General features: G+C 43.2%; 1 protein-coding gene across 1 annotated transcript; it reads right to left on the bottom strand.

Annotated features, from left to right (window-relative positions):
- Positions 1–1,713: 1,713 nt before the first annotated feature.
- Positions 1,714–40,204, bottom strand: grk7a (G protein-coupled receptor kinase 7a). The gene is made up of 4 exons (XM_043702798.2): positions 39,552–40,204; positions 26,212–26,649; positions 10,580–10,851; positions 1,714–2,746 (listed from the first exon to the last, which is right to left on the bottom strand). The coding sequence occupies exons 1-4, from the start codon at positions 40,152–40,154 to the stop codon at positions 2,401–2,403; spliced, it is 1,659 nt and encodes a 552-aa protein (XP_043558733.1). The 5' UTR covers positions 40,155–40,204; the 3' UTR covers positions 1,714–2,400.
- Positions 40,205–54,282: the final 14,078 nt, after the last annotated feature.

The following is a 54,282-nucleotide window of genomic DNA, read 5'->3' as shown; positions in this document are numbered from 1 at the left end:
GTTGAGGAGGATTTCTTCAGCCAGAGGGTGGTGACTCTGTGGAACTCATTGGCATAGAAGGCTGTGGAGGCCAAGTCATTGAGTGTGTTTAAGGCAGAGATAGTTCGGATCTTGATTAATAAGGGGATTGAGGCTTACAGAGAGAAGATGGGAGAAACAAATCAGCCATAGTCCAATGGTGCAGAAGGCTTGATGACTGAGTGGCCTATTATCTTATAGTGTGAGGTATCTCAATACTTCCAATAGTGCCACTGATGAACTCTGGCCTTTTGAGCTGATCAATAGAGCTGTATCAAAACTATGTGGATTCTGGATAGACACAGGTGGAGATATCCCTTCTGATGCAATTTCACCTACCTGTAGTCTTTCTATACACACCCAGCATCTTGTACTTAGTATACACTGCTAATGATGATAGTGGTGAAGAGAGTGGATGTTTGTGAATGTGGTGCCAATCAGGTGGGCTGCTTTGCCCTGGATGGTGTCAAGCTTCCTGAGTGTTGTTAAGGCTGCACCCATCCAGGCAAGTGGGGAGTATTCCATCACACTCCTGACTTGTGTCATATAGATGGTGGACAGGCTTTGGGGAGTCAAGAGGTGAGTTATTTTCTGCAAGATTCCTAGCCTCTGACCCGTATCACTGTGTTTATGTGGTGAGTTCACTTCAGTTTCTGGTCACTGGTAACCAGCAGGACATTGGTAGTGGAACATTCAGTGATGGTGATGCCATTGGATGTGAAGGGGTGATGGTTAGATGATCTCCTATTGGAGACGGCCATTGCCTGACAGTTGTGTGGTGCAAATGTTACTTGCTAATTTTCAATCCGAATGTTGTCCAGGTCTTGCTGCATTTGAATATATCTGCTTCAGTACCTGAGGAGTTGCAAATGGTGCTGAACATTGTGCAATCATCAGTGAACATCCCCACTTCTGACCCCATGAGGGAGGGAAGGTCTTTGATAAAGCAGCTGGAGATGGTTGGGCCACAATGCATGGCACAAACATTATGAAAAAAAACCTACAAGTTTCAATAACAATAACATCAGATTCCTTGAGTAACAATTGAATTTTGTCTATTTTGGCTTAAATTTTTATTGCTTTCAAGACAGCAAGCACAAATGGACACCCACTCTATTGAACGTCAATGATTCTGAGTGAATTTCTGATGTTAGAATGGAAATAGCTTTATCCATGAAAATTAAGATCCTGCTCCACCTTCTACCAAGTCCCACTCAACCCACAACACACACGATGGGCATTGCGGCAGAGATTCACAAAGTGGATCCCAACCTCAAAGCTCGTTGATATATCATGTGAATGAAGGAAACTTCACTTTGTATCTTTTCAAAGTATGGACACATTATTACATAACATTGCTTATTTTAAAAATGATTTTGTACTACTGTCGTTGCTACAATATTACACATTGTCCACTAGATATTGTGAAAGAAACACAGCTACAGGGAATCATGTCCCTTCATTTGTAATAGTTCATGTCTTATATATGCACACAATATTGATATCTGTGTCTACTTCATTACCAAACATTGAGCACCATTCATTAACAAGGGAAGTAAAGCACTGGAGAAACATTAGTGCCCTTTGCTTTTTGTCTTAGCATTTCCTTAACACGTGCAAACAATATTAAAATACACATCTCTATTAGATTATGCCTATTACTTTTTTTTAAAGAAATGCAACCCAGGAATGCAATTCATCTCTCCTGTATTCTCAGTTTACTACATTGTCACTAGTGGCTAATGCATTGTACAACACTCGATGCAGTACAAGATGTTCATTTGGAAAACTCAAAGTTGAATCCTAGTTGTGATCATCCCTATTACTTTCTTAATTGATATCATGTAATCCATCAGAGAGAGGTATGATTATTCAATAGATTTCTGTTATTTCCTGTACAAAGCACCATTACTCAATGCACAAGTGGGAACTGAACCAAGCATCGATCTCCATAAGATCAAAGGTAAGCCCTTTTAATATATCACTCAGAAGGTGAAATTTGCCCAAATATTTTTTTCATATTTGGTTATGCATCACAGAAATTGACAGCAACATTTCTGCTCATTTTCACCTTCAATGGATGTTTTCTTTTGTCTTTACACCCTGTAGTTTGACAACAGCAATAATGGATGTCCATTTTTAGAAAAATCATTTCAAAAATGAATCTCTCTCCCTGTGCAACAGTATTGCCAGTTGTATATGTTTCCACCTTCTCTAAAGGTCCAGCAAGGTTTTTAATGATTGCATGGCTTCAGTGGTGCTGTTGTTTGGAACTGATGTCTTTATTTGTATTTAATCAGGGACTGAGGTAAATTCTCATCTCAACTTCTTGGTCAGAAGAGCATCAAGTAGACAAAGTAAGGAAAGGTTTGGTTAAACATTTCACAGAATCATACAAACACCTGATTTTGCCTCTCCAGACCCATTGGCTATGTCACCAGCCTGCTGCCTGGAAGGGTCATTGAGATCATCAAATACACCACTTTCAATAATTTCTTCCTGCCACGGGATAGTGACAGCACCTGTAGAAAACTTCCTGTAGAACTGCTTATCCTGGTCAGTGATTTCAACACCTTTGATCTCAGAGAAGTCAGCAATATCTCCGATGTCCTTACAATACACCGTGGAGGGGTCTGGCACATAAGGAGGCTCAGTAAGTCCAGCTTCTAACCGTTGAAAGTTGATCGATTTGAAGAAAGGGTGATTTCTAGGGTCATCGTTTTCACCCCTAAAATAAGAACACAGTGGAACATTTTTACATATCACCTACATTTTCAGTTTTTATTGTAATTGCTGTTTTATAGATCTTATGCAAGTCAAACCTCATTTGATGTTCTGGTAACGGCTCACTGGACTCAGAGCATCAACTCTATTTTTCTCTCTACAGATGCTGCCAGATCCACTGAGTTCCTCCTGCACTCATTGTGTTTATTTCTTAAGGTCAAAAGAAATAGGAACAGGAGCGGGCCATTCAGCCCCTGAGTCTGTTTTGCCATTCAATAGGATCAGGATTCCTTATGTCCATTTCCTGCCCTTTCCCTGTAACCCTTGATTTTCCGACTGATCAAGAATCTCTCTAACTCAGCCTTAAATATACACAAGGACTCTGCCCCCACAGCTCTCTCTGTAACAAGGAGTTCCAAAGACTCCCAACCCTCTGAGAGAAGAAATTCCTCCTCATCTCAGTCTTCAATTGGTGCCCCTTTATTCTGAGACTATCCCCTCTGGTCCCAGACTCTCCCATGAGGGGAAACACCCTTTCAGCATTGACCCTGTCAACCCCTTCAGAATCCAAAATGTTTCATTGAGATCTCTCATTTTTTTAAGTTCCAGTGAGTAGAGACCCAACCTGTTTAGTACTACCTCATAAGACAATCCCTGCACACCAGGGATCATTCCGAGTGAACCTTCTGCAATCTGCCTCTAATGAAATAATATATTTTTCAATCATCATTTGTTAATTTTCAGGAAAAAGAAATGATGACTGGTCCTTATGCCTGATCCCCTTTCATGGTCTCATTGATCAAGAGCTGTTGCATTTCTTTAACCTCTGTTAGGGAAGATTTTGAAGAGCTAACTGAGCAACAAGGCAATCGCTTAATTGTAAAAGAAAATCTGGGAAAAACATGAGAAATGCTTTTTTTTGAGCATCATTGATTACTGGTGGTGTCTGTCATGATATACATTACTCAAAGGTCCCTGATCCAAGATTCCTTTCTAAGAGCTGTTGTGGTGCCATTGCAGTAACCTAACTTTTCAGACCAGATGGTCTCGGTTCAAATCCCACCTCCTGCTGTGCCATGTAACAGCACATCTGAACAGATTAGCTAGAGAGCATCGCTGCAATGTTCCAGTCAAATTTGCTACTTCATTGCAGAAATGTTCTAAGAAAAATAAAGCAATTTTCCCAATTATCCACATTGAGAAAGAAATTGAACTGGTACCTTTCCTTGTAATTTGCCAGAGGCTGAGTCTTATTTGAAGCTGATTGGAGTCATTAGACTTGGTTGAAAATGGGAATATAATGGTCTACGTTATGAGAATGTGAATAAGAACCATCTAGTAACCTGTACTTCATGAAGGCCAATTTCAATTAATGCAGCCCATGTACAGAGACATTGTAACAACATCCAAGATGTTAAAAGTAGTCTTTCATGACAGTGCAAAGTAACTGATAGCAAACTGGCATCTCATTTTCTATTGACAAGAAATGCACGCGCACTGTGGAATGGATTTATTCTACGTGATCATCAAAGATGGAGGTTAAATCCATGATTTGACAAAGCTATAATTTAAATTGTTGAATTAAAGTAAGAATTAAAGTAGCTCAGTTGGTTGGAAAGTAAGACAAGTTAAAAAAACAAAAGAATTGCAGATGCTGGAAATCAGAAACAAAAACAGAAACTGCTGGAAAAGCTCAGCAGGTCTGTGGAGAGAAATCAGAGTTAATGTTTGAAGGGTCATTTGACCTGAAACATTAACAGTAATACCACTGACGTGGATTCAATCTCCACACCAGCTGAGGTTACAATGAAGGAGTCTCCTTCTCCCCTCTCCTCTCTCCTGAGGTGTGGTGACCCTCAGGTTAAACCAACGCCTCACCCTCTCTAATGAGAGAGTGGGACTATGGCAGCTTTATTATTTTATTGAATGGTGGAATAGGCTTGAGGGGCTGAATGGCCTACTCCTGCTTCTTGTTCATGGTGGCTCAGTGGTTAGCACTGCTGCCTCACAGCGCCAGAGACCCAGGTTCAATTCCACCCTCGGGCGACTGTATGCGTGGAGTTTTGCACATTCTCCCCGTGTCTGCCTGGGTTTCCTCTGACTGCTCCAGTTTCCTCCCATAGCAAAAAGATGTGCAGGTTAGGGTGGATTGGCCATGCTAAACTGCCCTGTAGTGTCCAGGGATGTGCAGATTAGATGGGTTGGCTGAGGGAAATGCATGGTTACAGGGATGGGAATGGGTCTGGGTAGGATGCTCAATGTATGGACGGTGTGGACTCAGTGGCTTGCTTCCACATTGTAGGGATTCTATAAGTTAGGTCCCAGATTAGACATTTTCTCATTGAATAGCTGACCAGGCTTGAGTTGTTAAATGCCCTACCTTTGTTCTGATGAGATACAGCAAGACAGAATTCCAAAAAGTGCATAAGGGCCATGGTAATTTTTGGCAAAACTATCATATTGTAAATGTGATGGTGAACTTAGCCCCACAAGATTAATTTTAACACAACACAGTCATAGACTCATAGAGATGTACAGCATGGAAACAGACCCTTTGGTCCAACCCGTCCATGCCAACCAGATATCCCAACCCAATCTAGTCCCACCTGCCAGCATCTGGCCCATATCCCTCCAAACACTTCCTATTCATACACCCATCAAAATGCCTTTTAAATGTTGCAATTGTACCAGCCTCCACCACTTCCTCTGGCAGCTCATTCCACACACATACCACCCTCTGCATGAAAAAGTTGCCCCTTAGGACTCTTTTATATCTTTCCCTTCTCACTCTAAACCTATGCCCTCTCATTCTGGACTCCCTGACCCCAGGGAAAAGACCCTGCCTATTTACCCTATCCTTGCTCCTCATAATTTTGTAAACCTCTATAAGGTCACCCCTCAGCATCCGATGCTCCAGGGAAAAACAGCCCCAGCCTGTTCAGCGTCTCCCTATAACTCAAATCCTCCAACCCTGGCTACATCCTTGTAAATCTTTTCTAAACCATTTTAAGTTTCACAACATCTTTCCAAAAGGAAGGAGACCAAAATTGCATGTAATATTCCAACGGTGGCCTAACCAATGTCCTGTACAGCTGCAACATGACCTCCCAACTCTTGTACTCAATACTCTGACCAATAAGGGAAAGCATACCAAACGCCTTCTTCACTATCCTATCTACCTGCGACTCCACTTTCAAGGAGCTATGAACCTGCACTCCAAAGTCTCTTTGTTCAGCAACACTCCCTAGGACCTTACCATTAAGTGTATAAGTCCTGCTAAGATTTGCTTTCCCAAAATGCAGCACCTCCCATTTATCTGAATTAAACTCAATCTGACACTTCTCAGCCCATTGACCCATCTGGTCAAAATCCTGTTGTACTCTGAGGTAACCCTCTTCGCTGTCCACTACACCTCCAATTTTGGTGTCATCTGCAAACTTGCTAACTGTACCTCTTATGCTCATATCCAAATCATTTATATAAATGACGATAAGTAGTGGACCAAGTTTACACACAGGGAGTGATTTGGAGAGGATAGTGGTACGCAGTACACTGTACTTTCCTGAGTCAAGATTCATCCAGGCTTTTGCTGGGGTTCGTATTCCTAAAGGGTTAGAGATAGGTTTGGTGATTGGGCAAAGATCTGGCAAATGGAGCACATGTGGAAAAGCGTGAAATTGTCCAATTTGGCAGAAAGAATCTTAAAAAAAGCATATTGTCCAAACAAAAGCAGAAATTGCTGGACAAATCCGAAACTCTGGCAGCATCTGTGGAGAGACAGCAGAGGTAATGTTTTGAGTCCAGTGACCCTGCCTTAGAGCCTTGCATCCACTGATTGACTAACACGACTCTTGGGGCATGAAATTGCATTTTATCAGCATTTTCCCAGAATTTTCCAAATAATCGCCTCAAGAAATTGTGAGCATTAAGATATTTTGCGTTAAGTGCCTCCTTGTCATGTCAGTAAACCAAATATGATCAACACTAACATGTGTCACATGGCTTTTCACTGTCTACAATTCTGGTCTCCTTCTTATTGGAAGGATGTTGTGAAACATGAAAGGGTTCAGAAAAGATTTACAAGGATGTCACCAGGGTTGGAGGATTTGAGCTATCGGGAGAGGCTGAACAGGCTGGGGCTGTTTTCCCTGGAGCGTTGGAGGCTGAGGTTTATAAAATCATGAGAGGCATGGATAGGATAAATAGACAAAGTCTTTTCCCTGGGGTCGGGAGTTCAAACTAGAGAGCATAGGTTTAGAAGAAAGATATAAAAGAGACCTAAGGGGAAATGTTTTCACGCAGAGGTTGGTGTGTGTCTGGAATGAGCTGCCAGAGGAAGTGGTGGAGGCTGGTACAATTACAACATTTAAAAGGCATCTGAATGAGTATATGAATAGGAAGGGTTTAGAGGGATATGGGCCAACTGCTGGAAAATGGGACTAGGTTAATTTAGGATATCTGGTTGGCATGGACAAGTTGGACCGAAGATTCTGTTTCTATGCTATATGTCTCTATGACTAGAGGACATGGCTTTAAGGTGAGAGGGGAAGGATTTAGAAGGGACCTAAAAGGTAACTTTTTCATGCAGAGGGTGGTATGTGTATGGAACGAGCTACTGGAGGAAGTGGTGGAGGCTGGTACAATTTGAAAGGCATCTGGATGGTTACATGAATAGGAAGGGTTTAAAGGGTAATGGGCAAAACGCTGGCAAATGGGACTAGATTAATTTAGAATGTCTAGTTGGCATGGACAAGTTGGACTGAGGGGTCTGTTTTGATGCTGTACAGCTCTATGACTCTATTTCTGAATTATATTTCAGGGCAAACAGAATGGATGATGCTTCAGAGCTGTCACATTCACACACTGAACTAAACATAGGCAAGAATGTGATGTTGGAGGGTGACACCTTTTAGATCGGGGGGAGGAGCCTATCACAGTAGCTTACTGCCAGAGTTTCACTCCCTGCGATGTAGCATAAACACTCTGGCTCTGCAATCTATTTGGAGAAGGATATATTCCTTAGATCTCCTAACTAAGATATAACATCGACCTCCTTGTGAAGCCTCCATGCTGCACTTTGTTAGGACCTAACGTGACACTGCATTGTGACAGTTACTGTTAGACATTGTTGTTGTTGGAGTCTTTGTGGCTTCAGGTGAAGACAGCGTGGAAGGAGGTAGCAAGTACTATTTCACCAACAAGTCCAGCAACAAGTGCGTCCTGAGCAGCTGCTGTAGAGCCTTCAGAAGGAAAAGCAAGAGGTTGAGATCCCGCTAAGGACATGGAGGACACTAGGCCCTCACTAGCTGTCATTTTCCACAGCTCTCAGATGCACACGGTGAGTGCTCGCAATGGATGTCCCAGGCTGGTAGCACTGAACAGCAGCAACTGCTGGAGCTGGATGTGCACTCAGAACGACTGGTTGGCCATCACGGTAACAGCTCCCGCAAACGAAGGTGCCGATAGTTTGTTTCAAGAAGCAAATGAGACCCTGTGTGACATCTCCAATTCCTCAGCTGGCACTGGGGTTCTCCACCATCGCTGGCATCCCCCAGGTGCGGAGCACTCTCAACTGCACCCACACTGCTTTGACAGTGTCCTATCACCAACCTGTAGAGTTCATCACCACAAGAAGGCTCCTGCTCCATCAATATCCAACCTTTGGCTGTGCCACCGATGCCAGGTTCTGGTGATGTGCTCTAGAGATCCGAGGTGTTCGCCTGATTTAAATATTCAAGAGAGTTCACAGGTTCCTGCAGTCTACTGAGGTCCTCAGGTGGTACAGGGCTGGCCGCTGAGAGACAAGGGCTAACCCCTCCAAACCCCAACAAGTTACACCTTCGTGAAACCCCCACACTGATGCAGAATGAAGATATAATTCTGCCCACGCTTCCACCAGCATCACAGTGGAACAGATGAAAGGCCTCTGAAAACTGAGGTTTTGAGATGGTAGATCACAACAGTGGTATCGCCCAGGAATGGTGTGTCATGTCACAGTGTTGCAAACAAAGGGGGGAAGATGTGCAGGTTAGCTGGATGGACCATGGGATATTGTCCATGGTGTCCAGGCCCAGGGATGTGCAGGTTAGCTGGATGGACCATGGGATATTGTCCATGGTGTCCAGGCCCAGGGATGTGCAGGTTAGCTGGATGGACCATGGGATATTGTCTGTGGTGTCCAGGCCCAAGGATGTGTAGGTTAGCTGGATTGACTATGGGAAATGTGGGGTTACAGGGACAGGGGAGAGAGGTGGGTCTGGGTGCAATGATCTTTGGAGGCTTGATGTGAACTCAATGGGCTGAATGCTGGAAAAGCACAGCAGCCTGACCAGCACCACACTCTCAACTCTGATCCCCAGCATCTACAGTCTTAAGTTTCTCCTCAATGGGCTGAATGGCCTGCTCTCACACTGCAGAGATGCAATGATTCTATGAATGCCCTGGGTGCAAAAGGACTGGGGGGTCAACAGCAATCTTTTGAGAATGAAGGGTGAGGATGATGATTGACTGGGGGGTCATCCAGGAGAGTGTGAAACAGCAATATCTTGTTGAGCACAAGAAGACGGGGAAGAGAAAGAGAGAGAGGTCATACCTGGAATCTGCTTCCAGAATGAATGTGCTGATCCTAGACCTCCTTTAACTGGTCAACTTTCAGATATAACAATATTGTGTTCGACAAATTTAGAATTTAACCTCTTCTCCCATTTTATTTAATTTTTCTTTGTTGGTTTGATTCCTTTTTCTTATTTTATTGACTCTTCTTCTTTTGAATGGCAGCTGTTCACAATCCCACCATTCATAGTTCCTCTAATCATTTGTTTCTTTACTCATCTCGTTACTAATGCCTCCTGCCTCGTACCATGAAACTTTTAAAAAATAATTTAATTGTCTCTGCCTTCCATGCTGATGACAGGCCTTCCCCCTTTTGGTTTACCCTCACTCCTTCCCTCCTGTCACTTGCTCTCAACCTGTCACTATTTCACCCTCATAAACCTGAAATGGTAACTCCGATATTCTCTGTACAAATGCTGCCAGACTTGCTGACCATTTCTAGAGATTTTTGTTTTTATTTCAAAATGTAAGTGACTCTGGCAACACAAAGGTGTATTTTAACTGAATGGATTAACATTATGTAATTTTATAGCCAGCTGCAACAGAGATGTGGTGCTGTCATGGTAACTTACCTAGATTAGTTATCCAATAATTTCAGGTTAGTATTCTGGGGCCATTGGTTCAGATCTTGCCATGTTAGGTTGTGAAGTTTGAATCTAATAAAAACTAGCCCAATGTCAATAATTTGTTTTAAAAAAGACCTATCAGGTACATGAATGCCCTTTAGGGAAAGAAATCTTACCTCAAATTTGAATTTAACAATGTCAGTTCATTTTCTCTGACCTCCCTAACAATATTATAATAGTAACAACTAACATTAGTCTTAAAAAGTATCAACAATTTCAAAGTATGAATGGGTTCGAATCCTCCCATGGCAGATGGTAGAATTTGAATTCAATAAAAATCTGGAATTAAGAGACTAATGACGGCCTGAAATTGTTGTTGATAGTCAAAAAATCAGATATATAGTTCACTAAAGTGTTTAAGAAAGGAAATCTGCCATCCTAACCTGGTCTGGCCTACATGTGACTCCAGCCCTACAGCAACACGATTGACTCTTAACTGCCCTCTGGGCAATTAGGGAGGGGTAATAAATGGCCAATGATGTCAACATTCCATGAATAAACAAATAAAAAGTACTGTTGCTTACCTAGCAGCAGTTAATAAATATGTGCCTTGCTGTTAGTAGTAACAGAGTAATTATTGATGTATTCAAGATCCTTACCTGCACCCTAAACGTTCTTCTGAGTTCTTTGCCAAAAACAGTTTGCAAATGTCCTTCGACTCCTCTGTGAATTTGGGGTTTTCATAGTTCACTTCATCTTCCAGTGTTCTTCTTTTTACTTCGTCTTTACTGACCTTCTCTTTATAATCCTTGAAAGGTGTTCGGCCAGCAATCATTTCGTAAATGCTACATCCCAAAGCGAACCAATCCACAGGGTATTTGTAGTTCTCCTCTTTCAATATCTCTGGAGCCATATAACCATTAGTTCCAGCCTACAACATGAAAAGCAAAGTCCGTTTAGAACCTCATGGAGAAATGCCGAAGATTAATTAGACCATTAAACCGATAAGAAATTGTCGCACATTCCCAATAACATAGAGTCATAGAGATGTACAGCATGGAAACAGACCCTTCGGTCCAACTCGTCCATACTGACCAGATATCCTAAATTAATTTAGTTCCATTTGCCAACACTTGGCATATATCCCTCAAAACCTTTCCTATTCATATACCCATCCAGATGCCTTTTAAATGCTGTAATTGTACCAGCTTCCACCACTTCCTCTGGCAGCTCATTCCATACATGTACCACTATCTGTGTGAAAAGTTGCCTCTTCGGTCCCTTTTAAATCTTCCGTCTCTCATCTTAAACCTATGCCCTCTAGTTTTGGACTCTCTACTCTGGGAAACAGACCTTGGTTATTCACCCTAACCATGTCCCTCATGATTTTATAAACCTCTATGCGGTCACCCCTCAGCCTCTGATGCTGCAGGAAAACAGCCCCAGCCTGTTCAGCCTCTCCCTATAGCTCAAACCCTCCAACCCTGGCAACATCCTTGTAAATTTTTTCTGAATCCTTTCCTGTTTAACAACATCTTTCCTATAGCAGGGAGACCAAAATTGAATGCAGGATTCTAAAAGTGGCCAAACCAATGTTCTGTACGGCTGCAACATGACCTCCCAATTCCTATACTCAATGCACGGCTTGTCTGACGACAACTTGGTAAGCCTGTGTCATACAAGATGTAATCTTTATTATGTAGGTGCAGTGAGAGTGCATCAATATTGTGCATGGAAAGACCTGCACTAATGCCCAATCATTTTCAGGCTGTGATTACCCTACAGTAATAGCATTGGGACTGCATCATGCTTTTTAGAACTGAAACTGATTCTGTTTAAAATTCTCATTTTAGGCTTAAAAGCAAAATTTAGTAATCAGAATACAATTTACAACAGAAGGAGTAAACATTAATCATCGGTGCTGGAAGCAGCAAAGATTAGCCTAGTTTCTATCTACAGTACAGGGGCTACAGCAGTTCAATAGGACAGCTCAACACCACCTTCACAAGGGGCAATTGGGGACGGACAATAAATGCTGGCCCAATCAGTGACACCCACATCCCACAAGAGAATTAAAAACAAATCCAAAATACTGCGGTTACAAACTGCTAGAATAAAATGGGCAGACATAAAACTGTATTGACACTTCCTTTGCAATGCTCAGTATTTATTCTGATTCCAATAAGTGTTTCCTTTATTTCTCTTTCACTCGTGATATTTAACTTTAGATTATTCTATGCACTTTGCTCTTTTCTCTCCTATCTTGTTTGTTTTTTTTCCAACTCTGTTTTTCTTTCTGCAACTTTACTGTAGATTTCTGCCATTATCCCTCTCTTCTGAGTTGCACCAGAAGGTAGTTTCAGGCTGTAATCTGTCTGGCCCAGTCTGAACGACCATTCTGGTATGAATTCTGAGATTCAGTGGTCATGAGTTATTTATGGTGAGGAGGTGCCGGTGTCGTAACTGGGGTGGACAAAGTCAAAAGTCACATGACACCAGGTTATAGTCCAACAGGTTTATTCAAAATCATAAGCTTTTTGGAGCATTTCTCCTTCGTCACCTGATGAAGGAGCAGTGCTTCGAAAGCTTGTGATTTAAAATAAACCTTTTGGACCCTAACCTGATGTTGTGTAACCATGTGGGCTATCCTAGCTGAAACCCCATTCTCTCCTGACATGATTACAATTGCACTGTCATATGGAAACAGCGTGTAAACCCTTGCTGAATATTTTTCACCATTACTAGACGATTCCTTCACAGTAATAGTTGCACCAGGAAAGACTACAGGCCAGAAATAAAAGAACATACTCTCACTGAGGCACTGTAGGAGATGACCACATTTTTCTATGTTTCTCTTTTCTCACTGGCTACTTGCTTCATTAGTGTGTATCGCTTGCTGTTTTATTTTCATGTCTCTGTGTCCTTCCTCCTGGTTTTATTGTCATTACAATGATTTGATCATTCTTCATCATCTTGCCTTGCCAGCATGGACAAGCAGTTATGATGGCCATTATTAGAACCATGAATAATACAGCACAGGAACAGGCCCTTCGGCCCCTCCAAGCCAGCACCAACACATTTTGCCCTTCCACATTAAACTGTCTTCACTTACAGGATAAGTACTCCTCTATTCCCTTCCTATTCCTGTATTCCTCCAGGTAATTCTGTGTCTGCATCCACCACCTCCTCTGGTAGCAGGTTCCAGGCACTCGCCACCATTTGTGTGAAAAACATGCCTTGCACAAGTCTTTTAAACATTTCCTCCCCACACTTTGAACCTGTGTCCTCTGGTAATTGACCTCTCCACCCTGGGATTTAGCCTCATATGTTCCACTCTACCCATGCCATTCAAAATCTTATAAACCTCAATTAGGTCATGCCTCAAATTCCTGTGTTCCAGTGAAAACAAACCCAGTCTATCCAGCCTTTCTTCATAGCTAAAATCCCCCATACCAGGCAACATGCTGGTAAACCTTTTCTGTACCTTCTCCAAAGCATCCATATCCTTCTGGCAGTGCAGAGACCAGAAGAGTATGCAATATTCCAAGTTTGGTCAAACTATAATAATACATCTTTATTCCTCTCCCCTACTTTCCCTCAACATTGGATGAGCCATGCAATTGTCATTCCTAACTGCAGAGATCAGCAGATAGCATTTCTGTGGTCTCCCTATATTACTAATTACTAAATAATCAAATGAGGATAGCTTTCTGGAAGACCAACCCAGGCTGCATTTATCATTATTACTACTTGCACTGCAATTTCTGTAGTTCCATCATTGCACAGACCACTTAAACTTCACTTTTGGATTTATGAAGCTATTACCACCTTTCGTTTTTGCACACTTTCACTTAACTACGGCGTTATATTTCCCAGCTTTTAAATTAAGAGACCATTTTATAAATTTCTTAGATTTTACATGAGCTACAAATTAGCATTGCACATTGTTAATGTTAAACGGCTATTAATGAGGGATGTTTTAATTATTTTAAGTTTACAGTTTTGTAGTTGAAACCGAGATATTTACATACGCACAAATGTAGAAGCTGAAATTGAATTAAGAGAATTTTCTGAGGTAAATTGAATCAAATCAATGCTGTTTTCCAAAAATAGTTAAACTAATTTCAGTAATTTTCCATCTTGAAATTAAAGTATCATGAATGACAGTGAATTGACCACTTTATTTGCTGAGTACTAATGACTGTACTTATAACATTCTTCACAATATCACAATAATAGATCGGAACTCCAATGTTTTTACAGACATTTTTTTACTTTTAATTTCAAAATGTGTATTTATTTTAAAAAGAGGATTACAGTGGATTAAAAAAACCTCCAAATAGAATTGCACAGACATTAAGGCAAAGTCCTGTGTGAAGCCCTTGGAATATTACCCCTAGAATGGGTCAGAGATTTCCAAATAGACAGAAACTTAGACAGAGAAAAGATAACAGGGAGGGTTGATTATTCCCTCTCTCAGCAGGAAGGTATTCCTTGCAGGTATTCCTGCTTTACCTTCCAGGAAGACACAAAAAAGAAGTGGTTAAAAACTAATTGTTGCACTAATCTGTGTTTGTTATTGGCCAGGCATTCTGAGTGCTGTGGGGTCCACCAATTTTGGGAACAGCCATTTTAAACACTGAAGCAAAATACCGCATATGCTGGAAATCCGAAATAAACAGAGAATGCTGGAGAAACCCAGCAGGTCTATGGGGGGAGGATCCATAGAAACCCTGCAGCGTAGAAGCAGGCCATTTGGCCCATCAAGTCCATACTGATCTTCCGAAGCACGCCCTACCCTGACCCACCCCTTCCCTGTTACCCTGCATTTCCCACGGCTAACCTACCTAGTCTGTACATCCATGTACAATTTAGCCTGGCCAATCCACTTAACCTGTACATTGTTGGACTGTGGGAGGAAACCGGAGCACCCGGAGGAAACCCACGCAGATACTGGGAGAATGTGCAAGCTCCACACAGTCACCTAAGGCTGGAATCAAACCCAGGTTATTGGTGCTGTGAGGCAGCAGTGCTAACCACTGAGCCAGAGTTAGCATTTTGTGTCCAAAATGAATCTCCTTTAGAACCATATTTTAAATACCTCTGCACTGTAGGTAAAACAAAACACAGATCTTTCACTTGAAATGCTTGAAGGGAATCAGAACAGAATTTCTGCCAATCTGCAAAGCTAAAATATCAATATTGGGACTGCTTAACTCTCAATATCAACACTACTGCCATCTGAAAACAGCTGCAACATCACCTTCTCTGATTTTCACAAACAATTCAGAGACCAATCCATTTCTGTCTTTGTTTTTTTTCTTTTTAGGCACATTTCTTATTTATACTCTTTATGTATATGTTTCATTGCTATTTGTTCTTGTACTGAGCAATTAATAAACTAGCAATTGTTGTTAATTTTAGAAAGTCTGGTTAAATTGGTTCCTGTTAAGACATAAATTCATTTAGGTCTGGTGGAAAGTTACCTATAAGGGAAGGAATTATTTCTAAGGGAATGGGTGAATAACTGAAGGGAGTCAGTTCCCATCTCCTTACATGGAGGTTAATAATTTGGGATATTCTGTCGGAATTGTAACAATTTGGGAACCTCATCCCACACCTAGTTATAACAACAGTTATTCCTAAAAAAATCCTGCACTTAGCTGCTACAATGTAATGTTTATTTGAAATTTCTTTACCTGACCAATGTCAACCATTTAACAATGTCTTATTTCTAACTTTTTTTTTAACTTTGTAAAATAATGTGACTACTTTTTATTCCTCTTTTGTATCCAAGATTTGTATCTGGCTACTTGTACCTAAGATGGTGCCATAGGAGGCAGACATTGTAAAAGATTTTCACGCTTACTTCTACAATCGAGTACACATGACAATAACGGATATTCTCTGCTACTTTTCTATTCTATTCATCCGGAATCTCAGTAACAATGACCATGAAACTACTATGTGGAGGTGTCAATGTTGGATTGGGGCGGACAAAGTCACAAATTGCACGATATTGGGTTAGAGTCTGACAGGTTTATTTGAAATCACTGCTCCCAGGTGTAAACCTGGCGAAATGGCTATGCTCGAAAAACATGCAATTTCAATAAACCTGCTGGACTATAACCCAGTGTCATGTGCTTTTTGACCACAAAACTATTGGATTGTTATAAAAACCTTTCAGCCAGTTTCATTAATGTCCTTGGGGGAACATAATCTGCCGACTTTGCCTAATCTGACCTGCGTGTGACTCCAGACCCACAGCAATGTGGTTGACTCCGAAATGCCCCAAGCAAGCAATTCGCTGCAGTAAGCTCGTACCAAACCAAGACAGTAAAGTTGAAGGATAAAACCAGACAGTCCATTCAGAGACCAGACATGACCAAGGTACAACCTGTCCAGTGACCCTGTAAAGTCCTGTAAAGCCAAAATTGCGACAGCTTATACTCCAGCTCATCAAGCAACAGTCTTGACGTTATCATAATCAGTGAGTCATTATTGTACAGGCAGTGTCCCAACAGCCTCCATCACCATTCTCGGGTTCCAATCACAGAGGTGGTAGCACGTTTATACATGGTTAGCAGGGAATTTCCAGGAAGTCCTCAGTATCTCACCAAACTCCATAATGTCTTGTGGCATCATTTAAACATGGGTAAGGAAACCTTCTGATTACAAACTACTAGCCACCCTCAGCTGATGAATCACGACTCCCTGAAGACAAACTGAGGATAACAAGGGCACAGAGTGGACTCAGGCTGGTGAACTTCGAGCATCACAAAGACTGGCACCATTATTGACCAAGCTGGCCAAGCTCCGAAGGTCATATCTGCCATTCAGGTGGCATGAGAACCAATGAAAAGGGGGGAACTTGCTTGATTTTGCACTTCATTTACCAACTGCAGACACACCTGTCAAAGTTAAAAATCACACAACACCGGGTTAGAGTCCAACAGGTTTATTTGGAAGCACTAGCTTTCAGAGCGCTGCTCCTTCGTCAGGTGGATGAAAGAGCAGCACTTCAAATGGAAGTGCTTCCAAATAAACCTTTTGGACTATAACCTGGTGTTGTGTGATTTTTAACTTTGCCCAACCCAGTCCAACACCAGCGCCTCCACATCACGGCTGTCGAAGACAGTATTGGTCAGACTTACCACATAGCACTCTCCTAGTGGAGACAAAGTTCCTCCCTAATGGCATTGTGGGTCAACCCATAGCAGATGGACTGCAGCGGTTCAAGAAGGCAGCTCACCCCCACCTTCTCAAGGGGCAACTAAGGTCGGGCAATAAATGCTGGGCCCAGCCAATGACACCCACATCCCACAAAATGAATAAATAAACAAGATAAATAAATCTTCATACTAGGTATAAGATCCACCATGTCACCATGCTGAATAAGATAGATCTAGCAGCATCCATGATGTGTTGTGGGCCAACACAACATATAGTTCCAGTAAAGCTATACTCAATCCCAAACTCGGTGAGCTGGCACATCCCTCAATCTACAATTACCATCAAACCAGGGGATTCAAAAAGAGAAACCCAGTGCACCAACCTACCGAACCAATATGCATTTGGTACTGTCGCTAGCCTGGAGGTCAGTTAGTTCAGTTGGCTGGATGGCTGGTTTGCGATACAGAGTATTGCCAACAGTGTGGGTGCACTTCCTGTCTGGCTGAGGTCACCATGAAAAGCCCATCTTCTTGATCTTGCTCCTCACCTGAGGCATGGTGACCCTCAGGTTAAACTCACCACCAGTTGTCACTCTCTCATGAGAGACTGGGACCAAGGTGACCAATACTTATTATCTTTAGCCAGTAATGTGGAGTGGACCATCCATCTCAGCCTCCTCTGAGGGTCCATAGCAAACCATCTTTCATTGAATTTGATTTACTGCATGTGATCCCAGGGCACAGTTGAAAGCACAGACCCTCAAAGGTTATGACCCCTGACAACACCCCAGAAAGAGTACTATGCATTTGTTATCTTGAACTACACATGCCTTGGACAGGTTGTTACAGTATCACTGGCATCTGTGATGATGCTGCTCCTTTAATAGTGGCTCAGTGATTAGCACTGCTGCCTCACAGAGCCAGGGACCTGAGTTCGATTCCCGCCTTGAGCGACTGTCTGTGTGGAGTTTGCACATTCTCCCTGTGTCTGTGTGGGTTTTCTCCGGATGGTCCTGTTTCCTCCCACAATCCAATGATGATTAGGTTAGGCAGATTGTCCGTCCCCATAGTGTTCAGGGATGTGTAGGCTAGGGGCATTAGTCAGGAGTAAGTGTAGAGTAATAGGGTAGGGGAATGGATCTGGGTGGGTTAGTCTACAGAGGGTCAGTGTGGACTTGTTGGGCCAAATGGTCTGTTTTCACACTGTAGGTAATCTAATCTAATTGAATCTTAACAAGGTTATGCTGTCCTTGGATGCTTTTTTTTGTTCATGGAGGTTGTAAAAGCAGCGATTCTGAAAGGTCTAGCTTGGATGGGTTTTAGGGCCAGTTTGATTATAGCTAACAGATACTGCCTCAGGCAAAAGCTTTCAAGTTTCAAACAAACACTTGTACAATGAAAGGGGAGTGGCCAGTTCTCCCAGCTCAGTTTTTCTCTGGTTTGGTTTGGTTTTAGTGAGCAGTCAGTTGTGAAGCTGGTGGATGCAAAGAACCAGGTCCATGCTGACCCTCCCTCTCGCTGACTTCTCTCCTGTAAGAACCTGAGTTTGATTTTACTTCTTTTGAGAAGGGGTGTTTATGGGGATTGTTGCAAATATTTGGAACAACATCATTAAGCTGGGGTAATCTGTTGAGTTTTTGGATAGGTTAAGTTATTCTTATTCTGTTCTGTTTTGTTGTGTTTCATTCGGTAAACTTGTAAATAAATTCTGTTTTGTTTAACGCAACGTGGTTGGACCAACTGCATCACTCCGAGAGTATCCACTCTACACCTGCTTAAAACAACTATCAAAGTTAGGGCTCGGGCTACTTTCTTGAAATGTTTTGAGGGGGTCTGGCCTGGTCCATCACACATCCAACTGAAAATGTAGGAAAGAGCAAGGCAAATCCAATCCAACTAATTACTGACCCATCAGAAAAATGAGGGAAACTACCACTCAGCATGTTACCACATGGCAGTTAATCAGCAATACCTGCTCACTGATATTCAGGTTAATCTCTGCCAGGGCCACTCAGCTCTATACCACATTACAGCCTTGGTCCTAGAATGGACAAAAAGGTGACAGTGAACACTGTTGGCATCAAAGCAGTGTTTGACAGAGTGTGGCATCAAGCAACTCGAGCAAAATTGAAACCAGGGGAAACTGGAGGGATATCTCTCCAGCGCCCCTCCCTCAAATTCCGCCCCCCCCCCCCACCTTTTACCTCAGCCCGCTTGGCACACCAGCCCATTCCTGAAGAAGGGCTTATGCCCGAAACGTCGATTCTCCTGCTCCTCGGATGCTGCCTGGCCTGCTGCGCTTTTCCAGCACCACACTTTTCAACTCTGGTCTCCAGCATCTACAGTCCTCACTTTCTCCTGGGATATCTCTCCTCTGTCTGGTTAGTTTGCACAAAAGAAGATGTTTGGGGTGGTTGTTGGAGGTCCATCTCCTCAGCCCCAGGACAAAGCTACAGGAGTTCCTCAGGTAAATGTCCTGGGCCCAATCAGCAGCTTCACCAATGACATCCCCTCCAACATCAAGGTCAGAAGCTGGGATATTTGCTGATGATTTTCACTGTTTCCAGTTTTATCTGATCACATGCTGCAGCATTCGAACAACATTCGGGGCTTGAGTTGATAAGTGGCAAGTAATATTTGTGCCACTTGTAAAGGAGCCAATGACCTTCCCCAAAGAATAAAAACATAACAACTCAGAGCAGGAGTAGGCCATCAGGCCCATCGAGCCTGTTCTGCCACTCAATAAGATCATGGCTGATCTTACACGGCCTCAGCTCCACTTACCCACCCCCTCAATGTATCCCCTAATTCCTTTACTGTTCAAAAATTGGTCTTTGCCTTAGAAACATTCAACGAGGCAGCCTGAACTGCTTCACTGGGCAGGGAATTCCACAGATTCACAACCCTTTGGGTGAAGAAGTTCCTCCTTAGCTCAGTCCGAAATCTGCTCCCCCCTTATTTTGAGGCGATGCCCTCTTGTTCCAGTTTCACCCGCCAATGGAAACAATCTCCCTGCTTCTACCTTATCTATTCCCTTCATAATGTTGACACTCAATGGCATTGTCAATGGCGAATACCCAACCCATCACCGTGCCTTGGAGAATTACCATGACAAGAAACTTAATGAGTTCAACCACATTAGCAAAGTGATGGAATTCTCTCCACTTGCCTGGATCAGTGTTGATCTAACAATACCCAAAAAGCTCAACACCATCCAGTTGAACATCTCACTGGATGTCTTTCCACCATCTTTTACTGTTACTCTATCCAAAGATGCACAGGAACAGCAGTGTGTACTGTATCCAAGGGACACTACAGTGGCTCAGCATTACAGGTGTACCAGACCACATGAATTGCAGTGGTTCAAGAAGCCAGTTCATCAACATCTTGTTAAGGGCAATTAGGGAAGGGTAATAAGTCTTGGCCAGGGATGCCCACATCCCATTAATGAATAAAAAATAAGTTTGGTGTGGAATCATTTGCAAGGACCTGGGGCTTGTGTAAACGGGGAGAGTAACAGCATTTCCTGCGACCAGCTCCATCTCTGTGGTACCAGGGAATTCTCCCTGCAGCGTCTAACCAACGAATGTGCACAAAAAATAAAATGAGGAAAATATTAGGACTAAAAGAGACAGAAATGTCAGGTTAAAATGGTTTTCTTTTCAAAAGATTTCGAACTCTAATTAAATTAAGAAGGATTTCACTCCACATTTATAAATCACAACTTTAGTGCCAGAGAGATAGATTCATAATAGTTAAGACTTGAAAAACCGTTAAAAATTAATTTGAATAAATTAGATATTTGTGCGTTTGGTAAGTGTCCTGTGGATAAGTATCACCACCTGTATCTCTGTGTTTAATAAAGAGTCTATTGGCATAGACCAGGATGGGCGCGAATAGTGAAGGAGCAGGACAAATCACAGAATGCTTACAGTACAGAAAGAGGCCCCTTGGCCCATCCTGCCTGAGGTAAGCAAACAAGACACCAAGCCCAATCCCACTTTCAATCATTTGGTCTGCTGCCCAGCAGGTTACAGCAATTAAAATGCATATCCAGACCCTTCTTATATTAGTCCAGGATTTTTGTGTCTACTACTCTTCAGGCTGTCAGATCAAAGCTCCTACCACCTTCTGAATAAATACTCTACTCCTCATTCCCTCCTCTAATCTTTCTATTAATCACTTCTGTTTGTGTCCTTTAGTCACCGACCTTTCTGCTGAGGTCTATCACATGCTCTGAATCTCCACAATACCAAACGTCTCAATCAAACCTCCCGGTGGTCTCCTCTGTTCCCAGGAGAACAATCCCAGCCAATCAGATTTCTCCTTAGAGCTGCATCCTCCACTCCTTGCATCATTTCCTCTGCATCATCTTGAGTACAATATTGATGTGACCAGAAATGATTGTTACACTCTCCTGACTTCCTTTAACAGCTTGAGGTACATGTCATGCAGTGCTGATGTTTTATCCTTTGTCAAGGATGTTTATTCCATTAATACACCTTCCTCTCTATGTTTGTCACATTCAATACTTCACACTCCTCCTTAACTGCAATATCAGCATCATCCCTCTGCTTTATGAAGACAGAAACAGTGTATTCATAAAGTACCATACTGCCACCTTCCACCTCCACATGTAGAATTATAGAGTCATACAGTACAGAAACAGACCCTTCGGTCTAACCAGTCCATGCTGAACATAATCCCAAACTAAACTGGTCCCACCTGCCTGCTCCTGGCCCATATCCCTCCAAATCTTTCCTATTCATGTACTAATTAAAAGTCTTTTAAACATTGTAATTATGCCCACATTCACCACTTCCTCAGGAAGTTCATTTCACACATGAACCACCCTCTGTGTAAACGATTTGCCCCTTGTATTTTAAATCTCTCTCCTCTAACCTTAAAAATGTGCCCCCGAGTCTTGAAATCCCTCATCCGAGGGAAAAGACACCTCCCATTAACCCTATCTATACCCTTCATGATTTTATAAACTTTTATCACGTCACCTCTCAACCTCCTACATTCCAATGAAAAAAGTTTATCCCAGTTTATCACAGCTTTCTTTATAACTCAAACCTTCCATACTTGATTATATCGGTTACCTTGCTGATCTCTCATAGGTCCTACTCTTTCCATGGTTATCCTCTTACTTTTAACATATTGATAAAACATCTTTGGGTTCACATTGATTTTGCTTAGAACCTAGAACAGTACAACACAGGAACGACGTAGTGCCAAACATGATGCCAAATGAAACTAATCCATTCTGCCTGCCCTTGGTCCATATCCCTCTATTTCTCACATATCCATGTGCTTATCTAAAAGGCCCTTAAATGCCCCTATTGTACCTGCCTCCACCACCACCCCTGGCAGCGTATTCTAGACTCCTACCACTCTCTGGGTAAAATGACTTGCCCCTCACATCTCCTTTGAACTTGCCCCCCTCACCTTAAATGTATGACCTCTAGTGTTAGATATTTCAATACTGGGGAAAAAGAATCTGACTGTCAACCCTATCTGTGCATCCCATAATTTTATTGACTTCTATCAAGTCTCCCCTCAGCTTCCGTCGCTCCAGAGAAAACATCCTGAGTTTGTCTAACCTCTCTTTATAGTTCATACCCTCTAATCCAGGTAGCATCCTGGTAAACCTCTTCTGCGCCCTCTCCAAATCTCCACATCCTTCCTGTAATGTGGCGACCAGAATTGAATGCAATAATCTAAGTGTGGCCTAATCAAAGTCTGATAAAGCTACAACATGACATCCTGACTCCTGTACTCAATTCCCCAACCAATAAGGGCAAGCATGTTGCCTTTAAAGCAAGTTTAAAATTCAGAAAGTTAGGAGGTATGGAATACAGGGATATATGGCTATCTGGATACAGAATTGCCTGGCCGAAAGAAGATAGCGAGTGGTAGTGGATGGAAAGTATCCTGCCTGGAGGTTGGTGGCCAGTGGTGTCCCACAGGGATCTGTTCTTGGTCCTCTGCTCTTTGTAGTTTTTATAAATGACTTGGATGAGAGAGCAGAAGGGTGGGTTAGTAAGTTTGCTGATGACACAGAGGTCAGTGGAGTTGTAGATAATGTCGAGGGCTGTTGCAGGCTCCAACAAGACATTGACAGGGCTGAGAAGTGGCAGATGGGATTCAACCTGGTTAAATGCAGTGATTCATTTTGGAAGGTTGAATTTGAATGCTGAGTACAGGGTTAAAGACAGGATTCTTGGCAGTGTGGAGGAACAGTGGAATCTTGGGGTCCATGTATATAGATCCCTCAAAGTTGATAGGGTTGTTAGGAAGGCGTATGGTATTTTGGCTTTCATTAATAGAGGGATTTAAGAGCCGTGTGGTTTTGCTGCAGCTCTATAAATCCCTGGTTAGACCACATTTGGAATATTGTGTCCAGTTCTGGTCACCTCATTATCAGGAAGGATGTAGATGCTTTAGAGAGGGTGCAGAGATTTACCAGGTTGATGACTGGATTGGAGGGCTTGTCTTATGAAGAGAGGTTGAGGGAGCTCGGGCTTTTCACACTGGAGAGAAGAAGGAAGAGAGGTGACTTGATAGAGGTGTACAAGGTAATGAGAGGCATAGATAGAGTAGGTAGCCAGAGACGTTTCCCCAGGGCAGAATTGGCTCTCAAGAGGGGCCATAATTTTCCGGTGAGTGGAGGAAGGTATGGGGAGATGTCAGAGGTAGGTTCTTTACGCAGAGAGTGATGGAATGCACTGCCAGTGGTGGTAGTAGAGTCAGAAACATTAGGGACATTTAAGGGACTGTTGGACAAGCACATGGACACAGTAAATTGAGGGGTGTATAGGCTAGGTTGATCTTAGATTAAGATAAATCTGGATATAGGTTTGCTCGCTGAGCTGGAAGGTTAATTTCTTCACCCTACTAGGTAACGTCTTCAGTGGGCCTCAGGTTAAGCACTGCTGATAATTCCTGATTTCTGTTTATATGTTTTAGGTTTCTTTGTGTTGGTGATGTCATTTCCTGTGGTGAAGTCACTTCCTGTTCTTTTTCTCAGCGGGTGGTAGATGGGGTCTAACTCAATATGTTTGTTGATAGAGTTCCGGTTGGAATGCCATGCTTCTAGGAATTCTTGTGTGTGTCTTTTTTTGGCTTGTCCTAGGATGGATGTGTTGTCCCAGTCGAAGTGGTGTCCTTCTTTATCTGTATGTGCCACAAAACGACATGACCCTCTCTCGCTAGTATCCTTACATAGGAAATGACATCACCGGCCCAAAGAAACCCAAACTTATAAATAGAAAGCAGGAATTATTAGCATTGCTTTGCCTGAGGCCCACTGAAGATGTTACCTAATAGGGTGATGAAATGTCTGGAAATGAACCTTCCAGCTCAGTGAGCAAACCTACATCCAGAACCTCAACCTGAACTACAAATCTTCTCAAAACCCATTAAGATAAATGCTGGGCACAATTGCGTGGGTTAAAGGGCCTGTACTGTGTTGTACTGTTTTATATTCTATGTCATACGTCTTCTTTACCACTCTTTCTACTTGTGTGGCCACTTTCAGGGAGTTATGGACTTGAACCCCAAGATCCCTCTGTACGTCAATGCTGTTCACAGTCCTGCCACTAACTGTATACTTTTCCTTAACATTTAATCTCCCAAAGTGTAGCACCTCACACTTACCCAGATTAAACACCATCTGCCATTTCTCACCCCATATCTACAATATCCATAATTCCACCAATCTTTATAGCATCAGCAAATTGACTTACCCACTTACCTACATTTTTATCCAAGTCATTTAAATAAATCACAAACAGCAGCAGTCCCAGTATGAATCCCTGTGGAACGCCACCAGTCACGGATCTCCAGCCTGAAAAACCTAAAACCATTATCCTCTGCCTTCTATGGGCAAGCCAATTGTCAATGTGCTTTTAAGCCCATTCCCCACTTTGCTTTCTTACTTTCTTTCTTGACATTCCTCCACTTTCTATTTTCCTCTTGGCTTCCTGTAGTAGAATTCTAGGTGCTAAACATAAGCTTTCTTTTTTTTTGCCTTATCTTAGGCTGTAAACCTCTTGGCATGCAGGCATGCTTCAGCGTTCTCTTTGTGGGGATGCCTTTACTCTGAACCTCCTGAATTCCCTCTCACTGCTCCTACACTGACTTACCTTTAAGTCACTGTTTCCCATCCAGCTTTGCTAAACCACACCTCAGCTCAATAAAATCAGACAGCAACTCTTTAATTTCTGCATTGTACCGCAAATGCACAGTTAGTGAAAGCTGCAATCCAAATTATCCCGACTGTGCAAATTTACAGAGTGTGAATTTTATGACAGAATAACACAGAGGAGATAACTAATTCCAACGTTATAATTAAAGAATTTCTCTTATCTGCTGATGCAATAGTAATACAATTGCTTCCTTGGCATATTTGTCATTGGATATTACCCAATTTCCACAACACATTGTTATATACTAGACCAAACCCCCTCAAAATATACTAAGAAGATAGTCTAGATTTTAACTTTTTCTAATTTTAAAGGTAAGTGTAAGGCATGTATTCCAGATGCAATTTGATTGGTCAACCTATCGACACATTATTTTTATACTACAGTTAAAATACAGACAAAATAAAAAGAAAATAAATAATTGGCTTAACTCTAAGTCTGTTGAAATGCTTAACAAAAGAATGCATATATATATATTAAAACCAATTACTAATTAACTGTTCCGATATAGTAACATCCCATAAACACACCCTATGCAAAGGCAAATTCAGTAAAACAGATTGTCTCACATGCAGTTCTAGCAGCAGGAAGATGGCCGCAGCTTTTAGTTGTAATAGAGAGAGGAATAAGAGCTTCCACATCCAGCTTCAAGATCTCAGCAACTGCTAAAAGCTAAAACTGAGAATCCTGGTTCTGTGGGAGCTTGACCCCACCCATTCAGGCTGCTTCTATTGTTCCAACCTCAGAAAAACAACCCAGGGCCTCACAAGCTGTTTACTGGCTTTGAGCAGACTGCTCTTCACCTCTGTCTCAAATTCTTTTCTAAAAAAAGGACAAAATGCACTTCTTAAAGTCATAGAATCGCCACACAATAATTTCTGGGTATTTACTGTGTCTGATTGTACTTACAATACGTGTAATGGATTTACCCTCTTTCACTTTGACTGCAAGCCCCAAATCTGAGAGCCTACAGTTGCCATTGTCATCCAAAAGCACATTTTCTGGTTTCATGTCGCGGTACACAATCTTTATGGAGTGAAGATGCAGGATTCCACAAGTAATCTGGGCTGCGTAAAATATCGTACGCTTCATTTCGATTCCCCGTTCTCCGATGTTGTAAATGTGAAACTTCAGATCTCCTCCATTCATCAAGGTCATGACCAAGCACAGATAGTTCTTGGTTTCATACGCATAGGCCAAACTGACAATAAATGGGCTGTTTGCCTTTTCCAAGATTTCTTTCTCGAGGAGGGCCATCTCCTCTCCATGCTTCTTTTTCAGCCGTTTCTTATCCAGCTGTTTACAGGCGTACATCTTCCCAGTTGTTTTCACTTGTATAGCACACACCTAACAAAGCAAAATTTGACGCTTTTAATTCATACAATAATCTGCCTTAATCCACGGATTTTAGACAATCCCTAAGCATATCTAAAAATGTTCACAAATATTTAAACCAACAAAATGCAAAATTGCTGGTTGTACATTTTTAAATTTTAAGAGTTAGAGAGTTTTTAACAGCACAGGGTGAGGTCCTTTCACTCATTGTGTCAGTGCTGAGTGGCACGGTGGCTTAGTGGTTAGCACTGCTGCCTCACAGCACCATGGACCTGGGTTTGATTCCATCCCCCAGGTGACTGTATAGTGTTTGCACATTCTCCCCCATGTCTGTGTGAGTTTCCTTCAGGTGCTCTGGTTTCTTCCTGTAGTCCAAAAATGAGCAGATTAGGGTGAATTGGCCATGCGAAATTACCCATAGTGTTCAGGAATGCATGGGTTTGCCATGGGAAATGCAGGGTTATAGGGGAAGTGGATCTGGGTGGGATGCTCTTTGAATAGTGAGTATGGGCTGAATGGCCTGCTTCCACACTGTAGAGATTCTATGATTTTGCTAGTTCTTCTTATTCTCCCTAAAAACTGAAGAAACTGTGATGCTGGAAATCGGAAACCGAAACAGAAATTACTGGAAAAGCTCAGCAGGTCTGGCAGCATCTGTGGAGAGAAATCAGAGATAACGTTTCACATCTAGTGACCCTTCCTCATCCCCCAGGTGACTGTATAGTGTTTGCACATTCTCCCCCATGTCTGTGTGAGTTTCCTTCAGGTGCTCTGGTTTCTTCCTGTAGTCCAAAAATGAGCAGATTAGGGTGAATTGGCCATGCGAAATTACCCATAGTGTTCAGGAATGCATGGGTTTGCCATGGGAAATGCAGGGTTATAGGGGAAGTGGATCTGGGTGGGATGCTCTTTGAATAGTGAGTATGGGCTGAATGGCCTGCTTCCACACTGTAGAGATTCTATGATTTTGCTAGTTCTTCTTATTCTCCCTAAAAACTGAAGAAACTGTGATGCTGGAAATCGGAAACCGAAACAGAAATTACTGGAAAAGCTCAGCAGGTCTGGCAGCATCTGTGGAGAGAAATCAGAGATAACGTTTCACATCTAGTGACCCTTCCTCAGAACTGATCCTGAAGCGCTAATTCTGATTTCTCTCCACAGATGCTGCCAGACCTGCTGAGCTTTTCCTGCAATTTCTGTTTTTGTTCCATCTATTCTGATGCTGTTTTTCAGCTCTTGGCTTATAGACTTATAGATATTTTCTATTCAACCTGTTCAGAAACTAACAAGGTGAAACTTGAACCCAGATGTTCTGGCACAGCAGTTTGGAAGTTACCATGCAACAGTCCACTCTGTAGCCTGGTCGATATTTCCTAGTCAGTGATGGAGCGAGTGGCACTTGAACTTGCATCTCTGAGCTGAAATATAGGGACACTGCCTCTGCTTTGCATGCTATGACCTTTCAAGTGCACAGTTAGATACTTCTCAAATATCTTGCAGGTTCCTGCCTCTTTCACTCTTCCAGGCACTGAGTTCAGATACCAATCACCCTCTGGATGAAAATTCTTTTCCTAAAATCCCCTCCAAACCTCCACTAAACCTTAAAACTGTGCCCCCCAGGTTATTATAAGACCATAAACCAGAGGAGCAGAAATTAGACCATTCAGCCGATTGAGTCTACTCCATCATTCAATCATGGCTGATAGATTTTTCAACCCCATTCTCCCACTTTTTCTCTGTAACCTTTTATCCCCTTAGCAATCAAGAACTTGTCTATCTCTGTCTTAAATACACTCAATGACGTGGCCTCCCCAGCCTTCTGTGGCAGTGAATTCCATAGATTCCCCACCCTGTGGCTGAAGAAGTTTCTCTTTATCTCGATTCTAAAAGGCCTTCCCTTTACTGTAAGGCTGTTCCCTCGGGTCCTAGTCTCTCCTACCAATGGTAACACCTTCCCAACATCCACTCTGTCCAGGCCGCTCAGTACTTTGTAAGTTTGAATTAGATCTCCCCTCATCCTCCTAAATATTTTAATATTTGATTAAAGATTTAAGAGCCATCTTAGGTGTCTTCAATTCGTTTGCATAAGGTGCAATCCTTGATCTTTTCTTTAGAAGTTCTGTGTCAAAGGTCATCCTCTCTCACTAGCACCTGATCAAGGAGCAGATGGTCCAGGTGAATTTAAGGTCGGGGTGGAATGTGTTGGTGACGTTGATGAACTGTTCAATCTCCTCGTGGGAGCATGAGGTGGCACCGATGCAGTCATCAATGTAACGGAGGAAAAGGTGGGGAGTGGTGCCGGTGTAACTACGGAAGATGGATTGCTCCACATAGCTGACAAAGAGACAGGCACAGATGGGGCCCATGCGGGTGCCCATGGCTACCCCTTTCATCTGTAGGAGGTGGGAGGATTCAAAGGAAAACTTATCGAGGGTGAAGCTCTTGTCAAGAGGAAGAACAAGGCTCATGTCAGGATGAGGCGTGAAGGCTCAGATTGGAGGCTTGAGAGTTATAAGTTAGCCAGAAAAGATCGAAAGAGAGGGCTAAGAAGAGCCAGGAGGGGACATGAGAAGTTGTTGGTGGATAAGATCAAGGATATCAGGAATAAAAGAATGACTAAAGTAAGATTAGAGCCAATCAAAGATAGTAGTGGATAGTAGTTGTGTGTGGAATCTGACGACATAAGGGAAGCACTTAATGAATACTTTTCATTAGTATTCACATTGGAAAAGGGCAATGTTAGTGAGAATACAGAGATACAGGCTTCAAGATTAGATGGGATTGAGGTTGACAAGAAGGAGGTTTTAGCAATTTTGGAAGATCTGAAAATAGATCAGTCCCCTGGGCCGGATGGGATTTATCCTCGGATTCTCTGGGAAGCCACGGAGGAGATTGCAGAGCCTTTGGCTTTGATATTTATGTCATTACTGTCGACAGGAGTAGTGCCAGAAGACTGCAGGATCACAAATGTTGTTCCCTTGTTTAAGAAGGGGAGTCAGGACTACCCTAGTAATTATAGGCCAGTGAGCCTTACTTCGGTTGTGGATAAGGTGTTGGAAAAGGTTATAAGAGATAGGATTTATAATCATCTGGAAAGGAATAATTTGATTAGGGAGAGTCAACACCGTTTGTGAAGGGTAGGTCGTACCTCACTAACCTTATTGAGTTCTTCGAGAAGGTGACAAAGCAGGTGAATGAAGGTAAAGTGGTTGATGTGGTGTATGTGGACTTCAGTAAGGCATTTGATAAGGTTCCACACAATAGGAACCTTGGAGCTGCACAGTGGCTCAACGCCAGAGAACCGGGTTCAATCCTACCTCGGGCGACTGTCTGTGTGGAGTTTGGAAACTCTCCCTGTGTCTGTATGGGTTTCCTCCGGGTGCTCCGGTTTCCTACCACAGTCCAAAGATGTGCAGATCAGGTGAATTGGCAATGCCAAATTGCCCATTGTGTTCAGGGATATGTAAGTTAGGTGCATTAGATTCCCTACAGTGCGGAAACAGGCCCTTCAGCCCAACCAATCCACATCGACCCTCTGAAGAGTAACCTGCCCAGACCCATTTCCCTCTGACTAATGCACCTAACACTATGGGCAATTTAGCATGGCAAATTCACCCTAACCTGCACATCTTTGGACTGTGGAGGGAAACCGGAGCACCCGGAGGAAACCCACGCAGACACGGGAAGAATGTGCAAACTCCACACAGACTGTCGCCCGAGGCTGGAATCAAACCTGGGACCCTGGTGCTGTGAGGCAGCAGTGCTAACCACTGAGCCACCGTGCTGCCCATAAGGCAAGGATAAATGTAGGGGAATGGGTTTGGGTGGGTTACTCTTCAGAGGGTCGGTGTGGACTTGCTGGGCTGAAGGGCTTGTTTCCATACTGTAGGGAATCTAATCTAATCTAGGCTATTGTACAAAATAAGGAGTTTCGGGATTGAAGGTGAGTTAGCGGTTTGGATCAGAAATTGGCTAGCTGAAAGAAGACAGAGAGTGGTGGTTGATGGGAAATGTTCATTCTGGAGCTCAGTTACCAGTGATGTGCCGCAAGAATTTGTTTTGGGGTCACTGCTGTTTGTCATTTTTACACATGGGTGTAGGAGGATGGGTTAGTAAATTTGCGGATGACACTAAGGTAGGCAGAGTTGTGGATAGTGTCAAAGGATGTTGTGGGTTACAGAGGGACATAGACAAGATGCAGAGCTGGGCTGAGAAGTGGCAAATGGAGTTTAATGTGGAAAAGTGTGAGGTAGATCACTTCAGAATAAGTAACAGGAATGCAGATTACTGGGCTAATGGTAAAATTCTTGGCAGTGTAGATAAACAGAGAGATCTCGGTGTCCAGGTGCATAAATCCCTGAAAGTTGCCACTCAGGTTGATAGGGTTGTCAAGAAGGCAGATGGTCAGTTGGCGTTTATTGGTCGGGGGATTGAGGTTCTGAGCCACAAGGTCATGCTTCAACTGTACAAGACACTGATAAGGCTGCACCTGGAGTATTGTGTGCAGTTCTGGTCACTGCATTATAGGAAGGATGTGGAAGCTTTGGAAAAGGTTCAGAGGAGATTTACTAGGTCATTGCCTGGTATGGAAGGAAGGTCTTATGAGGAAAGGCTGAGGGAGCTGAGGCTGTTTTCATTGGAAAGAAGAAAGTTGAGAGGTGACTTACTTGAGACATATAAGATAATTAGAGGGTTAGATAGGGTGGACAGTGAAAGCCTTTTTTCCTCGGATGGTGAAGGCTAACATGAGGGGACAGATTTAAATTGAGGGGTGATAGATTTAGGACAGATATCAGGGGTAACTTCTTTACTCAGAGAGTAGTAGGGGCATGGAACAGCCTAACTGCAACAGTAGTAGACTCGCCGATGTTAGGGGCATTTAAATGGGCATTGGACATATATATGGATAATACTGGAATGGTGTAGGTTAGAGGGGCATAAGATTAATTTCACAGGTTGGCGCAACATCGAGGGCCGAAGGGTCTGTACTGCGCTGTAACGTTCGAAATGCTATGTTCTATGTTCTAATGACTGAGGTCAGACTATGCAGCCTGTAATTTCCTGTCTTTTGCCTTACGCCCTTTTTAAACAAGGGGGATTACATTATTGATTTTCCTCTGGAAAATCCTCCCTGCCTCCAGTGATACCTAAAAGTTTGCTACTAAAGCTTCCATTATCTCTTCAGCTATCTCCTTCACGACTCCGGTTGTCAGTTTCAGCTGTCCGCTGCAGTGGCCGGTATATTGGGTCCAGGTCGATGTGTTGGTTGATGGAGTTTGTGGATGAGTGCCAAGCTTCTAGGAATTCCCTGGCTGTTCTTTGTTTGGCTTGCCCTATAATAGTAGTGTTGTCCCAGTTGAATTCATGTTGCTTGTCGTCCACGTGAGTGGCTACTAAGGATAGCTGGTCGTGTCGTTTCGTGGCTAGTTGATGTTCATGTATTCGGATCATTAGCTGTCTCCACAGCTAAGGTGGGGGGGGGGGCCTTTTGGTCCAGGTGATTTATCCACCTTCAGACCTTCCAGTTTTTCTAGCGCCTTCTACCACCATACTCATCTCTGCGCCCCCCCCCCCCCCACCTTAGCTGTGGAGACAGCTAATGATCCGAATCCATGAACATCAACTAGCCATGAAACGACACGACCAGCTATCCTTAGTAGCCACTCACGTGGACGACAAGCAACATGAATTCAACTGGGACAACACTACTATTATAGGGCAAGCCAAACAAAGAACAGCCAGGGAATTCCTAGAAGCTTGGCACTCATCCACAAACTCCATCAACCAACACATCGACCTGGACCCAATATACCGGCCACTGCAGCGGACAGCTGAAACTGACAACCGGAAGCGGCAGGGACAGGCCACTATAAATGCCGGAGGAAACACCACAGAAGCGCTTCACAGGAGGCTCCCAGGCACTGAGGATGTCACCTAGACAGGGGCCGAAACATTTGCAACAAAAATTTCCAGCTCGGCGAACAGAACCACAACAGGGTTGTTAAGAAAGCATATGGTGTTATGGCTTTCATTAACATGGGGATTGAGTTTAAGAGTCGTGAGATCTTGTTGCAGCTCTATAAAACTTTGGTTAGACCGCACTTAGAATACTGGGTCCATTTCTGGTAGCCCTATTATAGAAAAGATGTGGATGCTTTGGAGAGGGTTCAGAGGAGGTTTACCAGGATGCTGCCTGGACTGGAGGGCTTATCTTATGAAGAGAGGTTGACTGAGCTCGGACTTTTTTCATTGGAGAAAAGGAGGAGGAGAGGAGACCTAATTGAGGTATGCAAGATAATGAGAGGCATAGATAGAGTCGATAGCCAGAGACTATTTCCCAGGGCAGAAATGACTAACATGAGGGCTCATAGTTTTAAGCTGGTTGGAGGAAAGTATAGAGGGGATGTCAGAGGTGGGTTCTTTACACAGAGAGTTGTGAGAGCATGGAATGCATTGCCAGCAGCAGTTGTGGAAGCAAAGTCATTGGGGACATTTAAGAGACTACTGGACATGCATATGGTCACAGAAATTTGAGGGTGCATACATGAGGATCAGTGGTCGGCACAACATCGTGGGCTGTACTGTTCTATGTTCTATGTTCTATCTGTCTTAAATCTATAAATTCGCAATTTATTTAGATTCCATACAGTGTGGAAACAAGTCCTTCGGCCCAACAAGTCCACACCGACCCTCCAAAGAGTAACCCACCCCCCTCTGACTAATGCACCTAACACTATGGGAAATTTAGCATGGCCAATTCACCTGACCTGCACATCCCAATTTATAGCTAAGCCCCCCTCGTACAAGATGACGTCATCATCCTAGGAAAAAGACTTTCACTGTCTACCCCATCTAATTCTCTGATCATCTTGTATGTGTCTATTAAATCCCCTTTTAGCCTTCTCCTCTCCAATGACAACAGACCTAAGTCCCTCAGCCTTTCCTCATAAGACCTTCCCTCCAGACCTGGAAATGTGTTGCTGGAAAGGCGCAGCAGGTCAGGCAGCATCCAGGGAACAGGAGAATCGACGTTTCGGTGTTCCCTCCAGACCTGGTAACATCCTGATAAAATCTCCTCTGCACCTCTTCCACGCTTCCACATCCTTCCTGTAATGGGGCGACCAGAACTGTACACAATATTCCAAGTGTGGCTGCACCAGCGTTTTGTATAGTTGCAGCATGATATAGCGGCTCCGGAACTCAATCCCTCTACGAATGAAACCTAACACACCGTATGCCTTCTTAACAGCACTATCCACTTGGGTGGCAACTTTCAGGGATCTATGTACATGGACTCCAAGATCCCTCTGCACACCCACACTACCAAGAATCTTTCCATTGACCCAGTATTCTGCTGTCCAGTTATTCTTCCCAAAGTGAATCACCTCCCATTTTTCTGCATTGAACTCCATTTGCCATCTCTCAGTCCAATTCTGCAGTTTATCCAAGTCCCCCTGCAGCCTGTAACATTCTTCCACACTGTCCACTACTCCACCGACTTTATTGTCATCTGTAAACTTACTAACCCATCCACCTATGCCTGTGTTTAAGTCATTTATAAAAATGACAAACAGCAGTGGTTCCAAAACAGATCCTTGTTGCACACCACTAGTAACCGGGCTCCAGGCTGAATATTTTCCATCAACCACCACTCACTGCCTTCTTTCAGAAAGCCAGTTTCTAATCCAAACTGCTAAATTACCCTCAATGCCATGCCTCTGCATTTTCTCCAACAGCCTACCGTGTGGAACCTTATCAAAGGCTTTACTGAAGTCCATGTATACCACGTCAACTGCCCTGCCCTCATCCACATGCTTGGTCACCTTCTCAAAAGCCTCAGTGAGATTTGTGAGACATGACCTGCCCTTGATGAAACCATGTTGACTATCTGAAATCAAATTGTTGCTTGCTAGATAATCCTATCTCTGATAATCCTTTCCAAAACATTTCCTACAATAGATGGAAGGCTCACTGGTCTATAATTACCTGGGTCATCTCTGCTGCCCTTCTTGAACAGTCCTCTGGTACTAAACCTGTAGACAACGACAACTCAAAGATCAAAGCCGAAGGCTCCTCCATCTCCTCCCAAGCTTCCCAGAGAATCCTCGGATAAATCCCATCCAGCCCAAGGGACTTGTCTACTTTCATTCCTTCTAGAATTGGTAACACCTGTTCCTTACTAATCTTAATCCTTTCTAGTCTAATATCTCGTATCTCATGCTTCTCCTCAACAATATTATTCTTTTCCTGACTGAAAACTGATAAGAAATACTTGTTTAGCACCTCTCCGATCTCCACAGAATCCATATACAACTTCCCACTTCTGTCTTTAACTGGCCCTATTTCTACCCTAATCATCCTTTTATTTCTCACATATCTATAGAAAGCTTTAGGGTTCTCCTTTATTGTATTTCCTAAAGACTGCTCTCTTTGCTCTTCTGAACTCTCTCTTTAAATCCTTCCGAGCTGATCTGTAACTCTCCATCGCCTCATCTGAACCATCTCATCTCATCGTCACATAAGCCTCCTTCTTCTGCTTAACAAGAGATGCTATTTCTGTGGTAAACCACAGTTACTTTACCTTATTGCTTCCTCCCTGCCTGACAGGGACATCGCTATCAAGATATGAGTAAGATCCCAAAAATTCAAGAGAGTGAGTGGCGGAGTTGAGTACGGTGGCCATCAGGAGAAAGTGAGGGCTGCAGATGCTGGAGATCAGAGCTGAAAATGTGTTGCTGGAAAAGCGCAGCAGGTCAGGCAGCTTCCAAGGAGCAGGAGAAGAAGGGCTCATGCCCGAAACGTCGATTCTCCTGCTCCTTGGATGCTGCCTGACCGGCTGCACTTTTCCAGCAACACATTTTCAGCTATGGTGGCCATCACCAAGGAGAAGGTGCTAGAAAAACTGAATGGCCTGAAAGTGGATAACTCATCTGGACCAGATGGACTACACTGCAGAATTCTAAGGGGGATAGCTGAAGAGGTAGTGGAGGCGTTAGTGGTGATCTTTCAGGAATCGCTAGAATCAGGTAGGGTCCTAGAGAACGGGAAGATCACTAACGTGACACCCCTGTTTAAAAAGGGAGTAATGCAAAAGATGGAAAACTACAGACTGATTAGCCTAGCCTCGGTCATGGGTTAGAACCTAGAATCCACTGTGAAGGATGAGGTTTCTGAATACTTGGAAGTGCATGGTAAAATAGGGCAAAGTCAGCATGGTTTCATCAAGGGGAGGTCATGCTTGACAAATCTGTTCGAATTCTTTGAGGAAGTAATGAGCAGGTTAGACCAAGGAGAGCCAATGGATGTTATCTACCTGGACTTCCAGAAGGCCGTTGACAGGAGGCTACTGAGTAAGGTAAGGGCCCACGGTGTTAGAGGCAAGATACTGGCATGGATAGAAGCTTGGCTATCTGACAGAAAGCAGAGAGTGAGGATAAAAGGGTCTCCCTCAGGATAGCAACCGGTGACTACTAGTGTTCCACAAGGGTCGGTGTTGGGACAACTTCTCACTTTATACATTAATGATCTAGATAAAGGAACTGGGGCATTTGGGCTAAGTTTGCAGATGATACAAAGGGGCAGAGGAGGTAGGGAAGCTGCAGAAGGATTTGGACAGCTTAGGAGAGTGGGCAAAAAAGGGGGCAGATGGAATACAACGTGGGAAAGTATGAGGTCATGCACTTTGATAGGAAGACTAGCAGCATGGACTATTTTCTAAATGGGGAGAAAATTAAGAAATCTGTAGTTCAAAGGGATTTGGGAGTTCTGCCCCAGGATTCTCTTAAGGTAAACTTGCAGGTTGAGCCTGTCGTTAGGAAGACAAATGCAAGGTTGGCATTCATGTCAAGAGGACGAGAATATAAAAGCAGGGATGTGGTTCTGAAGCTCTGTAAGGCTCTGGTCAGACCACATTTGGAGTATTGTGCGCAGTTTTGGGCCCATATCTCAGGAAGGATGTACTGGCCCTGGAGCGGGTTCAGAGGAGGTTCATGAGAATGGCTCCTGGAATGAAAAACTTAACATATGAGGAGCATTTGAGGACTCTGGGACTATACTTGATGGAGTTTAGAAGGATGAGAGGGGATCTAATTGAAACTTACAGAATACTGAATGGCCTGGACAGAGTGGATGTTGGTAAGATGTCCCTATTGGTAGGAGAGACTAGGACCCGAGACTAGCCTTAGAGTAAAGGGAAGACCTTTTAGAACGGAGATAAGAAGAAATTTCTTCAGAAAGTGGTGAATCTATGGAATTCATTTCCATAGAAGGCTGTGTAGGCCGGGTCATTGAATGTATTTAAGACTGAGATAGGTAGGTTCTTGATTGTCAAGGAATCAAGGGTTACGGGGAGAAAGCGGGAGAATGGGGTTAAGAAACCTATCGGCCCTGATTGAATGGTGGAGCAGACCCAATGGGCTGAATGGCCTAATTTCTGCTCTCTTGTCTTATGGTCTTCTTACTTCCCTCATCGCATTTTCTAGTGGTCTATTTTCCACTTTTGCCTCTCATTTTCTGCACTTTATATATCTAAAGAAACTCTTGCAATCTTTTCTAATATTACCAACTAACTTACCTCATATTTAATCTTCTCCCTCCTTATTTCTTTCTTCATTGCCCTCTGTTCATCTTTGTCTAATCCTCTAATTTCTCACTGCCCTTCACCACATTATATGCTTTCTCTGTTGCTTTTATGCTGTCCCTGACTTCCCTTGTCAGCCGGGGTTGCCTCATCCTTCCTGTGCCATACTTCCTTTTCCTCGGGATGAATCTCTGCTGGGTCTCCTGAATTACTCCCAGAAACTCCTTCCATTGTTGTTCCACTGTCTTTCCTGCCAGGCTCCTCTCCCAATGAATCCTGGTCAGCTCCTCCCTCATGTCTCTGTAGTTGCCTTTATTCAACTGTAATGCTGTTACCTCTGATTCCACCATCTCCCTCTCAAATTTCAGACTTACCTCCTGAAGGCAAACATTTCTCCCTATCTCCCAATGCTCCTCATAAATTTGTCGAGAGTGTGTTGCTGGAAAAGCACAGCAGGTCAGGCAGCATCCAAGGAGCAGGACAGTCGACGTTTCGAGCAAAAGCCCTTCATCAGGAATGAGGCTATGAGCCGAGGGGGTGGTGAGATAAATGGGAGCGGGATGGGGCTGGGGCTGGGGGGAAGGTAGCTGAGAGTGCAATAGGTGGATGGAGGTTGGAGTAATGGTGATAGGTCAGAGAGGAGGGTGGAGCGGATAGATGGGAAGGAAGATGGACAGATAGGACAATTCATGAGGGTTGTGCTGAGTTGGAAGGCTGGGACTAGGATAAAGTGAGAGAGGGGAAATGAGGAAATTGGTGAAATCACATTGATCCCGTGTGTTGGAGGGTCCCAAGGTGGAAGATGAGATGTTCTTTCTCCAGGCTTCGGGTGGTTAGCGAGTGATGATGGAGGAGGCCAAGGACCTGCATGTCCTTGGCAGAGTGAGAGGGGAAGTTAAAATGTTCGGCCACAGGGTGGTGGGGTTGGTTGGTGCGGGTGTCCCGGAAATGACCTGTGAAGTGCTCTGAGAGTAGGTGTCCTGTCTCCCCAATGTAGAGGAGACCGCATTGGGAGCAAGGGATACATGATTTCTGTGGGGAGATTCTGGGTTGTAAGACTGGGGTTCACCAATGTGGTGTTCAAACAATCCTCCTGTTGGGGTGGTGAAGGAGGTATTTAGCATACTGGCCTTCATTGGTTGAGGCAGTGAGCATAGGAGTTGGGATGTTATGTCACAATTGTATAAGTCATTGGTGAGGCCGCACTTGGAGTATTTTGTACAGTTTTGGTCATCATGTTATAGGAAAAATATAGTTAAACTGGAAAGAGTGCAAAGAACATTTACAAAAATGTTGCCGGACTAGTAGACCTGAGTTATCGGGAGAGGTTGGCCAGGATAGGATGTTATTAATTGGAACAATGAGCGGTGACCTTATTGAGGTATATAAAATCATGAGGAGCATTGATAGGATAAATGCATAGAGTGTTGTTCCCAGGGATATGGATCAAATTTAGACAATTGGAGCTAGCTGAGTGAGCACCATGGTCAGCATGGACTATTTTGGGCTGAAGGGCCTGTTTCCACCCTGTATTACTCTAAGACCCTGTCCTGGGCTGCCAGGGAGGAGAAAGAAACTCACTTTGGAGGGGGCCACTAGAAAAGAGAAGAAGAATAGAATCCCAAAAGTGTGGAAGAAGGCCATTCAGCCCATTGAGTCTACACCGACCCTCTGAAGACCCACCCTATCCCCATAACCCTGCATTTCCCATAGTCCATTCACCTATCCTGCATATCTTGGAATGTGGGAGGAAACCCACACCGACACAGGGAGAATGTGCAAACTCCACACAGACAGTCGTCTGAGGGTGGGATTGAACCCGGGACCCTGGCACTGTAAGGCAGCAGTGCTAACCACTGAGCCACCATGCCACCCTCAGATCATATCAAAGGAAGATTTAAAATACTGAACAGTAAAAGACTGCAGATATCCCCTGGTCAGCATTGTAGAGGGGTATCTGGCTACCCTGACTGGCCAATGCTGGCCTAATGGCCATGCAGTTGGGGGAGGGATGAAGGAGGGGTTTGAAATTGCAGGTACCCCGAAACCAACAGTAAAATATCAAACACGCTGGATAACCTAAAACAGGAGCAGGGAGTACTGGAGAGGCTCTGTAATTACCGGTGGAGAGAGAGAGAGAGGGATTGACAAGCGTTAACGTTTCAAGTGCAGTTTGATTCTTTGGAAACCCCAGTCTCCACTCCCTAGGGGCTGGGGTGGGTGGGAGGGGGGAGATGTTTTGGCCTCAGTGTCAGGATCTGGGGGTGGGTTTGCTCACCCTCCCTCCCAATGGGTATTCGGAAATTCTTCCCCTTCAAAACAGGAGTCTTCTTACCTCTCCAAATCCACCCTTGCCCAACACCCTGAACTGATAGAAGTATTTCTCAGTTATAGGCTGTCGCTCAAATGTTTTCCACTGCAAGAACTTGGTGAAAAACGGACTGTTTTGGAAGTCCTGGAAAGGTTGTCCAGCAAGGAACATTCTAACTTCTGCCTGAGCCATCGGCAAGAGTTCCTCAAAATCCTTTTCTGTTGCATCTTTACATTTATCGGCCAGATCCTGGCTGAGGAAGGAGAGATAGCTCTTCGAATCAGGTTTTAGAAAGTTAGTGACGATGTTCTGCCTGAGATTGTCCTTCACCCCATCTTCTGCCAGATAAAAGTCAGTAACTTCATTTACAAACTCCACAGCACCTTGATATTCTGGAACAGTTGCTGTAAACGTATGAAACAACTTCTTGCCAATTGGCTGTCTCTCACACACACTCTCGTAGATAATATCAATATTTTGTTTGACTGAAGCACTTTGCTGATGGCTTGGCAAAGCTAAACTCTGTCGCCTCTTTCTCATCTCCTTGAAATCGCCATCCACACTCTTCCTGGCTTGCAGGTAAACTGTGTTGGCTATCAGGTTGTCGAGTGCTCCCATGTCACACATGTTGCCTTCTTTTTGTAAAGCCTCCCACCGTGTGAAAATATTTGAGAGTCTGTCTACACCTAGTATCGCTGCGACCCAATTTTTTTTGGTACCGTTATATACCTCCCAGATTCTCCTAAGTACATTAAGATGTTCTATTCAGGAGATTATGATGCCTAAGCGGTTTCTATCTAAGTAGATTTCATTTTTCGCCTTTAGTTTAGTCAGTGGCCGTCATGAAACGCGATTGCTAACATATTTGGAAGTGCTCAGCTACATATTCGTCGAGTTCAGCAGTTTTCCTAACTTGTCCCTTTCACCTTATAAATTCTTGTTGATAACTCTGTGCAGCAGCAAGCATTTTGAAAGAAACTATGTTCAGAAATTTAATTTTCATTAAATGTAATTAATTAAAAAATTTAAAACATGACATGAAAATAAACTATGAGTAAAATTTGGAAGCTTATACACTGCAATTGAGGTCATGTTGAGGTCATGTTCAAAAGGATAATTCTATCACAGGGTTATTCTACTGTATCTAAAGCCCATGCACATTTTCTGATGGAGCTGTGCATTATGGTTGGTGGAAAAATCAGCGGCCTACAGTGATGTACAAATTTAAAGTAAACTGTGACTACCGTATATTGCAAGATACTTTATAGTGAACAGAAAATTATAAAGGAGGAGGGGGTGAGACAAGTGGAGCAATGGTATTATCACTGGGTTTATCATTCAGTAGTCCAGGTTATTACCCTGGATACCAGGAGTTCAAATCTCAGCTCAGGATTCGGTGAAATTTGATTAGATTAGATTCCCGACAGTGTGGAAACAGGCCCTTCGGCCCAACAAGTCCACACCAACCCTCCAAAGAGTAACCCACCCAGATCCATTTCCCTCTGACTAATGCACCTAATACTATGAGCAGTTCAGCATGGCCAATTCACCTGACCTGCACATCTTTGGACTGTGGGAGGGAACTGGAAGCATCCAGAGGAAACCCACGCAGACACGGGGAGAATGCGCAAACTCTAAACAGACAGTCACCCAAGACTGGAATTGAACCTGGGACCCTGGTGCTGTGAAGCAGCAGTGCTAACCACTGAGCCACCGTGCCACCCAAAATTCAATCAAGCCAGGAATTGGAAGCTCGTCTATTAAGCAATCATCAACTATCATTTTAAATCCAGCTGGTTTGCTAATGTTGCTTCAGGATGGAAAACCCAGGAATATTGCAGCAGTTTTGGGCCCTGAATCTAAGGAAGGATGTGTTGGAGGGGTCCAGGGGAGGTTTACATGAATGACCTCAGGAATGAAAGGCTTGTCATATGAGGAGCAGTGGAGGATTCTGGGTTTGTGCTTGACCAAGTTTAGAAGGATGAGAGGGATCTGATTGAACATTCTGGTCTTCTCAGAAGGATGTTGTGAAACCTGAAAGGGTTCAGAAAAGATTTACAAGGATATTGCCAGGGTTGGAGGGTTTGAGCTAATGGGAGAGGCTGAATAGGCTGGGGCTGCTTTCCCTGGAGCATGGGAGGCTGAGGGGTGACTTTAAAGATGTTTATAAAATCATGAGGGGCATGGATAGGGTAGATAGACAAGGGTGATTCCCTGGGGTGGGGGTGTCCAAAACTAGAGGACATAGATTTAGGGTGAGAGGGGAAAGATTTAAAAGGGATTTAAAGGGCAACATTTTCACACAGAGGGTGGTGCGGGAATGGAATGAGCTGACAGAGGAAGTGGTGGAGGCTGGTACAATTACAACATTTAAAATGCATTTGGATGGAAAGATGAACAGGAAGGGTTTGGAGGGATAGGGACCACACCTAGGCAAATGAGACTAGATCAGTTTAGCAAAGCTGGTCACCATGGATGGGTTGGGCTGAAGGGCCTGTTTCCATACTGTATGATTCTATTTAACTTGAGGGCAGAGGTTGAAGAAGGTTCTTTGTGATAATCTCAGCCAGAGCAAGAATCGAATTCAAACTGTTAGCATCATTCTGCATTGCAACCTACTGTCCAGCCAACTGAGCTAACCAAAACTCTCAATAATGCTTTGCTAAAGGACACAAAAATACACAGAAATGGAAATGAATGCAAAGACATTTATGATCTCATATTACTGTCAACTGTCTGATCTTCACTTGAGGTTCCCTGACGTTTTAGCAGTGGCACCTATTACAACCCTAACACACGCTAGCCAGTAAGTTTTGAACAACCTGTGTTATTTCTAAACCTGCAAAATTGCTAATGCTGCCAGATTTAATCCTCAATGCTTTTGAAAACTTACCCATCCAGCCATTATTTTAAAACATATTCTCACTTTCTCTGTCTCATGCCCTGCAGAGTCTCACAGCTGTGCCAGGCAATCTGCCCTTGGGCTCCTGCCAGTGCTACTTTTGAATGGCTGTTTGGGTATGCCCAGAAGGGTCCCATGGTGACTCACACTACAATTTCCTCTCCTCTCCTTTGACGAATTACCTACTCACTGATTGGCACTTCTTCCTGGCAGCGTGAGCAGAATTCTTAAGTGTGGAATCGTTGGCTCAAAGCCATAACCAGCCTTTCTGTGCACAGCATCTTGGAGCTACTGAGTTTAACTGCTTTATATACGTAATGCAGCAATCAAAGGAAGCTGAGTGACAGATAGAAAATTTAGTTAAAAGTCACACAACACCAGGTTACAGTCCAACAGGTTTATTTGGAAGCACTAGCTTTTGGAACTTTGCTCCTTCATCAGGCGCAACCACCTGATGAAAGCTAGTGCTTCCAAATAGGCCTGTTGGACTATAGCCTGGTGCTGTGTGATGTGTAACTTTATACACCCAAGTGTATAACACCGACGTCTCCAAATCACAGAGAATTTAGGCATCAATCCATCTTGGACCAATGGGACGGAAATCTCCTTCCTCTGAGACTGCCAAAAGGTCGATAAGATTATTCAGTTCTTCAGTCAGTGTTTTGTAAATTTCGAAAATGGAAATATGTCTGACATCTGCAGTTAAAGAGAAAATCCATTTTGCACTTACACCTGTGGCTTACAGATGTGAAATTAAATTGGTTGTTAAGTTTGTCCACTTCTTAAAATGCTGAGTCAAAAAGTGTGGTGCAGCATCAGAGGAGCAGGAGAGTTGACGTTTTGAGCATAAGCCCTCCTGCTCCTCTGATGCTGCCTGACCGGCTGTGCTTTTTCCAACACCACACTTATCGACTCTGACTCTCCAGCGTCTGCAGTCCCCACTTTGTCCATTTTTTAAAATACTGGCAAGGCAAACATTAAATTCAAGCCAAGACTCTAGATATTTTTAAAACTGCCAGGCATCCTATTTGGTTTTAAACTTCATAAAGATTGACAAACGTAAATTCCGCAGAGTCATGTAGATTTGAAACGTTAGCTTGCTCTCTCTTTATGGATGCTTCCTGACCTACTGTGATTTCCAGTATTTTTTATTTCAGCTAAATTTTGGAAAGTTCTTGTTCCTAAGAATAATAGTTTGACCACTCTACAACATAAACCTGCCTGAAATTCATTCAGAATGATAGATATCCCCTAGGATTATTCCCTAGGAGCTTGTGTACTGTGGTCCTCCTGCAGCCTACACCCAAGTATGTTTTATCGCTCAGTAAAACAGTCAACTTAAAGAACATTACAAAATGGGCCAGAGTTTGCAATAAGCATTAGGCTTATGGTGACTCCAGCCCTTTCACCAACCCAACCCACCTGAACTCACCAATCCCACCTCCCCTCCAGCCAAAACCCACAACTTGCATGTGCAGTTAAATACTGAGATCTGTAAGTTGTCACAGATATTTCTCAAGTTTTCTTAACTGACTGTAATGTGCTGTGGAACATCTTGAGGTTTTGAAATGTTTCATATATATTGTCATATTTTCTGATCTTTGTTTGTTCTGAAGAAAGATAATGCTCATTCTCAGTTTTTTTACTGTCTTTATTGAATCTCTAAACCAGTACAAGGCCTGGGAAAGTTGAAGTGGAAACATTAATCTGGTCACCCTAATCATATACCCTGCAAGGGCTCCTGAAGTGCACTCTGCTCTCTCCCTTCCCTCTCTGAGTTACCACAGGATGTTCAACTTGCTCCCCATCTCCATCTCCAACCCTCACTTTGACCAGCTATTAAAACACCTTTCTTGATATCAAAACACATGCTCACATTCACAGCTAATAGAGGGTTAGCTTCGTTGATGTTACGAACATGACAATACAGGATATTCTAAAGATATTAGAGTCATAGAGAAAAACAGCATGGAAACAGACTCTTCGATCCAATCCGTCCATGCCTATATTCCAAATTCTAACTTAATTATTGTTCAGTGATTATAGATTCCATTGTTTATTAAAACGTTTAGAAATATTTTGATGGAGACTGACAGCACAGTTGATTAGCAAATTCATTCTCTTTTCCTTTATTCACTCATGGGACATGGGTGTCGCTGGCTGGGCCCAGCATTTATTGCCCATCCCTAGTTGCCCCTTGAGAGGGTGGGGATGAGCTGCCTTCTTGAACCGCTGCAGTCCACCTGTTGTGGGCTGACCCACAATGACCTTGGGGAGGATGTTGACCCAGTGACACTGAAGGAACGGTGATTTTTTTTTCCCCAAGTCAGGGTGGTGAGTGGCTTAGAGGGGAATTTATAGGTGTGGCAGCATTCCTATGTACCTGCTACTATTTTCCTAAAAATTCCTGCTCAGGAATCCTTTTAAAATAAAAGATTAAAAATCTTGTGAAAAAAATCTTTTGCACTATACGTTACTGGCCTTCTGCAGAATTTACATAAAACTGATGATTTAGGCAATGAACACTTTACTTTATCTCTTAATAAAATCATACCTTACATAAGTACATCAGGGTAATAGATGCTATACGCCTTTCGTCTGTCCTACCTTTATGTAATAATTGCAGTTAAGCTAATGCTGTAAACAATCCTATAAGATGCTTACATATTATCAGGAAAACAAGCACCACTGAAAGGGCAGAAAAGACACAGTCTTTCTTGAATAAATTTACAAATCTTGAACTGTTCACTAAATTAGTTCAAAAGTTGAAAAACAATTGTGTTGTTATCCTCTCTCTCTCAAAGAGTGTTTCGCTCTGAGCAATGTCAGTGTGAAGTTGCAGTCGGAAACAGACAATGCTTGGTACTTAACACACAACCAGGTTACGTTGAAGGGATAATCCTCTAAAACCTTCAATCCAAAACAATTGGAACGTTGTTAGGCATCTTTAATTTCAACTGAAAACTCAGAAATACTCCAGAAATAACACACTGTCTCTATACATCAAAGGAATGTCTAATTAGTGTGTTACATGGATGGAATCCTGTCAAGAGGAATGCTAATTGGAATTGTACTTCTTTCAAATGCAGTTAATCAGATTGATGGACATCAAGGGTTGAAAATTAGGTTATTACCATTGAGAACCAACTGGTGAGCCAAGAACAGAAAGGTACAATGCTGCTGAACTGAAAGAATGTAAGTCATAAATTTAGGTCTGCTGCTGATAATTTCTCAGCTTCAGTGCTTCAATCAATCTTGCAGATAATGTAGGTGTTCCTTCTAATCAGAGTTAATTCACATTCTTCTCTATTTACCTGCATGATGTAACCCTGGGCTGCATTGATAGTTCCTTCTTTTACTCTGGACTGGATGTCTGCACCTTTTGATCTGATTTGATTTGATTTATTATTGTCGCATGTACTGAGATACAGTGAAAAGTATTGTTTTGTGTGCTAACCAGACAAATCTACCTTACATAAGTACATCAGGGTAATAGAACAGAATGTGGAATATAGTATTACAGCCACAGAGAAGGCGAGGAGATAGATCAACTCTAATATGTGAGAGGATTCTTCAAAAGTCTGATAACAGTGGGGAAGAAACTGTTTTTTGAATCTAGTTGTATGTGTATTCAAACTTTTGTATCTTCTGGCCAATGGAAGAGGGTGGATGAGGGTATAACCAGGGTAGGGAGATGTATCTTTGATGATGTTGGCTGCCTTCCTGAGGCAGTGGGAAGTATAGATGGAACGGGCTGGTTTTCGAGATGGACTGGGCTGTGTTCACACCACTCCGTAATTTGCACATAACCTCATGAGCTTCTCCAACTTTCCAGAAGGAATAACCAGAAAATGCTCAATGAGATACAGCCTGATACAAAATAATAATTGCTTTAATTCACAATAAGGTAAAGATGGTGACCTCTAACCGTCCTCCAGCACTTCCATCCACATAGCACTCTGTGCCAATGGGCTGTTCCCTGGGACACACACTGAGACAAACATCAAATGTGCCTGGAGGTCTATCACTCTTTGGTCTGACTGAAACTTGCTGGTCTTACAGTATAAAGAGTGAACCTCAACTGAATGTTGTAGACTGGCACATTCAAAGGTACGGGACAATGTGCTGAGGGATGAACTATAATGTAGGGAAGTTCCTGCCAAAGGTGCAGAGTGGAAAGATCACTGTCTAAGGTCTGAGGGTCAATTACATTTCAAGATATCCTTGTCATCTTAAAGGGAATCTAAGTAGTTTCCTTTCATGTTTAGAAAATACCTGTTTTGGATTTAGTTTCTAAGGAGGAATGTCAAAATTCCATTACATTTTCTGTAAAGTCTGTATAGAACTGTTCTGTACTTGCATATACCTAGAAATAATTTATGAATAAAATATGTTTTTGAAAAAAAAACCTGCCAATTAGGCTCAACTAAAACTCTTGTGTCTAATTGATTTAGAAAGGGGCTGATTTCTCAGCATAACCTGTGTCTCAGTTTGTTCTCTTTCCTTTGTCATCATCCTGAAGCAAAAATGAAAAGGCCCTTATTTTACCAAGAAATTAGAGAGTTCCTAATAGAATGGGTGGGACCAAGTTATCAATTCCAAAATATGTTAATGAATTACTTATTGTTTACATGGTTTGGGGAAAAGAATATTAGCATATTACATATTAACATTCTAACATACTTTCCGTTAATGCTCAACATTTTCATCCTAGCTTCTTTCTATGGCAAAGAAATCAAAAGATCACAAAATGGGACAGTGCACTTGAGAGAAAAAAATAAACTGTTCCCCTGGGTGAGCCATTTTTTTCCCCTCAAGTTTGATGGTGTCAATTAGTTTAAAATGTATCTTGGGCAGTAGTTAGCTGACAAGGAATATTATGTCCTCTTTATGGACACTAAATGTGCAATTTTTCAAAACCCACGGGCTAGTAACTTCACTTTGGTTTAAACTGGATTTGTATAAACACTTTTCAAAATGCTGCTCTCTTCCACTGGACAGCCCCACCATTGTCAAAATCAGTATTCAGTCACAAAGGACAGTGATCATTATGTTCTCTTGGTGTTCAAAACAGCAGCATCTTATATGATTCTGAGTGTTACTACTGCTGAGACCACCTATTGTAATGTCTCAGCCTCTACTTTAACCCAGTCCTCATCCGTACCCGTGTTACTGTGAGATACGCTGACTTTGATGCATTCATGGAGAAAGTGAGGACTACAGATGCTGGAGATCAGAGCTGAAAAATGTATTGCTGGAAAAGCGCAGCAGCACATTTTCAGCTTTGATGCATTCACGGCTGGTTTCCCTTGCTGCATCTTTCATAAACTTGAGCTCATCAAAAACTCTCCTGCTGTGTCCTGCCTTGCTCTACATCCTAGTCATCCCTCATCCCTCTGCGCTAACTGATCTGCAGTGTTTCCTGATCCAATAACTCCTCAGTTCAAAACCCTTAGCACATTTACCATCATGACAGTGCCCTTCACATCTCGATAACCTCCTCCATTCCTATATTTCCTTTTGGTTCCTGGCTATTTACGCATTCCTGATTTTCATTGTCCCCACTCTGATGGCTGTGCTTTTGTGTGCCTGTGCTCTAAGCTCTGGAATTTCCTTCATTAACCTTTCCACCTCTCTCTCTCCTCCTTTAAGATGCTCTTTAATGATCCCGATCTTGGTGTGAAGGGGACAGTTTCACAATTTGGGGATGACCCAAGAATTGGAAAAATTATATATTGCGAGTGCAGAGCGGAACGGGACTCCAAAAGGACACAAACAAGTTGATGGAGTGGGTGGAGAAGTGGCAGATTTGGTTCAATGCAGAGAAGTGTGAGATGATGCAATTTAGTCGGAAGAACATTGAACGTCAATATAAAATAATTCTAACAGGGGATGCAGGAACCTGGGTGTATACACACACAGATCATTGAAACTGGCAGGACAGGTAGAGACTGCAATTAATAAAGGATACACAGGTTAAAAACAGAAATCGCTGGGAAAACTTAGCAGGTTTGGCTGCATCTGTGGAGAGAAAGCAGAGTTAACTTTTTGGGTTAGGTGTCCCTTTTTCAGAACTGATTGTAGCTATGGAAAGATTGGTATATATGCTGAGGATTGGGGGGAAGGGGGAAGGACTAAATGATGGGTGAAGATGGAGCCCAGAGGGAGAGAAAAACAGTTGGGCAAAGGAATGGCTAAGGGTCAGCTGGGAGAGTGGATAGTTGCTAGTGGGGACCGTTACTGGCTGACAATGGAATGGTTGTAGTCGCAGCCCATGTGATGACACCAAACCCCACACTGCAGACCTTGTAATCAGTAGGTAGGGAGTAGCTGTTCCCACTCCTAAAAGGGACAAGGATGAGTAAGTATAGTTTTAAAGGGATATGTACATGAAGCAAGGGTGACTTTAGAAACAAACTTTTTCACACCGTGGATGGTTAGGATACAGAATGCACTGCCTGGAAATGTGGTAGAAGCAAGTTCAATGGAGGCATTCAAGAGGGGAAACTTGGTGAATATTTGGATAATAATAATGTGCCGGGGATATGGAGAAAGAGCAGGAGTTTGGCAGGAGGTAATGATGCATATTTGAAGGCATCTTGGGCTGAATGGCCTCCTTTGTGATACAGTGATTAACTAAACTTTGGACCTTTTTTTAAACTCATTCATGGGATGTGGGCATCACTGGCTGGGCCAGCAATTATGATCCATCCCTTGAGAAGGTGGGGGTGAACTGCCTTCTTGAACTGCTGCAGTCCATGTGCTGCAGGCTGACCCACAATGCCCTGGGGGAAGGAATTCCCCTGTTTGATAAAACTCCCCTGAAGCACCCTGGGATATTTTACTTCATTACAGTGCTATGTAAACACAAGTGATCACAGTAAAACTCTTCAATACAAGGTAACCTAAACCGTAAATAATTTTAAAAGGACAAATCTCTGTGCAGTTGAGCTGCAGCCTGTGGGTAATTAGGGCACTGAAGAAATAAATCTGCAGATGGAATCAACTGTACTTATCAATTATTAAAGTGGACAATTGTGCTGCATGATCCTTCTGTATTGATTAAGATTAATGTGTTGGACAACCACACGTAGTAGTCGGATTTCACTTTGCTAACTGTGTTGCAATGTCAAGAGAAAAATAAATATCATCTGTTGTTACATGAGTTTCTGACATTCACCTTCCCAACCTAATGGAAAAAAACTGGAATAATAATGTAGCTGTGAGTGATGACACATGCTGCAGAAATGATCAGTGCCCCTGGAAATAGGGATGTGTACATAATAAATTGTCATTGTTTCAGCTACAGTATTGGTAGGAGGACTTAAGTTTGGAAGGATTGTGGAAAGTAGATTTCTTTCAGGTTTTGCAGAAACAACTGGAGTAGTTTCTTTCAAAGAGAATACTGACAGTTCTCTGTGGGGACACTTTTTTTAACAAGGCTTCATAAAATCCCATGACTGGGAATAATAATGGAGGTGGGTTAGCTCAGCGGGCTGGATGGCTGGTTTACAACGTAGAGTGATGGTATGGGTTCAATTGCTGCACTGGTTGAGGTTACCATGAAGGACCCTGCTTCTGAACCTCTCCTTCTTGCCTGAAGCATGCTGACCCTCAGGTTAAACCCCCACCAGTCACCTTCTCTAATGGGAGAATGGGACTATAGAGACTTGAACATTTTATTTCTTTGTAACAGACTAATATGTACTGTATATGGGATCCTCTGGAATCTAATTCTTTTTTTCAAAATCAATTCTTTATTTGATGGTCCATGGAAAATTTTAAAGAGTAGGTTCAAAAGCAGGGTTTTTTTTGACATATGGGATTAAGAGCTGGATATTCCAAGGAGTAGCGATCTCTCACATCTGACAGAAGATTCTGATCAGAGCTCTTTCAGAAATATGGAGCTGTCTTTAAATCTGACAGGTCCCTCGTAGTGTAGAACCAACGGGGCAAACCCCCTCCCCCCCCACCTTACAGCAGTCAGTTCTGTGACATAAAGGTCCAGCATCACAGACAGCCCCTTTGACAGCACAGAGACAGGCCCTTTGACCCAAACTGGTTCCATGCCGACCAAAATATCCACCTACACTAACTCCATTTCCCTGAACTTGGCCCATATCCTTCTAAGGAGAAAGTGAGGTCTGCAGATGCTGGAGATCAAAGTTGAAACTTTATTGCTGGAACAGCACAGCAGGTCATGCTGCCTGACCTGCTGTGCTGTTCCAGCAATATAGTTTCAACCCATATCCTTCTAAACCTTTCCTATCCATGTATTTGTCCAAATGCCTTTTAAATGTTAATGTGCCACCTCAACAACCTCTGCTGGCAGCTCATTTCATATGCATACCACCCTCGGTGTAAAGAAAGTTGCCCCTCAGGTTCCCTTTCATTCTTTCCCCTCTAACCTTAAACTGATGCCCCTAGTCCTCGATTCCCCAACCCTGGGAAAAAGACTGATTGCATTCACTCTATCCATGCCTCTCAGGATCCTATATATGTCTGTAAGGTCCCCCCTCAGTCTCCTAAATAAAAAGAAGTCCTAGCTTGTCCAACCTCTCCATATAACTCAGACCTTTGAGTCCTGTCAACATTCTTATAAATTTCTTCTGCACTCTCTTCAGTTTAATAACATCCTTCCTATAGCAAGGTGACCAAAACTGAACACAATACTCCAAGTGCGGTCTCACCAACATCCTGTACAACTGCAAAATAATTTCCCAACTTCTATACTCAGTGCCCTGACTGATGAAGGCCAGTGTGCCAAAAGCCTTCTTCACTGCCTGCCTCCCTGTGACTCCACTTTCAGAGAACTGTGAACCTGAACTCCAGGGTCCCTCTGTTCCACTACACTCCTTAATGCCCGACCATTCACCATGGAACTCCTACCTTGATTTGACTTTCCAAAATGCAAGACCTCACACTTATCCATATTAAACTCCATTTGCCATTTCTCGGCCCACTTCCCCAGCTGATCAAGGACCTGCTGCAATTTCCAATAACCTTCCTCACTGTCCACGTCATTGCCTATTTTAGTGTCATCTGCAAACTTACTAATCATGTCTTGTACATTCTTATTCACATCATTGATATACATCACAAACAGCAAAGGGCCCAGCACCAACCCCTGAGGCACTCCACTAGTCACAGGCCTTCAGTCCGACAAGCATCCTTCCACTAATTCCCTCTGCTTCCTACCATCAAGCCAAGTGTGTATCCAATTCGTCCAGGATTTCATGTGATCTAACTTTCAAGAGCAGCCTACAATGTGGAACCTTATCAAAGGCCTTATTGAAATCCATATAGACTACGTCTACTGCTCTGCCTTTGTCAACCTTCCTGGTCACTTCATCAAAGAACTCTAACAAATTTGTGAGGCATGACCTCCCTCTCACAAAGCCATGCTGACTGCTCCTAATCAAACCCTGTCTTTCCAAATGCATGTATATCTTATCTCCCAGAATCTTCTCAAGTAACTTACCCACCACTGATGTTAGGCTTACTGGTCTATAGTTCCCAGGTTTTTCTTTGCAGTCCTTCTTGAATAAGGGCACAACATTCTCTACCGTCCAGTCTTCCGGGACCTCACGATGATGCAAAAATATCAGCCAGGGCTCCTGCAATTTCTTCTCTAGCCTCTAGCAGTGTTCTTGGATATATCTAATACATCCAACACCTCCTTGACTGTGGTATGGACTGTCCCCAAGATATCACCACTGACTTCCCCAAGTTCCCAAGTCTTCACGTGTTTCTCCACGGTAAACACAGAGGAGAAATATTCATTGAGAACCTCGCCAGTCTTCTGCAGTTCTACACATACATGTCCACTTTGGTCCTCGAGGGGCCCAATCTCTCTCTAGTTACTCTTTTTCCTTTAATCTACTTAAAGAACTTCTTTGGATTCACCCTGCTCTTCTCAACCAAGACTATCTCATGCTCCCTTTTCACCCTCCTGATTTCCTTCTTCAGTAAACTCCTGCATCCGTATATACCTCCAGGGATTCCCATGATCCCAGTTTCCTGTACCTGAGCCATGCCTCCATTTTTCTGGTGAAAGCCTCAATATCTCTTGCCATCCAGGGTTCCCTATTCCTGGTAACCTTGCCCTTCACCCTCATAGTAACATGTAGATCTTGAACTCTAGCCATCTCACTTTTAAAAGCCTTCCAGATAAATGCGAGGTGCTGCATTTTGGGAAAGCAAATCTGAGCAGGACTTATACACTTAATGGTAAGGTCCTAGGGGGTGTTGCTGAACAAAGAGACCTTGGAGTGCAGGTTCATAGCTCCTTAAAAGTGGAGTCGCAGGTAGATAGGATAGTGAAGAAGGCGTTTGCTTTTGCGTTCCTTTACTGGTCAGAGTATTGAGTACAGGAGTTGGGAGAGCATGTTGCGACTGTACAGAACATTAGTTAGGCCACCTTTGGAATATTGCATGCAATTCTGGTCTCCTTCCTATCGGAATGGTGTTGCGAAACTTGAAAGGGATCAGAAAAGATTTACAAGGATTGGCAGGGTTGGAGGATTTGAACTATAGGGAGAGACTGAACAGGCTGGGGCTGTTTTCCCTGGAGCATCGGAGGCTGAGGGGTGACCCTGTAGAGGTTTACAACATCATGAAGGGCATGGATAGGATAAATAGACAAAGTTTTTTCCCTGGGGTGGGGGAGTCCAGATTTAGAGGGCATAGGTTTAGGGTGAGAGGGGAAAGATATAAGAGAGACCTAAGGGCAACCTTTTCACACAGAGGGTGGTACATGTATGGAATGAGCTGCCAGAGGAAGCGGTGGAGGCTGGTACAATTACAACATTTAAAAGGCATTTGGACGGGTATATGAATAGGAAGGGTTTGGAGGGATATGGGCCGGGTGCTGGCAGGTGGGACTAGATTGGGTTGGGATATCTGGTTGGCATGGACGGGTTGAACTGAAGGGTCTGTTTCTGTGCTGTACATTTCTATGACTCTGACACTTGCCAGACGTTCCTTTTACCTGCAAACAAACTACTCCAACCAACCCCTGCAAGCTCCGTCTAATTCCATCAAAATTCATCTCACCCCAATTGAGAACTTGAACCTGTGGCCCAGTTTTGTCCCTCTCTGTAACTATTTTAAAACTAATAGAACTATGGTCACTGGTCCCAAAGTACTCCCCCACTGTCACCTCCGTCACCTGTCTTGCCCTATTTCCTAAGAGTAGGTCGAGTTTTGCCCCTTCCCAAGTAGGACCCTCTATATACTGTTTAAGGAAACTTTCCTGAATGCACTTAACAAATTCCACCCCATCTAATTAAAATCCCCTACTATGACAACCCTATTGCTCCTGGAAGTCTCCCCAGTCTCCCTGCATATTTGTTCCTCTAATTCCCGTTGACCATTTGGGGGCCTATAGTACAGCCCCAATAATGTCACCATCCCCTTCTTATTTCTTAGCTCCATCCTCAAAGCCTCACTGGATGATCCGTCAGTTACTTTATCTCTGGTTACTACTGTGATTCTCGCTTTAACAAAAAGTGCAACTCCCCTCTCTTCTTTCCAACACCCCTGTCCTACCTAAAGCACCTGTACCTTGGTACGTTAGGTTTCCAGTCCTATCCCTCCCTTAGCCATGTTTCTGTAATGGCTATAATATCCCAGTCCCACATACCTATCCATGCTCCAAGTTCACCAGCCTTACCGGTCAGCCCTCTTGCATTGAAATAAATGCAATTTAATCCAACAGGCATTCCTTGCTCCCTGTCATGTTCCAGCCTGACCTGTCCCTTCATGTTACTATTTCTGATTGCTGTATCTCCTTCCAGCCTTGCACTTGCCTCCATGCTGTTGAGAATCCCACCCCCCCTGGCAATTGAGTTT

Source organism: Chiloscyllium plagiosum, unplaced genomic scaffold (assembly GCF_037043375.1).
Source record: "Chiloscyllium plagiosum isolate Xiang-an unplaced genomic scaffold, Cpla_swu_hap1 HiC_scaffold_13, whole genome shotgun sequence".
NCBI classification, from domain to species: domain Eukaryota; kingdom Metazoa; phylum Chordata; class Chondrichthyes; order Orectolobiformes; family Hemiscylliidae; genus Chiloscyllium; species Chiloscyllium plagiosum.
The sequence above is the reverse complement of the archived record's forward strand: the minus strand, read 5'-3'. Positions and strand labels throughout refer to the sequence as shown.

Coding starts and splice junctions, on each gene's coding strand:
- grk7a (XM_043702798.2), bottom strand. CDS start 40,154: ATGTGTGACATGGGAGCACTCGACAACCTGATAGCCAACACAGTTTAC. Junction 10,852..26,211: donor GTAAATCCATTACACGTATT/GTAAGTACAATC, acceptor TTCATGTTGTAG/GCTGGAACTAATGGTTATAT. Junction 2,747..10,579: donor GAAGAACGTTTAGGGTGCAG/GTAAGGATCTTG, acceptor TTCTTATTTTAG/GGGTGAAAACGATGACCCTA.